This window comes from Eriocheir sinensis, chromosome 50 (assembly GCF_024679095.1).
Source record: "Eriocheir sinensis breed Jianghai 21 chromosome 50, ASM2467909v1, whole genome shotgun sequence".
In the NCBI taxonomy this organism is placed as follows: Eukaryota; Metazoa; Arthropoda; class Malacostraca; order Decapoda; family Varunidae; genus Eriocheir; species Eriocheir sinensis.
Genome location: NC_066558.1, coordinates 12630229 through 12691176, shown reverse-complemented (window position 1 = coordinate 12691176; position 60948 = coordinate 12630229). Strand labels below are relative to the sequence as shown.

General features: G+C 44.4%; 1 protein-coding gene and 1 long non-coding RNA gene across 26 annotated transcripts; both read right to left on the bottom strand.

Moving 5' to 3' along the window:
* Nucleotides 1–6243: 6243 nt before the first annotated feature.
* On the bottom strand, nt 6244–26891 carry LOC126982391 (mannosyl-oligosaccharide glucosidase-like). 25 transcript variants are annotated; one of them, XM_050834413.1, is made up of 8 exons: nt 26810–26891; nt 22709–22866; nt 22301–22478; nt 18465–18824; nt 14933–15837; nt 10096–12053; nt 9416–9826; nt 6244–9275 (listed from the first exon to the last, which is right to left on the bottom strand). In XM_050834413.1, exons 1-6 carry the CDS (start codon nt 26846–26848, stop codon nt 11435–11437), a joined length of 2259 nt encoding a protein of 752 aa, XP_050690370.1. In that variant the 5' UTR covers nt 26849–26891; the 3' UTR covers nt 6244–9275; nt 9416–9826; nt 10096–11434. The 25 variants fall into 25 exon arrangements, with proteins under 25 accessions (XP_050690370.1, XP_050690362.1, XP_050690373.1 ...); XM_050834405.1 differs by having other exon boundaries at nt 6244–9415; nt 9558–9826; XM_050834416.1 differs by having other exon boundaries at nt 9558–9826.
* Nucleotides 26892–27228: 337 nt separating this feature from the next.
* On the bottom strand, nt 27229–33730 carry LOC126982402 (uncharacterized). Its single transcript, XR_007735172.1, has 3 exons — nt 33563–33730; nt 30822–31000; nt 27229–27395 (listed from the first exon to the last, which is right to left on the bottom strand). It is a non-coding gene; the product is annotated as an uncharacterized LOC126982402 (long non-coding RNA).
* Between the last annotated feature and the right edge of the window lie 27218 nt (nt 33731–60948).

Sequence of the window (60948 nt, the reverse complement as noted above, 5' to 3'; positions counted from 1 at the left end):
TGGCTGAGGTGAAAATGTCTGCTGTGACGTCGCGCTTCGTCTACATCTCAAGAAGGCGCGAGGACATCATAGGGCGAGTCGTGGCTGGAGAGTTTCTGTCCCTAAAGCTTGACATGCAGGACTCCCCTGAAAGGCCAAGGAAATATCCTAGCTACCTTGTCACAAGGTATCCGGTTGGAGTCGCACCATCGCTGGCCAAGGAACTGATCGGAGTCCATTCTACTCGACGATTCCATGTAAATGGGGAGCCCATCAACCGTATCGTGGCCACCTGGAGTCTGCCTTCCCCTCCTCCGTCCTCCGTTGAGTTCAGTTTTTTACCCTTCCTTCCTGCCTGTGAGCTTCGCAGACTGGAAAATGATAAACCAACGTGTTACAGATGCTGGGGGATTGGCCATATCTCCCGCTACTGCTCTTCATCCAAGAAATGTGCTTGGTGTGCTCAAGCCCACGATACGCGCACCTGCCCTCACAGTGCCCCTCCGCCGCCACCCTCTTCTGCGTCATCAGCCACCAATGAGTCACCCATGCAGTCCGCGCCCGACACCGCTCACTGGGAATGTCCTCGGTGCCATGAAAAGGGGGTGAATGTGTGGCATGGATGTGCGAAGCGCCGAGTCAGCCCTGCCTCCCCTCCCGCTCCCCCGCCACCGTTGCTCCGCTCTGCTCCCGCTGCTGCTACAAGCGCCTCAGCCTCGACCGCACACCATGCCCAAGTTGCTGCCCTTCGTGACGCCGTGTCCTCCCTTACATCGAAAGTTAACAGCGTAACAGCGCGGATTGATTCCCTCGAGTCTCGACTGGATGAACTGGCAACTAAATTCACCGCCGCAGAAGCCAAGCTCGACACACTTGTTGATGCCCACACGAGCCATGATCGCCAACGTCACCTCCCTCACCGAGAGGGTCGGCACACTCGTTGATACCGTAGAGAGACTGACCGATGAGAAGGCGCAGCCTCCTCCTCCTTCACGTGGAGCACAGCGCTCTGCGGCACGCCTGACCACCCCCACCATACATGGTTCCCGTCTCCCGACATCCTAAGAGTAGACCTCAATAGAACAATGGATCTCGAAATCATCTCTTGGAATGCGCGTGGCATCAGGAACGTCGCAAGGCTCGCTACTCTGAAGGGCTATGTATACCAACATCATCCATCGGTCATCTTTATTCAGGAAGCGTTTGTTGGTCCTCTGCTGGGTCATAGAAATGCTCCCCCGCTTACTGGTTACGTGCCCTATGTCCACCCGGTAAGGAATGGACTCATCAGCTACGTTCACGCTTGTCACTCATAAACTCATACGAACATCAGCGGGTGCGGACATGACATACCAACTGCTGGAAATAACTTTTGGGAGTGGCAAGCTTCGCCTGTGTAATGTGTACTCCGCCCCAGGAATTATACTATTGGATGACCTGCCGCCTCCATCGCCTCACGGCATGATATACATGGGCGACTTTAATGCCCGTCACCCTGACCTTGGTGACGCCTCCCCAGTCCCGAATCGAAATGGGCCCCGCCTTCTCAACTACATCAGAAGACACCGACTCAGCCGCTGGGACACTGGCGGGGCCACCCACTCACACGGGGGAACCTTGGATTACATCATCACATCCGGTCTTGTGGCGTCCCATGTCAAGTGTTCATCTGTCCCTGTGCTTTTCTCAGACCATGTTGCCCTCAGATTTCACTATTCACTGCCGTCCACACTACCTGTCCCACACACTCGTACCCGCGTCACCATTCCCCCTAAATAGCCTACTGTCCCACTTACATATCTTACGTGACCGCCCTGCTTCCTACCTTCAACTTTGCCTCCCCTGATGAACTCTACTCTTCCCTTGTACGGTCAACGCATGACTTCTACAGCCAGTATGTCACCAGACCACACATTAAAAGCCGCCCCCGAGTTGCCACCAAGACGTTCAATGATCGATTACTTCAGGCTGAACAGAAGGCAGTGCAGGATGGCCTTGCCTTTCAAAGACACCCAACTCCCGACCATCTTTATCAGTACCAGCGCTCCAGAGACGACTTTGTGGCCTTACAACAGTGTGTTCAGCGAGATTCATGGCAGTCACTCACCAGCAGCTTAAATCACCTCACTAGCGTGGGTTCCATGTGGCACCTCATCAATAAGCTCGTCAAGAAGAAAGCCCCCACTGCTCTCCACCACTCCCCAGCTGAGTATGCTCGGTCCCTTAATGAAGCTTGGTCCGAACAGTCAAGAACCACCAGCCTCCCTGCGCCTGTTCGGGACGCTCTCGCCACTGGAGCCTGCCTTCGTTCCCTACGCCTGATGGATGCACTGTTGCGCACAGATGAAGATGATGATGTTCCAATCACCGCCGATGAGCTCCGGCGTGCCCTCCTGAAAGGCAAGTCAACAGCCCCGGGGGAGGATGGCATCACATACGCTGTTCTGCGTCTTCTCCAGCAGGTCCCTGGCAACCCTCTTCTTCGCCTCTACAATCTCTGCTTTCTTAGAGGACACGTGCCTCCAGCGTGGACTTCCAGTATCATTGTACCCATCCCCAAGCCTGGCACTGACAAGTTCCGTCCTATCTCACTGACGTCGTGCTTCAGCAAGGTGCTTGAGCGTATCTTCCTCGCCCGTCTAATGCACCGTCTCCAGCCCAACCTCTCTAACAGACTCTATGGTTTCCTGCCGCAGAGAGGGACTCACCACTGCCTCCTAGAGCTTTACTCCCGCCTCTCCTCCACCAGTGTTGTTGCATTCCTGGATCTGAAGAGTGCATTTGATATTGCAAACCGAGAAATCATCCTTGATCAACTTGTTGACTTTGGCGTGAAAGGACGTTTGCTGAAGTGGATCCGAGGGTACCTCTGCACCAGAACTGCTCGAGTCCTTTTCAAAGGAGAGTGCAGCACACCTTGCGGCTACGAATTGGGCACTCCCCAAGGAGGTGTTCTCAGTCCATTTTTGTTTAATGTTCTTATGCACCGCGTCCTCTCTCTGCTGCCTAACATCCCGGGAACTACAGTGACCTGTTATGCCGATGACTTTTGCATTCACTCATCCTCTCCACAAGATCTCCAGCTCCTCCTTAACAGTTTCAATGATGCATCTACTACATGTGGACTTGTCATATCTCCAGAAAAGAGCAGAATCTTCTCATATCGTATCCCAAGAGCACTTCCAGATTTTACATTGGGAGGTCGAGTTGTCCCTCGCTGCACGCAGTACCTCTACCTGGGGGCACCTGTTAGGATAACCCCAGCCATACCTGCGCGGCAACGCATCCACCCCATCGTTCAAGACCTCCTGGACAAGCTGCAGCAGCGCTTCGCTCCCGTTAAATGGCTTGCTAACAATGCCACTGGAATCTCCATTCATATAGCCAAGACCATCTACACACTGTTCCTGCGCTCTGTTGTTGACTACCTTTCTCCTGCGTTATGTCAGCTTCCACCATCATCACTTGAGCCACTTGAAAGATTCCAAAACAGGGTCATGAGATTTATTCTCGGTTGCTCAGTCTCTACCAGGGTTGTCAACATGCAGTCTGAGCTCAACCTGACACCCCTTGTGGACCGAATCTACACTAATGCCACCTACTTCACCGTAAAGTGTCTGCGCTTTCCCCACCTTGCACCTCACTACTCCAACGTCATCAGAGAAGCATTGGTCCCGAACGCACCAGGACACCTGATTCGACCGGGTGGCCGCAACCTCATCAAGAGGGTGTGTGCCACGCTAATCAGGCTCAACATTAATGTTCCTGCTGCAGACGTCGGCCCAACTCTCCCGCCTTGGCGTGTGCCTCTACCAGTTGTCTCCTACACTCCTGCCTCAAAAGCTGATCTTCCGGCCCTGCAGAAACAATTGGCCCTGGAGACGATCGCCAGTGTGGCCAATACTGTTCCTTCTGCTCCTCATCTCTACGTTGACGGATCCGTGCAGCCAGATGGGAGTGCAGCGTGTGCCGTGTTCTCTCCCACCATTGGGCAGGTGGCAGGTGGGCCGGCCGCAGACTCGCCAATGCGTCTAGTTCTACCTATTGTGAGCTTAATGGCCTCCTGGATGCCGTGACTCTTCTTATTCAGGAAAGACTGAATGGTGTGATTGCCTGCGACTCCAAGTCGGCGCTTCATGCGCTCTCCTCTCCGCGACCCGTGTGCCTCAGTGTAGTGAATAGGATACTTTATCAGTTAGCCATGGCCCGCGATTATTCTCTTGTGATAGTTTTTGTGTGGATACCCTCTCATGTTGGACTCGCTGGAAATGAAACTGCAGACAGCCTGGCAAAGGCTGCTTGTGCCTTACGCGATCCTAATGTGCCTGCCCCACTCTCTCTTCAATGCTATAGACGTGTATTGTACACTGCTTCACAGGCCTTAGTAGTGGAACGAAGAAACGCTGAACGAGGTGACAGTGTTTCTATACGACACTTTGAAAATTTTGTCAACTGTCCCCACAAGTACCGTCGCCTCGGCCTCATGGTGCGACGCCATAATGTAGTGAGTGCCAGACTGAGGCTGGGGTACCGACCGTTGTGGCAGGTGTCACAGGCGGTGGATGTGCCCCACCACTCCTCGTGCAGACTATGTGACCTTCCGGCAGCCAACACCATCAGCCACTACTGCTTAGATTGTACAGTTGTTCGACACCTGATGCCGCGGGGCCAAGATTTGATTGCTATTTGTAAATATTTGTTAAAAGATGACAATTTGGACGAGATTCTTGTGCAATATCCTCACTTTGGTGGGTACTGAAGGACTTTGTTTCTATGTTTTTGTGTGTGTGTGGGGGTATATGTGTGTGTGTGTGTGTGTGTGTGTGTGTGTGTGTGTGTGTGTGTGTGTGTGCTACCTATTGGATATCTTATTTCCAATGTAACTTTCGCATCTATATTTTGTCCATTTACCAATAATCTTGTGTCCTGCCTCCAAATTACTGTATACCACAACTTTTGTATACTTGTTTGACGCTCACGGCGTAATAAATTAATCAAATCCTTCCTTAATCTTTCTTCCTTTCTCAATGCAATTCTCTCTCTCTCTCTCTCTCTCTCTCTCTCTCTCTCTCTAATCATTGGTATCATTCACACACAGTAGGGAAGAGCGGTGATGGTTCAGACAGTGGGTCGATGGTCCTTACTGTAAAATGTATGGGAGTGAATGCCCCAAGATTTTGTGTGAATGTGCAAAGCTTTGTTGCCTTGGCGCACACAGGGACATCAACGCCCTCAGAGCTGTTCTTTTCGATGCAAGTCTGATTTTATGTATTTTTGCATCTCGTATGTAATATTTTCAGGGTGTATCGCAAGCTCTCACTTCAAAAACGCCCCAATTAGCGAGATGTGAATTATTTGGGCGACGCAGCGATGCCCGGCGAAGGTGTTGCTCGGTCACCCGTGAAGCCTCGAGCTGAGAGAGAGAGAGAGAGAGAGAGAGAGAGAGAGAGAGAGAGAGAGAGAGAGAGAGAGAGAGAGAGAGAGAGAGAGAGAGAGAGACGGACCACACATTTGCTTTTTATAGTCGTGATGATTCGGATGGTCGATTTCTTCATGATTTTTATTATTTATATCAATTTAAACATTATAGGTGTTGCAACGGTTATAAAAAGGTTAATTTGGTTGATTTATATTCAGATATTATACTTGTGTGAAGAGAAGGAAGCCATTTACCAAATTTTTGAGATATTTCTTGTAGTTTTGAGATCAACAGAATTACACTACCTCTCAAACTTTTTTTTTTTTAAATATTCTTCTAAAAGGTGTCTGAATCTTCACCGCTCTCCCCTACTACCATGCCAGGTTCAAAATGAGGGACTTTTTTAAATTTCTCGTATTTGTTTATTTGAAAAGACCTTCCTTACCATTACATAACCAAGCAAATTGTGATAGAAACAGGTGCAGGGAACTTGTTGTATAATGTTGAACTTGTATAATATTGAGTACCCTTGGAGAAAACTTGTATAATAATGTTCCCCCTTGAAGAAAACTTGTATAATTGAGTCCCCTTGAAGAAAACTTGTAGAATAATGTCTCCCCTTGAAGATAACTTGTATAATATAGAGTCCCCTTACTTCATAGTCAATCCCTTGAGGAAAACCCATTATAGCATATCATAATTATAGGTTCAGGGTGTGTCTGCCAAGCTATGCCTATACTGTCCAAATTCCTTATGCAAGAGTTCACCAGCATCTCCACTCTTTCATCCCTATACTGTCCAAATTCCTTATGCAAGAGTTCACCAGCATCTCCACTCTTTCATCCCTATACTGTCCAAATTCCTTATGCAAGAGTTCACCAGCATCTCCACTCTTTCATCCCTATACTGTCCAAATTCCTTATGCAAGAGTTCACCAGCATCTCCACTCTTTCATCCCTATACTGTCCAAATTCCTTATGCAAGAGTTCACCAGCATCTTCACTCTTTCATCCCTATACTGTCCAAATTCCTTTTGCAAGAGTTCACCAGCATCTCCACTCTTTCATCCCTATATTGTCCAAATCCCTTGTGCAAGAGTTCACCAGCATCTCCACTCTTTCATCCCTATACTGTCCAAATTCCCAGTGCAAGAGTTAACCAGCATCTCCACTCTTTCATCCCTATACTGTCCAAATCCCTTATGCAAGAGTTTACCAGCATCTCCACTCTTTCATCCCTATATTGTCCAGCATCACTCTTTCATCCCTATACTGTCCAAATTCCTCATGCAAGAGTTTACCAGCATCTTCACTCTTTCATCCCTATACTGTCCAAATTCCTTATGCAAGAGTTCACCAGCATCTTCACTCTTTCATCCCTATACTGTCCAAATTCCTTATGCAAGAGTTTACCAGCATCTTCACTCTTTCATCCCTATACTGTCCAAATCCCTTATGCAAGAGTTTACCAGCATCTCCACTCTTTCATCCCTATACTGTCCAAATCCCTTATGCAAGAGTTCACCAGCATCACTCTTTCATCCCTATACTGTCCAAATCCCTTGTGCAAGAGTTCACCAGCATCTCCACTCTTTCATCCCTATACTGTCCAAATTCCCAGTGCAAGAGTTTACCAGCCTCTCCACTCTTTCATCCCTATACTGTCCAAATCCCTTATGCAAGAGTTTACCAGAATCTCCACTCTTTCATCCCTATACTGTCCAAATCCCTTATGCAAGAGTTTACCAGCATCTCCACTCTTTCATCCCTATACTGTCCAAATTCCTTATGCAAGAGTTCACCAGCATATCCACTCTTTCATCCCTATACTGTCCAAATCCCTTGTGCAAGAGTTCACCAGCATCTCCACTCTTTCATCCTGAGCACTGCCTGGGCCCAGCTTGGCACAGACACACACCCTGAATGTTGTACTAAGCAAGAGCAGTGCTTGACGGAAGAGGTCGCAGCACTGATGAAGGCGGAACCACTATGTACAGTATCACCGGAAGGCAGGAGGCGGGTACAGGCCCCTGCGCCACACACACACACACACACACACACACACACTCACAGTCATACCTCTGTTTACAGACTTAATTCGTTCCGTAATTTCGCTGACAAGCCAAAAACCTCGTAAACCCAAACAAATGAACGCTGTATTGCCGAAAATCCAGAGACCACGAAATAGAGCATTGAGGTTACGTGTTTTAAGTTTTCGATAGCATGGGAGGAAGGGAATGAATGGGACTACTAATTACTACTACTACTACTACTACTACAAATTCCCAGTGCAAGAGTTCACCAGCATCTCCACTCTTTCATCCCTATACTGTCCAAATCCCTTATGCAAGAGTTCACCAGCATCTCCACTCTTTCATCCCTATACTGTCCAAATCCCTTATGCAAGAGTTCACCAGCATCTCCACTCTTTCATCCCTATACTGTCCAAATCCCTTATGCAAGAGTTAACCAGCATCTCCACTCTTTCATCCCTATACTGTCCAAATCCCTTATGCAAGAGTTCACCAGCATCTCCACTCTTTCATCCCTATACTGTCCAAATTCCTTATGCAAAAGTTCACCAGCATCTTCACTCTTTCATCCCTATACTGTCCAAATCCCTTATGCAAGAGTTCACCAGTATCTCCACTCTTTCATCCCTATACTGTCCAAATCCCTTATGCAAAAGTTCACCAGCATCTTCACTCTTTCATCCCTATACTGTCCAAATCCCTTATGCAAGAGTTCACCAGTATCTCCACTCTTTCATCCCTATACTGTCCAAATCCCTTGTGCAAGAGTTCACCAGCATCTTCACTCTTTCCTCCCTATACTGTCCAAATTCCTTATGCAAGAGTTCACCAGCATCTCCACTCTTTCATCCCTATACTGTCCAAATCCCTTATGCAAGAGTTCACCAGCATCTCCACTCTTTCATCCCTATACTGTCCAAACCCCTTATGCAAGAGTTAACCAGCATCTTCACTCTTTCATCCCTATACTGTCCAAACCCCTTATGCAAGAGTTCACCAGCATCTTCACTCTTTCATCCCTATACTGTCCAAACCCCTTATGCAAGAGTTCACCAGCATCTTCACTCTTTCATCCCTATACTGTCCAAATCCCTTATGCAAGAGTTCACCAGCATCTCCACTCTTTCATCCCTATACTGTCCAAATCCCTTATGCAAGAGTTCATCAGCATCTCCACTCTTTCATCCCTATACTGTCCAAATTCCTTATGCAAAAGTTCACCAGCATCTTCACTCTTTCATCCCTATACTGTCCAAATCCCTTGTGCAAGAGTTCACCAGCATCTCCACTCTTTCATCCCTATACTGTCCAAATCCCTTGTGCAAGAGTTCACCAGCATCTCCACTCTTTCATCCCTATACTGTCCAAATTTCCAGTGCAAGAGTTCACCAGCATTGACTACTACTACTACTACTACTACTACTACTACAACTACTAATATAGGGTCCTGAACTTAACTTATTCTATATTAACTGCAGATATCTTGGGTTACTGAACATGCTGTTACTACTAGATACTATATTATTCCTGAGTGTGTGTGTGTGTGTGTGTGTGTGTGTGTGTGTGTGAGAAGGAGGGGTGTCAAATTTTGCAAGCCAGTATCAACACATTCCCACGAGCGTCAACAATGGTACTATCCTGAAGTGTCCTCCTGTCGTTTCACAAGCCAGGGACAACCGTGGACATAGGACGACTCCCAACAAGGGTCCCTCAAGACTGTCTAAATGTTCCTGTCTTTGTGTTGGGTCATGGGAGTGAAGGGCAGTGTGTTGGTAGCCTAGCAAGGTGTTATGTGTTGCGGTAAGCCTTGGCAACACCCCACGCAACACAGGGAACACACAACACCTCAGAAGCACCCTCTAAATGTTGCTGTCTCTGTGTTGGGTCATGGGAGTGAATGGCAGTGTGTTGGTAGCCTAGCAAAGGTGTTATGTGTTGCGGTAAGCCTTGGCAACACCCCACGCAACACAGGGAACACACAACACCTCAGAAACACCCTTAAAATGTTCCTGTCTTTGTGCTGGGTCAGGGGAGTGAAGGGCAGTGTTAGGAGAGCCTGGGAAAGTGTTGTTATGTGTTGGGGTAAGGCTTGGCAACACCCCACGCAACACAGGGAACACACAACACCTCAGAAACACCCTTAAAATGTTCCTGTCTTTGTGTTGGGTCAGGGGAGTGAAGGGCAGTGTTAGGAGAGCCTGGGAAGGTGTTATGTGTTGGGGTCAGGCTTGGCAACACCCCACGCAACACAGGGAACACACAACACCTCAGAAACACCCTTAAAATGTTCCTGTCTTTGTGTTGAGTCAGGGGAGTGAAGGGCAGTGTTAGGAGAGCCTGGGAAAGTGTTATGTGTTGGGGTAAGCCTTGGCAACACCCCAGGGAACACACAACACCTCAGAAACACCCTTAAAATGTTCCTGTCTTTGTGTTGAGTCAGGGGAGTGAAGGGCAGTGTTAGGAGAGCCTGGGAAGGTGTTATGTGCTGGAGTCAGGCTTGGCAACACCCCACGCAACACAGGGAACACACAACACCTCAGAAACACCCTTAAAATGTTCCTGTCTTTGTGTTGGGTCAGGGGAGTGAAGGGCAGTGTTAGGAGAGCCTGGGAAGGTGTTATGTGTTGGGGTGAGGGTTGGCAACACCCCACGCAACACACAACACCTCAGAAACACCCTTAAAATGTTCCTGTCTTTGTGTTGGGTCAGGGGAGTGAAGGGCAGTGTTAGGAGAGCCTGGGAAGGTGTTATGTGTTGGGGTCAGGCTTGGCAACACCCCAGGGAACACGCAACACCTCAGAAACACCCTTAAAATGTTCCTGTCTTTGTGTTGGGTCAGGGGAGTGAAGGGCAGTGTTAGGAGAGCCTGGGAAGGTGTTATGTTTTGGGGCAAGGCTTGGCAACACCCCAGGGAACACGCAACACCTCAGAAACACCCTTCCAGCACTCTCCGCTGAGGTACCATGGGTTGAATCAGCACCCAAACACATGCTAACACACTCAGTTTGTTGGTCTTGTTCAAGCACTCAGCACTAATGGTTCGTCTAGTGTGTCTCCCAGCTTGTTCTTCTTCTTCAAGCATTCAGAGCACACACCTTTACCCAAGTCTTCTTCCTCCTCCTCTTCCTCTTCTTCCTCCTCCTCTTCCTGGGTCTTCAGTACCTTACACCTTCCCATTGCTATAGTTAACGTCTTCTCCTCCTCCTCCTCCTCTTAACCTGGTAGCAGCGGGGATCATGTTTCTTAATGGTTCCTCCAAGCGAGAAAAATAGAAAAAATCACCCTCACACAAACCATTTCATAATATATATCAAAGCATTTGTGATCAGATTATGTATCATCTATTTTTTGGGGGGGTTTATATCATGGCACAAATTTGGCCCATCGCTGTTACATGGTAAAGCCACAAATTTGGCCTGTCGCTGCTACACGGTAGAGCCACAAATTTGGCCCGTCGCTGCAACACGGTAAAGCCACAAATTTGGCCCGTCGCTGCTACACGGTAGAGCCACAAATTTGGCCCGTCGCTGCTACACGGTAAAGCCACAAATTTGGCCCGTCGCTGCTACACGGTAGAGCCACAAATTTGGCCCGTCGCTGCTACACGGTAGAGCCACAAATTTGGCCCATCACTGCAACACGGTAAAGCCACAAATTTGGCCCATCGCTGCAACACGGTAAAGCCACAAATTTGGCCCATCGCTGCAACACGGTAAAGCCACAAATTTGGCCCGTCGCTGCTACACGGTAGAGCCACAAATCTGGCCCGTCGCTGCAACACGGTTAACCCTGAAACCATATTCTTTTAATTTCCACTCCATTTTCTTTTAATTTCCATTGCATTTTCTCTTAATTCTCTCTTAGTTTTGAGTCTTTTTAATTTCAACAAACACTTATAATGTCAACCGGTCATAATCACTCCACCTCTCCTTTGCATGACCACAAGGGCAGACCAGCTGGTGAAGGGTCAGGTCAGGTCATGTCAGGTCACACCATCGCCACCCTCAATACACCTCCCCCATGACCAGGACAATCAGAGCCGTCCACCCTGTGAACGGCCGACAGCCCTGACCCTTCCCTGTGCGATCGCTGTACTGCTCCCACAGATATCCGCTCGTGTTGTATTGCTTTCTGAGGCTGTTAATGAGGTTCGTCCGGAGCTCGGAGTACAGCTGGGCGGCCAAGGCTCGGTGTGGGCCGTCCTGGGCCGCGTAATGATGCAACGCTCGAACCGCCAGAAAATTCATGTTCATCCAGATAGCGCCACGCCAGTAAGGAGGATCATGCGGCGTGTTCTTCCGGTTATAGAGCGGCGCGTTCGGAGCAAGCGAGCGCAGGCCATACGGGGTCCACAGCAGGTCGGTGCGGCGTAGATCCTGAAGCACCTGGCCTAGCTTGGGGGCGTTTGGGTCCATAACCTGAAGGAACAGCGGGAAGAAGCTCACATAGCCGAATGCGTCGACGTGCCTGGGTTGGGGTGCGGCCAGGGTCACGCGCTGGGGTTCTGCGTTCGGACTGGGGCGGCGAAGCTCGACCTGGTCCGTGTGAAGCCCGTAGTCCATGTATCCGTTCGCCGCGTAGGACCAGTGGAGCGCGTCAAGTCCACTGCTGTCGGAGAGGAACCTGCGGCATGGGGTAGGATTGTTATTGTTGTTGATGTTTTTGTTATTTGTCATGTTGTTTTTTGTTATGTTTGATTGATTTTGTTTCAGATTGTTTGGATCTTTCTATTATTATTATTATTATTATTATTATTATTATTATTATTATTATTAGGTGAACAGGGCATTGGGGAAGGAAGGCAAGGAAGAAAATTAAAAGTAAAGAAATAGAGAAGAAAAAAAAGTACAAAAGGAGGAAAAGAAAGAAAAATAAAAAGAATTAAAAAAGGAAGAAAAAAAAAAAAAAAAAAAAAAAAAAAAGGAAAAAATGGAAAAAAGAAGTAAAATAAAGTACACACACACACACACACACACACACACACACACACACACACACAGCCAGAGAAGAAATTGATGAGGTTTGCAGAGATTGAAGACAGACAGTTATTTGAAGGATTTGATGACAGCAATTAAGTCACCTCTATACAGCAATAACAGAGGGTCAAATCTTGCCTGTATGACCTTGGAAACTTAATTGGGTTCCTCTATAACAGATTCCAAGAGGCGGGAGACTGACACTTAGATGAGAGGTTCAGGACAGAAGGTTATGGAAGGCATGAATGAGGATTGTTAAGTTACCTCTATACAGCAATAACAGAGGGTCAAATCTTGCCTGTATGACCTTGGAAACTTAAATTGGGTTCCTCTATAACAGAATCCAAGAGGCGGGAGACTGACACTTAGATGAGAGGTTCAGAAAGCCAGTTATGGAAAGAGAGAGGAGGTTGATATTATAAGACTTCTCACATTAACAATTTCTAAAGGTCAAAGAGCGGGTCAGTCGGGTTCTAATGTGTGTTTCTTAGGTTCACGGTACAGAGGAAGGGTTAAACTACCACCAGGGTCATAAAACTACCCTTGGAAATGCTCACAACTCCTATGAAAGCCTTGTCAAATGTGTGTTTCTTGGGTTCATGGTACAGCGGAAGGGTCAAACTACCACCAGGGTCATAAAACTACCCCTGGAAATGCTCACAACTCCTACGAAAGCCTTGTCAAATATGTGTTTCTTAGGTTCATGGTACAGAGGAAGGGTCAAACTACCACCAGGGTCATAAAACTACCCCTGGAAATGCCCCGAACTCCTACGAAAGCCTTGTCAAATATGTGTTTCTTAGGTTCATGGTACAGAGGAAGGGTCAAACTACCACCAGGGTCATAAAACTACTCCTGGAAATGCCCCAAACTCCTACGAAAGCCTTGTCAAATGTGTGTTTCTTTAGGTTCATGGTACAGAGGAAGGGTCAAACTACCACCAGGGTCATAAAACTACTCCGGGAAATGCTCACAACTCCTCTGAAAGCCTTGTCAAATGTGTTTCTTAGGTTCATGGTACAGAAGAAGGGTTAAACTACCACCAGGGTCATAAAACTACTCCTGGAAATGCCCACAACTCCTACGAAAGCCTTGTCAAATGTGTGTTTCTTAGGTTCACGGTACAGAGGAAGGGTCAAACTACCACCAGGGTCATAAAACTACTCCTGGAAATGCCCACAACTCCTACGAAAGCCTTGTCAAATGTGTGTTTCTTAGGTTCATGGTACAGAAGAAGGGTCAAACTACCACCAGGGTCATAAAGCTACCCCTGGAAATGCTCACAACTCCTACGAAAGCTTTGTCAAATGTGTGTTTCTTAGGTTCACGGTACAGAGGAAGGGTCAAACTACCACCAGGGTCATAAAGCTACTCCTGGAAATGCTCACAACTCCTACGATAGCCTTGTCAAATATGTGTTTCTTAGGTTCACGGTACAGAAGAAGGGTCACACTACCACCAGGGTCATAAAACTACTGGAAATGCCCACAACTCCTATGAAAGCCTTGTCAAATGTGTGTTTCTTAGGTTCACGGTACAGAGGAAGGGTCAAACTACCACCAGGGTCATAAAACTACCCCTGGAAATGCCCTGAACTCCTACGAAAGCCTTGTCAAATGTGTGTTTCTTAGGTTCATGGTACAGAAGAAGGGTCCAACTACCACCAGGGGCATAAAACTAGCCCTGGAAATGCCCTGAACTCCTACGAAAGCCTTGTCAAATGTGTGTTTCTTAGGTTCGTGGTACAGAAGAAGGGTCCAACTACCACCAGGGTCAAGAACTATCCCTGGAAATGCCCTGAACTCCTACGAAAGCCTTGTCAAATGTGTGTTTCTTAAGTTCGTGGTATAGAGGAAGGGTCAAATTACCACCAGGGTCATACAACTACTCCTGGAAGTGCTCACAACTCCTACGAAAGCCTTGTCAAATATGTGTTTCTTAGGTTCACGGTACAAAGGAAGGGTCACACTACCACCAGGGTCATAAAACTACCCCTGGAAATGTTCACAACTCCTACAAAAGCCTTGTCAAATGTGTGTTTCTTAGGTTCATGGTACAGAGGAAGGGTCACACTACCACCAGGGTCATAAAACTACCCCTGGAAATGCCCACAACTCCTATGAAAGCCTTGTCAAATGTGTGTTTCTTAGGTTCATGGTACAGAAGAAGGGTCAAACTAACACCAGGGTCATAAAACTACCCCTGGAAATGCTCACAACTCCTACGAAAGCCTTGTCAAATGTGTGTTTCTTACGTTCATGGTACAGAGGAAAGGTCAAACCAACACCAGGGTCATAAAACTACCCCAGGAAATGCCCCGAACTCCTACGAAAGCCTTGTCAAATGTGTGTTTCTTTAGGTTCACGGCACAGAGGAAGGGTCACACTACCACCAGGGTCATACAACTACTCCTGGAAATGCTCACAACTCCTACGAAAGCCTTGTCAAATATGTGTTTTTGGGCGCGCAAAATGTCTTATGATACGACTTTAAGTCCCTACACACCAAGAGAGGTCAAAATCATACCTGTAGGACTCCCTGAATCGGGTCGGGTCCTTCTCCACCAGGGCAGCGAGGTCAGCCATCAGCCCCGCAGCGAGAGCCATCCAGCATCTGAGGTCCAAGTGGCGTTCGTCCCTAGTCGGGTGCGAGGCCCTGGGGTAGTCATCCAGCCCCGAGGTCAGTGTTTTGGGGTTCAGCTCCTTCACGGCGTTGGGGTCGCGTCCCCGCCAGCGGTACGCGCCGGGCAGGTCACCGGTCTGCGTCGTGTTGAACCAGGCGTACCAGGCGCGCAGCCGTGGCCACAAACGCGTCAGGTACTGGTAGTCCTCGTCGGAGAGCTCCTGGGCGCGGAGGTCACCCATCATGGAGTGCAGGGTCAGCAGGAGGGTCGGAGGGTTAGCGTTGCGGCTGTCCTGAACCACGAACTCCTCCGGGACACGAGCGCGCGCCTCGGCCCCAAGGATCTGCTCCCGGGGTATCCATCCATCCCAGTTCATGAGGTCGAGCCAGTGTCCGAGGATGTCCTGAGATATCTCCCTGTCCCACTTCGCGATGAGGAGGTTGTGGAAGCCTTCGTCCCACAGGAAGCCACGCGGGAAGAAACTACGCGAGGGTACGGCAGTGTAGAGCGGAGCGCGCCAGTAGGGTACAGGCTCGGTGTTGTGCGGCCCACGGACTCGCGACGCCCCGTAGAAGTACCCGATCCCGCCCAGCATGTTGCTCAGGGCCGCCTCCGCAAAGGCCACCTCCTCCGCCGAGAACCCTTTGGCCCGCAGCGAGAATTTGGACTCGAATTCGTTGTGGAAGCGCTCCTTGTGTTCGGCCAGCTCGGCGGTGAGCGTGTCGCCCACCAGCCGGTCCTGACGCTCTGCCACGGCGCTGTCACTCTCGTATACGATGTCCACAGAAAACGGCACACGACCTGACACCTGGGGGAGACAGCAGGGCATTACAGGACGCACAGAACACATTACAGGACGCACAGAACACATTACAGGATGCACAGAACACATTACAGGCATTACAGGACGCACAGAACACATTACAGGCATTACAGGATGCACAGAACACATTACAGGCATTACAGGATGCACAGAACACATTACAGGCATTACAGGATGCACAGAACACATTACAGGACACACAGAACACATTACAGGCATTACAGGACACACAGAACACATTACAGGCATTACAGGACACACAGAACACATTACAGGCATTACAGGACGCACAGAACACATTACAGGACACACAGAACACATTACAGGCATTACAGGACACACAGAACACATTACAGGCATTACAGGACGCACAGAACACATTACAGGCATTACAGGATGCACAGAACACATTACAGGCATTACAGGATGCACAGAACACATTACAGGCATTACAGGATGCACAGAACACATTACAGGCATTACAGGATGCACAGAACACATTACAGGCATTACAGGACGCACAGAACACATTACAGGACACACAGAACACATTACAGACATTACAGGATGCACAGAACACATTACAGGCATTACAGGATGCACAGAACACATTACAGGCATTACAGGATGCACAGAACACATTACAGGACGCACAGAACACATTACAGGCATTACAGGACACACAGAACACATTACAGGACGCACAGAACACATTACAGGCATTACAGGACACACAGAACACATTACAGACATTACAGGATGCACAGAACACATTACAGGCATTACAGGACACACAGAACACATTACAGGCATTACAGGACACACAGAACACATTACAGGCATTACAGGACACACAGAACACATTACAGGCATTACAGGATGCACAGAACACATTACAGGCATTACAGGATGCACAGAACACATTACAGGCATTACAGGATGCACAGAACACATTACAGGCATTACAGGACGCACAGAACACATTACAGGACGCACAGAACACATTACAGGCATTACAGGACACACAGAACACATTACAGGCATTACAGGACACACAGAACACATTACAGGCATTACAGGATGCACAGAACACATTACAGGCATTACAGGACACACAGAACACATTACAGGCATTACAGGACACACAGAACACATTACAGGCATTACAGGATGCACAGAACACATTACAGGCATTACAGGACACACAGAACACATTACAGGCATTACAGGACACACAGAACACATTACAGGCATTACAGGATGCACAGAACACATTACAGGCATTACAGGACACACAGAACACATTACAGGCATTACAGGACACACAGAACACATTACAGGACACACAGAACACATTACAGGCATTACAGGACACACAGAACACATTACAGGCATTACAGGACACACAGAACACATTACAGGCATTACAGGACACACAGAACACATTACAGGCATTACAGGACGCACAGAACACATTACAGGCATTACAGGACACACAGAACACATTACAGGCATTACAGGACACACAGAACACATTACAGGCATTACAGGATGCACAGAACACATTACAGGCATTACAGGACACACAGAACACATTACAGGCATTACAGGACACACAGAACACATTACAGGCATTACAGGATGCACAGAACACATTACAGGCATTACAGGACACACAGAACACATTACAGGCATTACAGGACACACAGAACACATTACAGGACACACAGAACACATTACAGGCATTACAGGACACACAGAACACATTACAGGCATTACAGGACACACAGAACACATTACAGGCATTACAGGATGCACAGAACACATTACAGGACGCACAGAACACATTACAGGCTACACAGAGCACACTACAGGCATTACAGGCATTGCAGGCTGAACATAACACATTCATCACAGGTAGGTCCAAGCTCATATATGGGTCCTTACTAATGAGACTTTCTATACAACACAGTGAGGTCATTCTGTGTTGATTTATACCATAAAGTGCTGGCTGTCATGTGTTTGAAGATACCCTAAACTTAACCTAACCTAACCTAACAAAACCCCAAACAGTCACTATAGGTCTTGACTCAGAAAATTCATATATGCTTCCTTACAAATGAGACTTTCTACACAACAAAGTGAGGTCATTCTTATGGTAAACTTAACTTAACCTAACCTAACCTAACAAAACCCCAAACAGTCTTGACTCAGAAAATTCATATATGCTTCCTTACTAATGAGACTTTCTACACAACACAGTGAGGTCATTCTTTGTTGATTTATACAATAGGGTGCTGGCAGTCATGTGTTTGAAGATACACTAAACCTAACCTAACTTAACCTAACAAAATCATATATGCTTCCTTACTAATGAGACTTTCTATACAACAAAGTGAGGTCATTCTTTGTTGATTTATACCATAAGGTGCTGGCTGGCTATCATGTGTTTGAAGATACCCTAAACCTAACCTAACTTAACCTAACAAATTCATATATGTTTCCTTACTAATGAGACTTTCTATACAACACAGTGAGGTCAATTTTTGAAGCATCTGAGAATCCAACTCCAATAATAATAATAATAATAATAATAATAAAAAGTCCCTCACCTGCAGTGCCACAAAGTTGGGTCTGTGGTCTTGATCTTGATGGTCGAACAGCTCCCCGGCCAGACCAATGTGCTTCTCGGTCTGCCCCGGGGCCTGGTACACCCGAAGACCCCTCATGACGGTCTCCCGAAGCTGGCTCAGACCGAGGTGTTTCGTCAGGAGCTGGTGTTGGTGGGTGACCGTGCCGGTGTGGTTGTGGAGTGTCAGCCGGAAGCCCCCCACGGATGCCGCCCAGCCTCTGACGGTGCCTAGGGGGTTCGCGGCACTGCTGGTGAGGCCCTGAAGCCATCCCTCCTTGTCGTCTGGGTCTAGTGCCACGTAGTAGAGGATGGAGGCCGCGGCGCCGCTCTGCTTCTTGTTCTGGGGGAGACGAGGGAGTGAGGAGGAGGAGGAGGAGGAGGAGGAGGAGGGGGGGGGAGAGATTGGAAGTGAGGAAGAGAAGGAGAGGAAGGAAAAAAGGATAGAAAGAAGGATTGAAATGGAGAGTAAGGAAGAGGAGAAGGAGGAGGAGGAGAAGGAGGAGGAAGAGAAGGGAAGGGAAAGGAAGGGAAACAAAGGGAAGGGAAACGAAGGGAAGGGAAGGTAAGAGAATGGAAAGGAAAGGAATGGAAGGGAAGAGAAGGGAAAGGAAGGGAAGGGAAAGAAAGCGAAGAAAAGGGAAGAGAAGGGAAAGGAAGGGAAGGGAAGGGAAGGGAAGGTTATAGAAAGGAAAGGAAGGGAAAGGAATGGAAGGGAAAGGAAGGGAAGAGAAAGGAAGAGAAGGGATAGGAAGGGGTGAGAAAGGAAAGGAAGGGAAGGGAAGGGAAAAGAAGGGAAAGGAAAGGAAAGGAAGGGAAGGGAAAAGAAGGGAAAGGAAAGGGAAGGAAGGGAAGGGAAGGGAAAGGAAGGGAAGGGAAAAGAAGGGAAAGGAAAGGGAAGGAAGGGAAGGGAAGGGAAAGGAAGGGAAAAGAAAGGAAGGAAGGGAAAGGAAGGTGAGAAAGGAAAGGAAGGAAGGGAAAAGAAGGAAAGGAAAGGAAGGAAGGAAAAGAAGGGAAAGGAAAGGAAGGAAGGAAGAAAGGAAGGAAAAGAAAGGAAGGGAAAGGAAGGGAAGGGAATGGAAAGGAAGAGAAAGGAAGGGAGGGGAAGGGAAGGAAAGGAAAGCGAAAGGAAGGGAAGGGAAGGGAAGAGAAGGGAAAGGAAGGGAAGTTAAGGGAAAGGAAAGGAAGGGAAGGGAAAAGAAGGGAAGGGAAGGGAAGGGAAGGGAAGGGAAAGGAAGAGAAGGGAAAGGAAGGGAAAGGAATGGAAGGGAAGGGACGGGAAAGGAAGGGATGAGAAGGGAAAGGAAGGAAGGGAAAAGAAGGAAAGGAAAGGAAGGAAGGAAAAGGAAGGAAGGAAGGGAAAGGAAGGAAAAGAAAGGAAGGAAGGAAGGAGGGACAGAAGGAAGGAAGGAAGGAAGGGAAAGGAAGAGAAGGGAAAGGAAGGGAAAGGGAAGGAAGGGAAGGGAAAGGAAGGGGTGAGAAAGGAAAGGAAGGGAAGGGAAAAGAAGGGAATGGAAAGGAAGGGAAGGGAAGAGAAAGGGAACGGAAGGGAATGAAACGGAAAAGAAAGGAAGGGAAGGGAAAGGAAGCGAAGGAAAGTGAAACGGAAAGGAATGAAACGGAATGGAAAGGAAGGGAAGGGAAGGGAAAGGAAGCGAAGGAAAGGAAGGAAGGGAAGGAAAGGAAAGGAAGGGAAGGGAAGGAAGGGAAAGGAAAGGAAGGGAAAGGAAGGGAAAGTAAGGGAAGGGAAAGGAAGGGAAGGGAAAAGAAGGGAAGGGAAAAGAAGGGAAGGGAAAGGAAGGGAAGGGAAAGGAAGGAAAAGGAAGGGAAGGAAAGGGAAAGGAAGGAGAAGAGATGGGAAGGAAAAGAAAGGGGTGAGGAAGGAAAGGAAGGGAAGGGAAAGGAAGGAAGGGAAGGTAAGGGAAGGGAAAGGAAGGGAAGGGAAGGGAAGGGAAGTTAAGGGAAGGGAAAGGAAGGGAAGGGAAGGGAAGAGAAGGGAAAGGAAGGGAAGGGAAGGGAAAGGAAGGGAAAGGAAGGGAAGTTAAGGGAAGGGAAAGGAAGGGAAGGGAAGAGAAGGGAAAGGAAGGGAAGGGAAATGAAAGGAAGGAGAAGAGATGGGAAGAGAAGGGAAAGGAAGGGAAGGGAAAGGAAGAGAAAGGAGAAGATGTTGGTTAACTCTTGCATGAGGGGTTTGGACAGTATAGGGATGAAAGAATGAAGATGCTGGTTAACTCTTGCATAAGGGATTTGGACAGTATAGGGATGAAAGAATGAAGATGCTGGTTAACTCTTGCATAAGGAATTTGGACAGTATAGGGATAGAGGAATGAAGATGCTGGTTAACTCTTGCATAAGGAATTTGAACAGTATAGGGATAGAGGAATGAAGATGCTGGTTAACTCTTGCATAAGGAATTTGAACAGTATAGGGATAGAGGAATGAAGATGCTGGTTAACTCTTGCATAAGGAATTTGGACAGTATAGGGATGAAAGAATGAAGATGCTGGTTAACTCTTGCATGTGGGATTTGGACAGTAGAGAGATGAAAGAATGAAGATGCTGGTTAACTCTTGCATGAGGGATTTGGACAGTAGAGGGATGAAAAAGTGAAGATGCTGGTTAACTCTTGCATGAGGGATTTGGACAGTAGAGGGATGAAAGAGTGAAGATGCTGGTTAACTCTTGCATAAGGGATTTGGACAGTAGAGGGATGAAAGAATGAAGATGCTGGTTAACTCTTGCATGAGGGATTTTAACAGTAAAGGGATGAAAGAGTGAAGATGCTGGTTAACTCTTGCATGAGGGATTTGGACAGTAGAGGGATGAAAGAATGAAAATGCTGGTTAACTCTTGCATGAGGGATTTGGACAGTAGAGGGATGAAAGAGTGAAGATGCTGGTTAACTCTTGCATGAGGGATTTGGACAGTAGAGGGATGAAAGAATGAAGATGCTGGTTAACTCTTGCATAAGGGGTTTGGACAGTATAGGGATGAGAGAGTGAAGATGCTGGTGAACTCTTGCATAAGGGATTTGGACAGTATAGGGATGAAAGAGTGAAGATGCTGGTTAACTCTTGCATAAGGGGTTTGGACAGTATAGGGATGAAAGAGTGAAGGTGCTGGTTAACTCTTGCATAAGGGGTTTGGACAGTATAGGGATGAAAGAGTGAAGATGCTGGTGAACTCTTGCATAAGGGATTTGGACAGTATAGGGATGATAGAGTGAAGATGCTGGTTAACTCTTGCATAAGGGGTTTGGACAGTATAGGGATGAGAGAGTGAAGTTACTGGTTAACTCTTGCATAAGGGATTTGGACAGTATAGGGATAAGAGAATGAAGATGCTGGTTAACTCTTGCATGAGGGATTTGGACAGTGTAGGGATGAAAGAGTGAAGATGCTGGTTAACTCTTGCATGAGGGATTTGGACAGCATAGGGATGAAAGAGTGAAGATGCTGGTTAACTCTTGCATGAGGGATTTGGACAGTATAGGGATGAAAGAGTGGAGATGCAGGTTAACTCTTGCATAAGGGATTTGGACAGTACAGGGATGAGGGAATGAAGATGCTGGTTAACTCTTGCATGAGGGATTTGGACAGTAGAGGGATGAGAGAGTGAAGATGCTGGTGAACTCTTGCATAAGGGATAAGAGAATGAAGATGTTGAAGGAAAGGAAAGGAGGATGAATGAAGAAGAAGAAGAAGAAGAAGAAGAAGAAGAAGAAGAAGGATAATAGACAGGAAGGAAAGGCAAGTAGGATGCATGAATGAAGGAATCGTTGGAGGCATCCCAGCTTGCATCCTCGGCCCTTCTCCTTACCCTAGGCAGCACAGTGACCCTTGCCGACCACTCCCCGCCGTGCAGCCCTCCGTGGCGTTTGACGAAGGTGGTCTCCAGGGTGACGTGTTTGTCCTCCAGGCTCTGAATCCCCACATCGCGACCATCGTGGACGCGCCAACCATAGCTGCTTAGCCCATCAGCCTGGTCGCACCAATGCCTGTCGGTAAATCAAGGAACTTAGGCTGATATCACAAGACACTGCAATATCACATCAGTTATTTCTAAAGGTCAAAGAGAGGGTCAATCAGGTTCTAATGAGTGTTTCTTTAGCTTTACGGTACAGAAGACCCTCACCTAACCAACCTACTCTAACCTACCCTACCCTACCCTACCCTAACCTATCCCTATCACTACTCCCCCCCTCCACCCCAGTGCCCGCATACCCACCTGAGTGCCAGCATGTTGCCCTGGAAGTGTCCTGGGACGAACCACATGAGGCCGGTCAGAAGGGAGGTTGGGTGCCGGGTCCGTGTGCCGAAGTAGACCCCAGGCCGGTATGTCCCCCAGTACCTCTCCGGCACCTCCAAGCCGGACCGAACCACCACCTGGGGGAGAGGGGGGGAGGGGGGGGTTAGTGTTGTGGTCTGGGGTCTGTCTGTCTGTCTCTCTGTTACTCTCTGTCTCTGTGTTCCTGTCTCAGTCTCTGTGTTCCTGTCTGTCTCTGTGTTCCTGTCTCTGTCTCTGTGTTCCTGTCTGTCTCTGTGTTCCTGTCTCTGTCTCTGTGTTCCTGTCTCTGTCTGTGTTCCTGTCTGTGTCTCTGTGTTCCTGTCTGTCTCTGTGTTCCTGTCTCTGTCTCTGTGTTCCTGTCTGTCTCTGTGTTCCTGTCTCTGTCTCTGTGTTCCTGTCTCTGTCTCTGTGTTCCTGTCTCTGTCTCTGTGTTCCTGTCTCTGTCTCTGTGTTCCTGTCTCTGTCTCTGTGTTCCTGTCTGTCTCTGTGTTCCTGTCTCTGTCTCTGTGTTCCTGTCTGTCTCTGTGTTCCTGTCTCTGTCTCTGTCTCTGTGTTCCTGTCTGTCTCTGTGTTCCTGTCTGTCTCTGTGTTCCTGTCTGTCTCTGTGTTCCTGTCTCTGTCTCTGTCTCTGTGTTCCTGTCTCTGTCTCTGTGTTCCTGTCTGTCTCTGTGTTCCTGTCTGTCTCTGTGTTCCTGTCTCTGTCTCTGTGTTCCTGTCTCTGTGTTCCTGTCTCTGTCTCTGTGTTCCTGTCTCTGTCTCTGTGTTCCTGTCTCTGTCTCTGTGTTCCTGTCTCTGTCTCTGTGTTCCTGTCTCTGTCTCTGTGTTCCTGTCTCTGTCTCTGTGTTCCTGTCTCTGTCTCTGTGTTCCTGTCTGTCTCTGTGTTCCTGTCTGTCTCTATGTTCCTGTCTCTGTCTCTGTGTTCCTGTCTCTGTCTCTGTGTTCCTGTCTCTGTCTCTGTGTTCCTGTCTCTGTCTCTGTGTTCCTGTCTGTCTCTATGTTCCTGTCTCTGTCTCTGTGTTCCTGTCTGTCTCTGTGTTCCTGTCTCTGTCTCTGTGTTCCTGTCTCTGTCTCTGTGTTCCTGTCTCTGTCTCTGTGTTCCTGTCTGTCTCTGTGTTCCTGTCTGTCTCTATGTTCCTGTCTCTGTCTCTGTGTTCCTGTCTGTCTCTGTGTTCCTGTCTCTGTCTCTGTGTTCCTGTCTCTGTCTCTGTGTTCCTGTCTCTGTCTCTGTGTTCCTGTCTGTCTCTATGTTCCTGTCTCTGTCTCTGTGTTCCTGTCTGTCTCTGTGTTCCTGTCTCTGTCTCTGTGTTCCTGTCTGTCTCTGTGTTCCTGTCTCTGTCTCTGTGTTCCTGTCTGTCTCTGTGTTCCTGTCTCTGTCTCTGTGTTCCTGTCTCTGTCTCTGTGTTCCTGTCTCTGTCTCTGTGTTCCTGTCTCTGTCTCTGTGTTCCTGTCTGTCTCTGTGTTCCTGTCTCTGTCTCTGTGTTCCTGTCTGTCTCTGTGTTCCTGTCTCTGTCTCTGTGTTCCTGTCTGTCTCTGTGTTCCTGTCTCTGTCTCTGTGTTCCTGTCTCTGTCTCTGTGTTCCTGTCTGTCTCTATGTTCCTGTCTCTGTCTCTGTGTTCCTGTCTGTCTCTGTGTTCCTGTCTCTGTCTCTGTCTCTGTGTTCCTGTCTGTCTCTGTCTCTGTGTTCCTGTCTGTCTCTGTCTCTGTGTCCCTGTGTCTGTCTCTGTCTCTGTGTTCCTGTCTCTGTCTCTGTGTTCCTGTCTGTCTCTGTCTCTGTGTCCCTGTCTGTCTCTGTCTCTGTGTCCCTGTCTGTCTCTGTCTCTGTGTTCCTGTCTGTCTCTGTGTTCCTGTCTCTGTCTCTGTGTCCCTCTCTGTCTCTGTCTCTGTGTTCCTGTCTGTCTCTGTCTCTGTGTTCCTGTCTGTCTCTGTCTCTGTCTCTGTGTTCCTGTCTGTCTCTGTCTCTGCCTCTGTGTTCCTGTCTCTGTCTCTGTGTTCCTGTCTGTCTCTGTGTTCCTGTCTGTCTCTATGTTCCTGTCTCTGTCTCTGTGTTCCTGTCTCTGTCTCTGTGTTCCTGTCTCTGTCTCTGTGTTCCTGTCTCTGTCTCTGTGTTCCTGTCTCTGTCTCTGTGTTCCTGTCTCTGTCTCTGTGTTCCTGTCTCTGTCTCTGTGTTCCTGTCTGTCTCTGTGTTCCTGTCTCTGTCTCTGTGTTCCTGTCTCTGTCTCTGTGTTCCTGTCTCTGTCTCTGTGTTCCTGTCTCTGTCTCTGTGTTCCTGTCTCTGTCTCTGTGTTCCTGTCTGTCTCTATGTTCCTGTCTCTGTCTGTGTTCCTGTCTGTCTCTGTGTTCCTGTCTCTGTCTCTGTGTTCCTGTCTGTCTCTGTGTTCCTGTCTCTGTCTCTGTGTTCCTGTCTGTCTCTGTGTTCCTGTCTCTGTCTCTGTGTTCCTGTCTGTCTCTGTGTTCCTGTCTCTGTCTCTATGTTCCTGTCTCTGTCTCTGTGTTCCTGTCTGTCTCTGTGTTCCTGTCTCTGTCTCTGTGTTCCTGTCTCTGTCTCTGTGTTCCTGTCTCTGTCTCTGTGTTCCTGTCTGTCTCTATGTTCCTGTCTCTGTCTCTGTGTTCCTGTCTGTCTCTGTGTTCCTGTCTCTGTCTCTGTGTTCCTGTCTGTCTCTGTGTTCCTGTCTCTGTCTCTGTGTTCCTGTCTGTCTCTGTGTTCCTGTCTGTCTCTGTGTTCCTGTCTCTGTCTCTGTGTTCCTGTCTCTGTCTCTGTGTTCCTGTCTCTGTCTCTGTGTTCCTGTCTGTCTCTGTCTCTGTGTTCCTGTCTGTCTCTGTCTCTGTGTTACTGTCTCTGTCTGTGTTCCTGTCTCTGTCTCTGTGTTCCTGTCTGTCTCTGTCTCTGTGTTCCTGTCTCTGTCTCTGTGTTCCTGTCTCTGTCTCTGTGTTCCTGTCTGTCTCTGTGTCCCTGTCTGTCTCTGTCTCTGTGTTCCTGTCTGTCTCTGTGTTCCTGTCTCTGTCTCTGTGTCCCTCTCTGTCTCTGTCTCTGTGTTCCTGTCTGTCTCTGTCTCTGTGTTCCTGTCTGTCTCTGTCTCTGTGTTCCTGTCTCTGTCTCTGTGTTCCTGTCTGTCTCTGTCTCTGCCTCTGTGTTCCTGTCTCTGTCTCTGTGTTCCTGTCTGTCTCTGTCTCTGTGTTCCTGTCTGTCTCTGTCTCTGTGTTCCTGTCTGTCTCTGTGTTCCTGTCTCTGTCTCTGTGTCCCTGTCTGTCTCTGTCTCTGTGTTCCTGTCTCTGTCTCTGTGTTCCTGTCTGTCTCTGTCTCTGTGTTCCTGTCTCTGTTTCTGTGTCCCTCTCTGTCTCTGTGTTCCTGTCTGTCTCTGTCTCTGTGTTCCTGTCTGTCTCTGTCTCTGTGTACCTGTCTGTCTCTGTCTCTGTGTTCCTGTCTGTCTCTGTCTCTGTGTACCTGTCTGTCTCTGTCTCTGCCTCTGTCTCTGTGTTCCTGTCTCTGTCTCTGTGTTCCTGTCTGTCTCTGTCTGTGTTCCTGTCTGTCTCTGTCTGTGTTCCTGTCTGTATCTGTCTGTGTTCCTGTCTGTCTCTGTCTGTGTTCCTGTCTGTATCTGTCTGTGTTCCTGTCTGTCTCTGTCTGTGTTCCTGTCTGTCTCTGTCTGTGTTCCTGTCTGTCTCTGTCTGTGTTCCTGTCTGTCTCTGTCTGTGTTCCTGTCTGTCTCTGTCTGTGTTCCTGTCTGTATCTGTCTGTGTTCCTGTCTGTCTCTGTCTGTGTTCCTGTCTGTCTCTGTCTGTGTTCCTGTCTGTCTCTGTCTGTGTTCCTGTCTGTCTCTGTCTGTGTTCCTGTCTGTATCTGTCTGTGTTCCTGTCTGTCTCTGTCTCTGTGTTCCTGTCTGTCCGTGAAGTAGCGACGGGCCAAATTTGTGCCATGATATAAACCCCCAAAATAGACGATACATGATCTGGTCACAAATGCTTTGATATGTATTATGGAATGGTTTGTGTGAGGGTGATTTTTTCTCAGAGGTGACAACAACAATGGCTCCCGACACATACCTTGGGCGCAGATATCGGCGTGTTTATCCTGGTCTCCATGTACCCAACGTAGAGGAAATAGATGACCCCTGCCACCACCAGCGCCAAGAGGCCAATGTGACAGCAGTGAGGGCACCAGCTGTGGGGAGGGACAGCTGGGTTAGTGTGTGTGTGTGTGTGTGTGTGTGTGTGTGTGTGTGTGTGTGTGTGTGTGTGTGTGTGTGTGTTTTTACGTCTCCGCCTATTGAGGGGCCTGGAAGTGTGTGTGTGTGTGTGTGTGTGTGTGTGTCAGTGGTGGGCGCGGTACCAAAAGTTTGGGGTTGCGTTCCGCGGTACTGCGTTACCTGGTTTCTGAAGCAAGACTTAAAAAGAGAAAAAAATAGCTCTGTGACACCAATCTCTGTCACTTGGGGCACTAAAACAAACCATAATCTCACCGGTTCCGCTGATTCTGGTGACGCCGGCCGGACACCTTGCCGCTGCTGCCTTCCCCCCCGGGCCGACACAGCCCTTGCGCGTCATCCAGCTGGGAGAGGTCGTTGTGGTGGTGGTGGTGGTGCTGGTGTGAGGAGAACGGGGCACCGCGGACCCGCCTCTGACGCGCCATCTGCAAGGAAAACACAGTGAGTAGTTTGTCTTTTTTACGGCAAGGGACCAAATAAGTATCCATATAATATACATGTATTAACCCAGTAGCAGCAACGGGCCAAATTTGTGGCTTTACCGTGTAGCAAAAAAGGAAAGTTTGGTTTAGTGGGCGCAACATCTGTGGTCATATGCCGGAGAGAGACAGAAGGGGAAGGAATTATAGGAGAAGGGAACAGACCCCAGGAGACGGGACACAACCCCTGATTAATACCTGGTACACTGCTGGGTGGACAGGGGCTACGTAGGGTATCGGAAAAGCCTCCCAAATTTTTCCACTCCACCCGGGAATCGAACCCGGGCTCTCTTGGTTGTGAGCCGAGTGTGCTAACCACTGCACCACGAAGCATCACACGTTAAAGAAATAAAATAAAAATAGATAAATAAATAAAATAAAATGAAAAGCCTGCTAGATAGCCTCTGGAATGACAACACTGTGATACATATATATTTTTTTTACAGGAAGAGCATTTTGTTTACTTTTTTCCCTCTCTGTCTTCAGTCCACGAGTTCTCTCCCTGGGACGTATTACAAGTCAACACCACACGCTGAAGAAATGTTAAGGGTAGCGGCTCCTAGCGGGTGTGTGTTTAGGGCACGGTGCGATGGTGGTAATTTTAACATTCCCAGCACGTCTGATGGGGTTTTGACAAGCGGACAGACGTGTTTATGTCACAAGGTGTATTCTTCAACGCTGGCCTCACGGTTTCTTCCAAGTTGATGGGTGATGAGACTGCGAGCTCCAGGGTGAAGAGAGGGAGGAGCCAGCACGGAAAAATACACCTTGTGACATAAACACGCCTGTCCGCTTGTCAAAACCTCGTCGGACGTGCTGGAAATGTTGTAATTACCACCAACACACCCGCTATGAGCCGCTATTCCTGAGATTTACCTTGTAATGGTCTATTATTCCTGTTTCCTGGTGATATTTATGGGGAGAAGCTGCTTAATGTGATGCTCCCAGTACGATCATCTGGCACCAGTGGGAGTGACACACACACACAGCATTTAACTACATGGACAAGGACATGATGAGAAGGCTAATCACTACCATGATCAGACCAAAATTAGAATATGCAGAGGTAGTGTGGTCCCCCCATAAGAAGAAGCATATAAAGAATACAGAGGATGGCATCAAAAATGGTCCCAGAGTTGGAGGGATTAATTTACGAGGAAAGATTAAAGGAAATGAACTTAACAACACTGGAACAAAGAAGAGAAAGGGGAGACCAAATCCAAATTTATAAATTATTAAACAAAATAGATGAAGCAGATAATGAAGAACAGAACAGAAGGAAACATAAGCAGAAATACAAGAGGACACAGTAAAAAATTGAGAAAGGGGAGATGCTTGAGAGACACAAAGAAGTACAGCTTCCCGCAAAGAAATGTAGAGGTTTGGAACAGTCTGAGCGAGGATATAGTATCAGCGAGGAGTGTGCAAAGCTTTAAAGATAAATTGGATAAATGCAGATATGGAGACGGGACCACACGAGCATAATGCCCAGGCCCTGTAAAACTACAACTAGGTAAATACACACACACACACACACACACACACACACACACACACACACACACACACACACACGGCACTGCGGCGGTGTTGAGGCAAGGGTAACCTGCTGTGGGTAATATTGAGGAGAGGGTAGCCACCTTCAGGATGTTAATACTTGTATACTTTATGGGTACTTTTTTGGTCCCTGAATGCAGTGCAGTAATGAAGTACTTACAGAAAATAAAAGGGGGGTTGAGGGGGTCAAGGCCCCACCCTGTTAGTATGTTACTTTAGGTTAGGTTAGCTTGGATTAGGTTACTTTACATTAGGTTAAGTAAGGTTAGGTTAGGTTACTTTACATTAGGTTAAGTAAGGTTAGGTTAGGTTACTTTACATTAGGTTAAGTAAGGTTAGGTTAGGTTACTTTACATTAGGTTAAGTAAGGTTAGGTTAGGTTACTTTACATTAGGTTAAGTAAGGTTAGGTTAGGTTACTTTACATTAGGTTAAGTAAGGTTAGGTTAGGTTACTTTACATTAGGTTAAGTTAGGTTGGATTAGGTTACTTTACATTAGGTTAAGTTAGGTTGGATTAGGTTGGATTAGGTTACTTTACATTAGGTTAAGTTAGGTTGGATTAGGTTACTTTACATTAGGTTAAGTTAGGTTGGATTAGGTTACTTTACATTAGGTTAAGTTAGGTTAGGTTAGGTTGGATTACGTTACTTTACATTAGGTTGAGTTAGGTTAGGTTAGGTTGGATTAGGTTACTTTACATTAGGTTGAGTTAGGTTAGGTTAGGATAGGTTGGATTAGGTTACTTTACATTAGGTTAAGTTAGGTTAGGTTAGGTTGGATTAGGTTACTTTTTACATTGGGTTAGGTTAGGTTAGGCTGGATTGTGGCTATACATTGTGTTGCTAGGCCAGGTTAGGCTGGATTAGGTTATACATTAGGTTGCCAGGTTAGGCTAGGCTGGATTAGGTTACTATACATTGGGTTGCAGGTTAGGCCAGGTTGGATTGGGCCACTATACATTGGGTTGGGTTAGGTTAGGTTAGGCTGGATTAGGTTACTTACATTGGGTTGAGCTAGGTTAGGCCAGGTTGGATTAGGTTACTTTACATTAGGATAAGTTAGGTTAGGTTAGGTTGGATTAGGCTACTTTTCAGGCTGAGTTAGGTTAGGTTAGGTTGGATTAGGTTACTATACATTAGGTTAAGTTAGGTTAGGTTAGGTTGGATTAGGTTACTATACATTAGGTTAAGTTAGGTTAGGTTAGGTTGGATTAGGTTACTTTACATTAGGTTAAGTTAGGTTAAGTTAGGTTGGATTAGGTTACTTTACATTAGGTTGAGTTAGGTTAGGTTAGGTTAGCTTGGATTAGGTTACATTACATTAGGTTAAGTTAGGTTAGGTTAGGTTGGATTAGGTTACTTTACATTAGGTTAGGTTAGGTTGGATTAGGTTACTTTACATTGGGTTGAGTTAGGTTAGGTTAGGTTGGATTAGGTTACATTACATTAGGTTGAGTTAGGTTAAGTTACATTACATTAGGTTAAGTTAGGTTAGGTTAGTTTAAATTTATTCAGCATGTGGTGTGGACTTGTAATACGACCCAGAGAGAGAACCTGTGGACTGAAGACAGAGGGGAAAAAAAAAGAAGTGAAGAAAAATCCCTTAATCGCACACCCGGTAGGAGCCGCTACTCTTAAGATTTACCCATTTCATTAATAACTACAAATAAATCTCGTAATTGTGGCCCAGGAAACAGCTTTTGGAAATCGGGAAATATGAAAAACTGAGTAGGACAACCTGGCTCGGCTGGACTCACCCCCATGCTGAGTTTTGGCCCCAGGTGTGAACCGACCCCTACACAGCCTTGCCCTTACCTTGTCACTGGGTGTATGCGTGTGTGTGTGTGTGTTTTCGTGGTTGTGGCGGCTGTGTCTGGTGCTGAGCTGTCCACGTCAGGGCCGGATAAGGCAGCAGCGGGCCGCCTCAAGCACTGCATAGGCTGCCCTGCACACCATGACAGGCACAGCAACACACCCACTGGTCCTTGCCTCGGCTGTGTGGGAAGGTAGAGAAATTAGAACTACACCAAAACTAATCTATTTATTAACCCGGTAGCAGCGACGGGCCAAATTTGTGGCTTTACCGTGTAGCAGCGACGGGCCAAATTTGTGGCTTTACCGTGTAGCAGCGACGGGCCAAATTTGTGGCTTTACCGTGTAGCAGCGACGGGCCAAATTTGTGGCTTTACGTAGCAGCGACAATAAATTTGTGCTACCGTTGTAGCAGCGCCGGCCAAATTTGTGGCTTTACCACCGTAGCAGCGACGGGCCCATTTAAATTGTAGCTCTTCACTGTAGCAGCGACGGGCAAATTTGTGGCTCTACCGTAGCAGCGACGGCCAAATTTGTGGCTCTACCGTAGCAGCCGACGGCCAAAATTTGTGGCTCCACCGTAGCAGCGACGGCAAATTTAGGGTTTCTACCGTAGCAGCGACGGGCCAAATTTGTGGTTTCACCACGGTAGCAGCGACGGGCAAAATTTGTGGCTCTACCGTAGCAGCGACGCCAAATTTGTGGTTTCACTGCCGTAGCAGCGACGGAAAAATTTGTGGCAAATTTGTGGCTCTACCGTGTAGCAGCGACGGGCCAAATTTTGTGGCTCTACTGTAGCAGCGACGGGCCAAATTTGTGGCTCCCACCTGTAGCAGCGAACCAGATTTGTACTCACCGTAGCAGCGACGGGCCAGATTTGTCTCTAGCAGCGACGGTCAATTTTTGGCTCTACCGTGTAGCAGCGACAGGCCAAATTTGTGGCTCTCACTGCAGTAGCAGCGACTGTCAAATTTGTGGCTCTACCGTGTAGCAGCGACGGGCCAAATTTGTGGCTCTACCGTGTAGCAGCGACGGGCCAAATTTGTGGCTCTACCGTGTAGCAGCGACGGGCCAAATTTGTGGCTCTACCGTGTAGCAGCGACGGGCCGCCACTGCAAAATAGCTTGGAGGGTTTTGTTAGGTTAGCTAAGGTTAGCTAGGGTTATATTCAAGCTCCATGATAAAATTCACGGTATTTGCATAATAATAACAGGTTTGCTCTGGCGGCGGCCGCAGCGGCGGTGCAGCTGCTGTTGTGAGAAATACCTCCTTGTAGAAATAAGTCGCATATAGTACAAGTGTGTGTGTGTGTGTGTGTGTGTGGGGGGGGGGGGTCCAGGGGGGCGCACACCTAAACCCTCTGTGAACTATTTTGCAGCTGTGGCGGCAGCACCATCACCGTGGCCGGGGCCAGCACCGGAGGAGGCGATGCGCTTTCGTAAACATTATCCCCTATTGTAATGGTATATGTTCAGAGAGTTGCCCATCTCACTGTGGTACTTCCCACCCTAGCCATGGGTTAGACCTCATTATTCCATGCATTTTGAACCCCATATATATGCATCGTAAATGGATAGAAATGCTACAACCGATTTTTTAAAAGTTAGTGTTTTTTGTGGGCCGCGGTGTTGTGGATCCCCGGGCGTGGGAGGGATAGCCTACAACTCTCAATAATTTGGCCCACATTCACCTGGTAAGGTTAGATTAATTCTACGGTGTTCTAGTACTACTGTTGTACTTCTCTAGTTTTACGAAATAATTACGGCTACCACTGTTTACGCACACCATGTTTGACTGCTCTGACAACGGCCGTGGTGGCGGTGCAGCTGGTGTTACGAGAAGTACCTCCTCACGGAAATAAGTTGCATACACATGTGGGGGGTGCTAGGAGGGGGGTCGAGCGGGACAAATCCCTCCCGTTAGCTGTTAGGTTGTAGAGTTCGGTTGGAATAGTTTAAATATGTTCCCCCGCCCTAGACCCTCTGTGAGCTATTTTGCGGCAGCGGCGGCGGATGATGAAATTGCAACAAGTCACTTTTTAGTAGTTTCCAAAGAAAAAAACTATCTCCAAATGACAAAGTACAATATTTAGGCCCAAAATAAATAGCTGGTGTATCAAACTTTGAGATGGGCAACTCTCTCAACATTTACCATATCTTCAAGAGTAAAAAAAAGTCCTTGAAATGGATTTTGAAAGCGTTTCCATGACTGTTGAAGGTTTGTAGAAAAGATATATGAAGAGATACTGATGTTTCATAAAGTAAATAATGAGATACTGGCACGGTCCTAAAACGAATCTTTACCAAAGGGAACAGACCCCAGGAGACGGGACACAACCCCCGATTAATACCTGGTACACTGCTGGGTGGACAGGGGCGTAGGGTATCGGAAAAGCCGCCCAAATTTTTCCACTCCGCCCGGGAATCGAACCCGGGCTCTCTCGGTTGTGAGCTGAGTGTGCTAACCACTGCACCACGAAGCCCCCAAGAGTATGTGAGGGGAGGGGGGAATATTATCCTGGGTCAAAATTACCCCTGGGGGAGATTTATCCTGAGCCAGAATTACCCCTGGGGGAATCTCACACAGGGGGAAAGACTGGTACGCCGGGGGCCCGCGGAGTATAAGCCAGGCACGCTAACCACTACACCACGGAGCCGTGTGTCATAAGTTATGTGTTCAATGTCAGGAGAGTTACCTAAAATCACTCCACCATTACTATACCAGCGTCCAGCCCCGCCACTCACCTATAATTCCCTCCTGTGGCCTCGGAGTCTTAGGAACAGCTGACCGCCACCCGCTCTTGCTCTTGCTCTTGCTGTACATGTGCCCCGTTGGAGAGTGTAAACACGGTGCCAGATTGTCGTACTCAGCCTCCTATGTTTGCCAATTTCCGACCCCAAAACTGACTCCTCGACAACAGTAACTGACTTCATATATAGTTAGCGCTAAAATGGTTTATTATTGGTGTTTTTTGGCAATAGCTACGGCTCAGAAACCGGTAAATATGAGGCTCTGAGTACGATAATCTGCCAACGGTGGTCGCCGCATCTGTTGTGCTGATGATGACGATGATGATTCTGCCTCGGCATCTTATCACCGGTGTCAGATTATCGTACTCGGAGCATCACATGTTCCTACTTCTCACTCATAACTATCACCAGGAAACAACGATAATTGACCATTTTAGCGATAACTACAAATATATCTCATTATTGTGGTCCAGGAGATATTTTTGGGGTCGCAAATCGGGAAATATGACAGAGTACGACAGTCTGGCAGCGCTGGCTTCTTATCACCGGTGCCAGATTATCGTACTCAGAGCCTCGTATTTACCATTTTCTGGCCCATAACCGTTGCCAAAAAACACCAATAATTAACCAAATAAACGATAACCATATATGAAGGCAGTTATTTGGGTGAAGAAAGCAGTTTTTGGGTCGGAAATCTGCAAACATAATAGGCAGAGTACGACAATCTGGTAACGTTGCAAGGCCTTATTTCTTCCTCATTTTTCTTCCTTCTTCTTTCTCCTTCTTCTTTTTTTGCCTCTTCGTCTCCTCCTCCTCCTCCTTCTAAAAAATGACGTGACCAGCAGGTGTTACAGAGTTTATTTTCGGTAAATGTTATGTATGTCTTTTTTTTCTTTCTTTGCAACGGCGCCTCCTCCTGATTACCTGCAACAATAAACTATCAATCAATCAATCGATGTCGTTTGAAACACATTAATATTATTCTTTCTTTTCTTTATCATTCTTTATTATTCTTTATTGTTCTTTATTATTCTTTATAGTCCTAGCCAATAAAAATCTTCATAACGCAGTGCTGGGGAAAATAAATAATTAAGTGATTCATACAAAAAAAAATATATCTAGGCCTATTGTGCGCATTACAATGACCAAAAATGAATAATATAATGCCCTTTTGACAAGCAGTGTGTGTGATTAAGCAGAAGAGAGGACAGGAGGAGGAGCAGGAGGAGAAGGATTTGGACAGCAGATTTTCTCTTAAATTGATTCTTGTCTGATTATAATTATCCAAAACTCATATACTGTTTTGTTATGTTGGTTAAAAAAGTAGTTTGTGTGTGTGTGTGTGTGTGTGTGTGTGTGTGTGTGTGTGTGTGTGTGTGTGTGTGTGTGTGTGTGTGTGTGTGTGATATATTTCTTAATCGTTAATATTATCATCACAATCAGCTATCTTAATTAATGTCGATCAGCATATCTCTGTGACGTTGTAGCAAATCACTTTTCATGTAGGGCCGACACACACACACACACACACACACACACACACACACACACACTCCGGTAGCTCAATCGGTTAGAACGCCTCGCTGCAAGGCTTCACGGCCAAACAGACGGCGGTTCAAGCCCCGCTCAGGCCGGATTCTTTCGGTTGCCTAGGAGTGGGTACTGTCCCCCCTTGAGCACGGGGGATGGGTGTGTGGTGTGTGAGGTCCCGGCAGTGCCCAGAGACACACGATAATAATAATAATGAGCATGCTCGTGATCAGGCCGTGATGAATTACACACGAGAGAGAGAGAGAGAGAGAGAGAGAGAGAGAGAGAGAGAGAGAGAGAGAGAGAGAGAGAGAGAGAGAGAGAGAGAGAGAGAGAGAGAGAGAGAGAGAGAGAGAGAGAGAGAGAGAGAGAGAGAGAGCGAGAGAGAGAGAGAGAGAGAGAGAGAGAGAGAGAGAGAGAGAGAGAGAGAGAGAGAGAGAGAGAGAGAGAGAGAGAGAGAGATTTACATAGATTTACATAGAAAATCAGACCACACAGACCCCATGGTCCAGACTAGGTGGTCTGTCCTTAAACCTAAGTGAATCTACACTAATCAGATGGCTCCAAAACGTTGCTTTTCTACTCTAGTTGATATTAAGTTGAAGGAAGTGACGGTCGAGTTTGTTTTTGAAGGAGTCAATCGTGTCACACTGGACCACTGATGATGGGAGCTTATTCCATTCTCGCACTACAACGTTGGTGAAGAAAAATTTGGTGCAGTCTGAATTTACTCGTCTACATCTGAGTTTTACGCCATTGTTCCTCGTGCGCAAAGTGTCATCGATCATAAACAATGTTGATCTGTCTACATTCGTGAAACCATTAAGTATTTTAAAACATTCGATCAGTTTTCCTCGGAGGCGACGTTTCTCAAGAGAGAACATGTTAAGGGTAGAAAGCCTTTCTTCGTAGGATTTGTTGCGCAAGGAAGGGATCATTTTCGTTGCCCGACGCTGAACACCTTCTAATTTAGCAATGTCCTTTGCATGGTGGGGAGACCAAAAATGTACCGCATATTCCAAGTGGGGTCTGACTAAACTGTTGTAGAGCGGAAGAATTACATCTTTATTCTTGAATAAAAAGTTTCTTTTAATGAAGCCCAACATTCTGTTCGCTTTATTTGTTACATCGATGCATTGCTGTGAGAATTTGAGGTTTGACGCGATTTTGACCCCCAAGTCCTTGACGCATTGAACGCTTGTGAGTTTAACGCCGCGCATTTCGTAATCGAACTTCTTATTTCTTGTTCCAACTTGAAGGACCTGGCACTTGTCTACGTTAAAGGGCATCTCCCATCTATCCGACCAAGCTGAAATTTTGTGCAAATCCTCTTGGAGGCTTTGCCTGTCTTCGTCAGTGAGAACCGAGTTACCAATCTTTGTGTCGTCTGCAAATTTACTAATGCAATTATTGAGTCCAACATCCACGTCGTTGATGTAAATAATGAAGAGCACTGGGCCAAGAACCGAGCCCTGAGGGACGCCACTAGTGACAGGCGCCCACTCTGAGTTAAATCCGTCAATCACTACTCTTTGTTGTCTGTTGCTCAACCAATTCGCGATCCATTGGTTTACTTGACCGTCAATACCTATTTGCTTTAATTTGTAAAGTAATTTATGATGTGGGACTTTATCAAACGCTTTCTGGAAATCAAGATAGACTACGTCCAGTGATTTGGTTACGTCATAAACTGAAAAGAGGTCGTTATAAAAGGTTAATAGGTTTGATAGGCAGGATCTTTTGTTTCGGAAGCCATGTTGTGAGTCCCCAATTAATGAGTGGCTTTCAAGGTAACTCACAATTTTGTCTCTAATTATGCCCTCAAGTAGCTTACCTACAACCGAAGTTAGACTAATGGGTCGGTAGTTACCTGGTACTTTTTTGTCTCCTTTCTTAAAAATCGGTGTCACGTTAGTCTTTTTCCAATCTGAAGGGACGATGCCTTGTCGCAAGGACATATTGAATACGGTTGTGAGGGAGGAGACTATTTCGCTCTTCGTTTCTTTAAGCAGAGTAGGATATACGTTGTCAGGTCCAGGAATTTTATTTGTTTTAAGTGATTGGAGAGCTTTAAGGACTTCATCGGTTGTTATTTCAAAGTTAGGCAATGCATGCTCGAGATTTACAATAGTACTGGTGCTGGTGGTAGTGGTGGGAGGACTGTTAGTATTAAACACCGAGGAATTTTTTTTTATATATTTTTTTTTAAAGTGGTGTGTCTTGGGGATACCTCCCGACACTTCAGCACAGGTGCCCGACACCTCATCTACTTCAACCCTGGAGACGCAGGTTTCTGTTTCAACGTTGGCTCGACCGGCACTTCATAGGGGACTTCTAGCTACCCACGCAACATCTAATCTGTTTACTCGTCGCCTGGCATCATTGTAAAGTCTAATGTTTTTCAGGCGTGCTTTGCTCTTTTCTTTAACCTGTAAGACAATTTTCTCTTGACTGAGTGTTTAATTTCGCTATTAAACCAAGGTGGACTTTATTAGTGTTAATTCGCTTCTCGCACAAGGACAAATGTGTCCTGCTGGTGAGTAAGTGATTTTTAAAGCTAGCCAGGCGTCCTCTACATTGCCGTCATCTGATAGTTGCATATCTATTAGTTTTCGTCGGATTTCTACGAAGTTGGCTCTTTGAAATTGGGCACCTTTACTTTATTTTCAGTCACCGATGTTTGAGCTCTAATGTCAACGCACTAGTTTGTGATCGCAGGAACCGAGGTGTTCTCCTACTGTGACATTACTGACTAGGCTATCTTGGGTCGCTATAACAAGGTCAAGTATGTTATTTTGTCGAGTTGGTTCAGAAACCATTTTGGCTTAGATAATTTTCCTCTAGAAATTTGATAATTTGTGGACTCACCTTCTGTACCCGACAGTGTCACCCAGTCGATATGGGGAGGTTAAAGTCTCCGGTATCAGTAAGTCGCTGTTATTAAGTGACTGCCTTAAGACGCTGTACATTTCAAGATCGGCATCGAGTGATTGCCCCGGAGGCCTGTAAGTGACAGATATATTTAAATTGACTTTTGCAGTGTTTACTCACTTCGCACAAATATTCAACGTTACTGTTTCTTGGTGTTTTGTCAGTGGCTGCAAGTAGCTTTTGACAAAAAGGGCGACACCACCCTTCTACGGCTTACGATCTTGTTGAAGAATCTGTAGCCATCTATGTTGTATTCGGAACTTAAATCAATATTAGTGGTGTCGATAAATGTTTCGGTTACAGCAATTACGTCAAAGATTTCTGTCAGAGCAAGACATCGCAGTTCATCAAACTTGTTTCTTAGGCTACGCGCATTGAAACTAAGGACTCTTAGGTTATCTTGAAGCTTGGTAATAGAGGTGGTGGTACTGGAGGGTTCAATGTTACGAGTCTGTTGCGGTGTATGGTGTCTATTTACACGGGCGGGATGGAAGGACGTGGCTGAGAGTCGTTTTTGTTGTTCGGGCGTTATGTACGGCGTTGTTGGAGGAGCCTTCCGAATCTGGCTGCCCCGATGGGGGACAGGTGTATGCCGTCCCTTTTGAAAAGTTTACTCTGGCCGTAGAAATCGTTCCAGGCGTTAAAGAACTCGAAGTCAAGCTCTCCGCAGAGAGTCTGTAGGCGGTTGTTGAGGCTGAAGGCCTTACTGTAGAAGTCGCCCTCATCCCATGTCCGTGGTAGAATTCCTGAAATCAAAATATTAGGAGAGAGAGAGAGAGAGAGAGAGAGAGAGAGAGAGAGAGAGAGAGATAGAGTGTGTTGAGCGCTGAAATGTTTAAGTATACAACCTTATTCATGTCTGTGCACTCCATGGCTGGAAAGACACAAGGAGCCGGCCAACACGCTGCCCTTCCAGACGTCTCAACACAAGGCAATCCGTGCGTGTGTGTGTGTGTTGCTGCTCTGTGCCTCTTGTATTCTCTCTGAAGATCACACTCTGTCAAAACATAAAAGAATATAGAATTTCTGCCTCAGCCTGAGTTTCCTTCCCACCTCTTACACCCAGAACCAAAGGGACATCCATGCTATAGTCAGAGGTGGGCAAGCGCACTACTTAGTGCGGTAGTACTGAATCACAAAAAGAAGAAGTTACTGGTTGTGAACTTATGACGTAAAACAAAAAGAAGAAGTTACTGGTTGTGAAGTAAGGATGTTATGCAAGAAAAAGAAGTTACTGGTTGTGAACTTATGACGTAAAACAAAAAGAAGAAGTTACTGGTTGTGAAGTAAGGATGTTATGCAAGAAAAAGAAGTTACTGGTTGTGAACTTATGACGTAAAACAAAAAAAAGAAGTTACTGGTTGTGAACTTATGACGTAAAACAAAAAGAAGAAGTTACTGGTTGTGAAGTAAGGATGTTATGCAAGAAAAAGAAGTTACTGGTTGTGAACTTATGACGTAAAACAAAAAAGAAGTTACTGGTTGTGACTTATGACGTAAAACAAAAAAGAAGTTACTTGTGAAGTAAGGATGTTATGCAAGAAAAAGAAGTTACTGGTTGTGAACTTATGATGTAAAACAAACAAAAAAAAGTTACTGGTTGTGAACTTATGACGTAAAACAAACAAAAAAGTTACTGGTTGTGAACTTATGACGTAAAACAAAAAAAAGAAGTTACTGGTCGTGAACTTATATGACGTAAAACAAACAAAAAAGTTACTGGTTGTGAACTTATGACGTAAAACAAAAAGGAGAAGTTACTGGTTGTGAACTTATGACGTAAAACAAACAAAAAAGTTACTGGTTGTGAACTTATGACGTAAAACAAACAAAAAAGTTACTGGTTGTGAACTTATGACGTAAAACAAAAAGGAGAAGTTACTGGTTGTGAACTTATGACGTAAAACAAACAAAAAAGTTACTGGTTGTGAACTTATGACGTAAAACAAAAAGGAGAAGTTACTGGTTGTGAACTTATGACGTAAAACAAAAAGGAGAAGTTACTGGTTGTGAACTTATGACGTAAAACAAAAAGGAGAAGTTACTGGTTGTGAACTTATGACGTAAAACAAAAAGGAGAAGTTACTGGTTGTGAACTTATGACGTAAAACAAAAAGAAGTTACTGGTACAGAACTTATGACGTAAAACAAAAGGAGAAGTTACTGGTTGTGAACTTATGACGAAAACAAAAAGGAGAAGTTACTGGTTGTGAACTTAAGGACGTAAAACAAAAAGGAGAAGTTACTTTCCAAGGTTGTGAACTTATGACGTAAAACAAAAAGGAGAAGTTACTGGTTGTGAACTTATGACGTAAAACAAAAAGGAGAAGTTACTGGTTGTGAACTTATGACGTAAAACAAAAAGAAGAAGTTACTGGTTGTGAACTTATGACGTAAAACAAAAAGAAGAAGTTACTGGTTGTGAAGTAAGGATGTTATGCAAGAAAAAGAAGTTACTGGTTGTGAACTTATGACGTAAAACAAAAAAAAAGTTACTGGTCGTGAACTTATGACGTAAAACAAAAAGAAGAAGTTACTGGTTGTGAAGTAAGGATGTTATGCAAGAAAAAGAAGTTACTGGTTGTGAACTTATGACGTAAAACAAAAAAAAAGTTACTGGTCGTGAACTTATGACGTAAAACAAAAAAAAAGTTACTGGTCGTGAACTTATATGACGTAAAACAAACAAAAAAGTTACTGGTTGTGAACTTATGACGTAAAACAAAAAGAATAAATTAGTGGTTATGAATAAGAAAAATTAAGCAAACAAAAAACACACAAAAACACGCAAATCACTGTCCCTGGAAAAGCAAACGGAGGGAGTGGTCAAAGAGAGGCCAATTTCGTCTTCTGGGATCAAACTCTTCCCTCCTTCAGACCGAAAACAAATGCCGAGGACCAGTGAGAGGCATTACTTAGCTTCTTGGTGGACAGGCTGTGGCAAGGCATGGCAGGCTGAGCGCTCCAGAAAGGAAATGACTCAAGCTTTTTGGCTCTGAAACTGAAAACAATGGAGTGAATTGGGCACAGAAGAAGGTAAGGAAGGAATGGATGTGGGAAAGGGAAAATTGATGATAGTAAGTGCAGAGAACTCAAAGGATAAGAGAATAAAGGAAGAGATTGAACAGAGAAGCGAGTATGTGACACCAGGCTCACAAATCTACCCCTGGAAATGCCCACAACTCCTATGAAAGCCTTGTCAAATTTGTGTTTCTGAAGTTCACGGCGCAGAAGAAGGGTCAAATTACCACAACGCTCACAAAACTACCCCTGGAAATGCCCCACACTACTCCTACGAAAGCCTTGATAAAAATTAGTTTCTTGGGTTCACGGTACAGAGGAAGGGTCAAATTACCACAACGCTCACAAAACTACCCCTGGAAATGACCCCCACAACTCCTACGAAAGCCTTGTCAAATATGAGTTTCTTAGGTTCACGGCACAGAAGAAGGGTCAAATTACCACAACGCTCACAAAACTACCCCTGGAAATGACCCCCACTACTCTACGAAAGCCTTGTTAAAAATTAGTTTCTTGGGTTCATGGCACAGAAGAAGGGAGGGTCAAATTACCACCAGGCTCACAAAACTACCCCTGGAAATGCCCCCCACAACCCCTACGAAAGCCTTGTTAAAAATTCACGGTACAGAGGAAGGGTCAAATTACCACAAGGCTCACAAAACTACCCCTGGAAATGACCCCCACAACTCCTATGAAAGCCTAGTAAGCGACAGTTCGGATCCTCAGTGATGTGAGCCGCTACGCTACCCAAAATAGATGATACATAAACTGATCACAAATGCTTTGATATATATTATGAAATGGTTTGTGTGAGGGCTGATTTTTTCTCACTTTTCTCGCTTGGAGGGACCATTAAGAAACATGATACCCGCTGCTACCACCACCACCACCACCACCGGGTTAATTAAGGGAAACAGAGGGACTAGGGAAGGAAGATCAAGGAAAAGAGGAAATCAGAAGAAGGAATAGAGAGGAATAGAGAAGGAAAATATGGAGGAAAAAAGAAGGAAAAAGGATGAGAGAGAGAGAGAGAGAGAGAGAGAGAGAGAGAGAGAGAGAGAGAGAGAGAGAGAGAGAAGGATAGATATATAGGATAGGGGATAGACAAGGGAAAAAGAAAATATACATTTATTTAAGATTAAATGAAAATAATTGCCTTATGCAATATTCTATGGTCAGACGATCATAACACTCTGGCATATTCAGCAATGGATACAACATATGACAAACGACATGTCTTAAACATAATACTATGACATGTGCTCAACTGTTGCCAATAATCATAACACTCGTCATTCCACAAGCAGTGGTTTGTATCTCTCTGCTTACATCACAATCATTATGTGCTCTCCTCACAAATCCTAGTAACACATCCTATGGTATAATCTACTGCAATTCACGGAAACACCAAATCATGCCACACGCAGTGCTTTCCATCCCTGCTTAACATCGCAAACAAATAATCACTATCCTGTACAATCCTACAACACATCTCCTCACAATATAATCTCCTCATTAGGAAGGACAGAAAGGGCACGAACTGGATGAAGAGAATAGGAAAGGAATTCGAAAGGGAATGGAAGGAAAGGGAAGGGATGGAGACACTTGGGAATGAGTTTGAAAGGGAATGGAAAGAAGGGGAAGGGATGGAGACACTTGAGAAGGAGATTGAAAGGGAGGAAAGGGATGAGAAAGAGTTTGAAAGGGAATGGAAGGATAAGGAAAGGAATGGAGACACTTGGGAAGGAGTTTGAAAGGGAATGGAGGGAAGGGAAAGGAAGGATTCTGAAAGGGAATGAAAGGAAAAGGAAGGGATGAAGGCACTCGGAAATGAGTTACAATATGGAGGTATAACATGGCGAACCTAAACTCCTCTATGCATGCAAACAACAACACTAGCTCCTCACCTTCTTGGCGGCTGGGTCCTTAGCTTCCCGGCAGCCCGTCTTGGCGGCCTGCATGCTGTCGTACGCCTCGTCACGCTGGAACACTGACGCGTCCTCCTCCAGAGCTTCACGCACCAGCCGCTTCTGTAGACTCTGCTGACCTGAGTTCCCGGCTGAAGGTAAGGAAGGCAGGGATCAGTTTAGTTTACAGAAGAGCCTCATTTACATAACTCCTATAAAGAAATAAATAGAAATGTGAGGCCAGAAGAGAGGTCAGTATTGGGTGGCGAGGTGTTATGATACTCCCCTCGTGAAGGAGTTAAAATTGTAATGGAATATGAGAGGCCAGAAGAGAGGTCAGTATAGGAAAAATCAAGGTATCTCCTGTGCCAGGCATTGGATAGATCAAGATATCTCTGCCAGGTACTGGATAGATAGTTGTTTTGATGCTCCCCTCATGAAAGAGTTTGTTGTACTGGAATATGAGAGAATTGGTGAAGGACTCAGAAAGGGAAGGATGGAGACACTTGGGAAGAAGTTAGAACAGGAATGGAGGGAAGGGAAAGGGATGGAGACACTTGGGAATGAGTCCGAAAGGGAATGAAGAGAAAGGAAAGGGAGAGGAAGGAAAGAAAGATAAAGAAGAAAAACAGCAGAATACAGAAGATAATTACTGAAGGAAGACAAAATGAAGAAGTAGTAAGAAAGAGAGGAAGGATAAGGAGGGAAGAGAAAGGAAAGAAGGATAAAAAACAATAATAATAATAAGACAAGGGGTTGTGTGTGGGAGGTCAGTATTGGATGGCGAGGTGTTCTGATACACCCAAATACTCACATAACATCACAAGGCTCAAGTTTCTATGCATATGCCAAATATATTCTTTGTATATTTTTTCTTATTCAACAAGAAGAATTTTCTACACCCAAATATGACTGGTATTAATGATTTTAGTCTCCTGTGGTATTAAAGAAAGTTGTATAAAGGATTTGTTCAGTTGAGTATGTTTTGGGGGACAAGGATCAAAAGGGAAGCCAAAGGGAGAGAGACTTCATGGTACTAGATAAAAGAAGGAAGCATATAGGAATTTTCTGAGTCAAGACCTGTAGTGACTGTTTGAGGTTTTGTTAGGTTAAGTTTAGGGTATCTTCAAACACATGATAGCCAGCAACATAAATCAACAGTCAATGAACTAACTACGGTGATTTACTAACAGGAGCCCAACAGATATGAATGCTCTATGAGTCAAGATTTATCAGTGACTGTTTGAAAAAGGTTTTTCCATGCTTCAAGTTAAGTATTTAAGTTTGGGGTATCTTCAAACACCCTTTTGAATAGGTAACTTGCATACCTCAACAAGAATACACTTCAAAACTTGTTGTATAGAAACTCATTAGCAAGGAAGCATATAGGAATTTTCTGAGTCGAGATAGTGACTCACAAAATTTAGGTTAAGTTTAGGTCAACTGCCTTCAAACTATACACGACAGTGTAAAGGCAACTTAAGGTAGTATAAAGCAACAAAGAATGATATTCCTCACTTTGTTGTATAAAAGTGTCATTAGTAAGGAAGAATATTTGGGGATGAATTTTTCTGAGTCAAAAAGACCTCAAAAGTGACTGTTGTTTCTCGGTTTTGATAGGTTGTTTAACCACGAAACACATGACAGCCAGCAACTTAAGGTATAAGGCAACAATGAATGTACCTCAAGTACATTAGAAAATACATTAGTATGTATAGATGAATCTTTCAAATTGAGTCAGACCCTCCATAGTAACTGTTTGATTTTGTTAGCCCTTAAGCTTAGGTCTTCAAACACATGACGCCCGCAGATCTATACAGTTTTGGCCCATTTCTTTTTGAAAGCAACACTAGGGAAAGCCTCAGCTGGACCACATAATACCACCTGATAATGTTGTCAGTTTTAGTCTGATTATCAATTTGGACAGATTAACTCTGTGCTACTGCATTTTGGTACGTGTACTCGTCATCTAAGTCCAGCAGAGGGTTGAGTTTCCGCGTGCCTAGCTCTCCCCCAACCTTGTTCTTGTTCTTGATGGGCAGGATCAAGCCATACCTGTGGGTGAGGAGCGTGGGTGAGGACTGCTGCTCGGGGCATGCCACAAAACAGTACACAAGAATGAGGAGACTAAGAAAGGTCAGGTAGTCCTAAGAAACCTCTCCAATAACACACATCCTTCCTCCCCCCTCAACGCCTGAAGGAAATGAAAGGGAAAGCTCAAAAGAGGATAAATAAGAGGTATAAGGGTAAATAAAAAATAAAGAAAAGAAAGTGTAGTATGAGAAAGTGTTTTAGACATTTCCAACAATACAATACATGATAACAATAAGCAAGACTGGTGGTGTCAGTTGGGGAATTTCCGGGAGTAAAGAGTGTGTATTTTTCCTACTGACTAGTATTGGGGCAAAGGAGCGGGAAGGGAAAGGAATGGAGAGAGGGAGAGAAGCAAGGAGAGAAGGTAATAGTCAGTCAGGCCAAAGAAATCTCTCCCACCAATACTGTTTTGTTCTTGACTCTTTTTGCTGGAGCAGAGCTTAGCGGGTTTGGGTTCTCTTGATCTACTTTAATTGCTGGAAAAAGAATCTTGTGACTGAAGACTACTTATCAATCACTTGTCCTTCCCATTCACAAAGCCATCCACTTGAAATTCTCAACTCTAGAAGAACTAAATGAAGATATCAATAGAAAGAAAGAAGGAAAGATATAGGAAGGTAGGAAGGAAGGAAGGAAAATAGGATAGTTATTAGGAGAAAGAAGGAAAGATCAATTAAGAGAGGAAGATAGGAATACAGTAATACCTCGGTGGTTTACAAATGCCTTAGTTTAAAAGTGTTCTGGTTTACGAGCAAAAATATTCACAAAAATTGCCTTGGTTTTCCAGCGCCTTCAGTCCACGTTATATACTTGCAGCGGCAGCACCCGCGCGCTGCTGTCCGCTGATGTTTGTTAATGCTCTAGTGTGCAATCTTTGTGTTTTCACAACTATATTATTTATATATTATACTACATTATTTATATTATTTACATTATTATACCATATTATTTGTATTCTTTATTACTATTTGTTAGTAAAATTACTTTAATTCTGTATAAAACAACATGTAAAATTATTTTTGTTAATATTGTTTGCAACATGGGATGCATTAGTGGGATTCACATTAACCCTTTTCCTGCAATCTAATTTAATCACCATTGAGAACACATATATATAATTGTATATAATATTGAACACATATATATAAACAGTGCAATGCTTCAACATTTCTTAGGGTGCGTTCCCACCAAACCATTCAATTCAATTCCATTCCATTCAATTCATTGTCATTCATGAGTGGCTATGATGGATCACGTTAATTCCTATGTAAGCGTTCCCACCGGGTCATTCAATTCAATTCCATTCCATTCAATTCCTGGCCATTCTCATTCAATGATGCATCTGGTTCCATTTTTCTCTCTTGAATGACAATCATTCGACTATAATATATAATAATTTTGCAGGTAGCGCCATGTATATTGTCTAATATTTATATTTTTCTGCTAATTTTCATAACTTAATATTCGTGTAAGAAACAATCTGCAATTATCTATATTAATTACAGGTCTATTACGTGTTTGGTTCTCGTATTGAACGTGTTCAGTTGTCGTTGCCATCACAGAGCAACCGCTTCAGTTGTGCTTGTGCTGTCATCATCGAAGCATGGACGTGGAACAATTAATAAGTTTAGTGCAAGACCGGCGGCCCATATTCGATCCCAGCGATCCTTTGCACCGCAATAATGAATGGTGTAATATTTCCCTTAATAGGTTTTTAGTTCAATATTACTTATGTACTTATTTATTTTGAATATTAACACCATATATAAATATTGGAACAATATACATTTCAAATCAAGTTTAGCTCATTTGCAATTTAAATAAACGCTCAACAAATTATTGAAGAGTTTATAAGTTGCCTTACCTTAGATAAATGGCCAGTCTTTCTTCTGCTTCAATAGCACGACGGTAATTAGTATTTTGCTTCTGAATGGAGAGCCTCAGTAACTCGACCAACTGCTTAAATTTCTCCTTGTCAATCCTGAAGAAATCATGAAATTTATCTGGATTATTGAGCAAATCTGGGGAATGTGCAAATGTCCCAAATTGTGCTCTCCTGCTATATTGCATCCACATATTCCTTTGTTTCCCTACGCCTTCTGCCGCTGCAACAACAACAATGTTATTCTTGCTAGGTCACTGACGTCCATCTCGCACGAAGGCTTATTGCATACTAGATGACCTGAATGAAAGTAAGCTGAACGGTGTTCATTCAAAAAGCGTTGGTTGGAACGGAATTGAATGGATTCAAATGGAATTGAATGACGTGAATTGAATGGAATGGAATTGAATTGAATGGTTTGGTGGGAACGCACCCTTAGCTAAGCATCTTGCAGAGAAAGCTTTGTGCAACACTGCACTGCCTGACCAAAGATGACAGATGTGTGTCAGGTATAACAGGTACGCTAATGCACTTGTCTTTTCACTAACATAACGTTTTCTGTTTATGTACTTACATTCAATAACTTCATACAGAATTTTATGCAATTCAATGCAAAAAAAAAAAAAAAAAATCTGCCGCACCTCAGCGCGACAGTGTTGTACATCCCTATTGGACATTATAAGGGCTACTGGACACACTTCAAAGTGTTGTACATCCCTACTGGACATTATAAGGGCTACTGGACACAATTCAAAGTGTTGTACATCCCTACTGGACATTATAAGGGCTACTGGACACAATTCAAAGTGTTGTACATCCCTACTGGACACAATTCAAAGTGTTGTACATCCCTACTGGACATTATAAGGGCTACTGGACACAATTCAAAGTGTTGTACATCCCTATTGGACATTATAAGGGCTACTGGACACAATTCAAAGTGTTGTACATCCCTACTGGACATTATAAGGGCTACTGACCCTTCTTCAACATTAGCCCCAAACTAGTTAATGGCACCCAACATGACCCTCTCCCAGCATGGCCTCACCCAAAATGACATCCCCCAACATGACCCACACCAACATGACTCTCTCCCAGCATGACCTCACCCAAAATGACATCCCTCAACATGACCACCCAACATGACCCTCTCCCAGCATGACCTCACCCAAAATGACATCCCCCAACATGACCCACACCGACATGACCCTCTCCCAGCATGACCTCACCCAAAATGACATCCCCCAACATGACCACCCAACATGACCCTCTCCCAGCATGGCCTCACTCAAAATGACATCTCCCAACATGACCACCCAACATGACCCTCTCCCAGCATGACCTCACCCAAAATGACATCCCCCAACATGACCCACACCAACATGACTCTCTCCCAGCATGGCCTCACCCAAAATGACCACCCAACACAACCACACCCGACATGACCTCCCCCCAACATGACCTTTCTGACACTCACTCCTTGGGTTCCTGTGGCAAGGGGAGGGTGGTCAGGTCACTGCTCACCCCTGGTCACCCACACCCTGGGTGACTCTTGTTGAAATGTTGACCTCTGGCCTCACCGCCAAGTATCCCCCTCGGCCATGGACAAGGAAGACGTATTATGAGACCTGCCAGGCGCTAGACGTAATGGCAGCGACTTCTTCTTCTTCTTCTTCTTCTTCTTCTTTTGACCTGTAACGCTTTGTATCGCTTCTTAGGTCCTCCTCCTCTCGTTCCTCCCTTCTTATTCACACAACTTTCTTTTCAGCGTTATGTAATTTTCTAATCTGAAATAAAGCCACTTATATTCACTTATACGGACATTTGTGCCCTTTTTTCCCAGCACTGCGCGAGGAACACTTTTGCCAACTTGGTTCTTCTTATTCCTCCTTTTGTCTCCTACAGCCCCAACTCCGTGTCTCCTTCTATATATCTCTAGCCTCCTTTCTCATTCCTTTGCCTCTCTCTGTATCCATCTCTCATTCTCTGCTTTAACTCTCCTTTGTCTCATTCCTCACACTCACCTCAGTTGCTCTCAGTTCATTCAACTTGCTTCATCCACTATTTGTCTCTACTGTTTCCATCTGCCCTGTCCTACAGCTACAGTCCTGGTTCCCTGTCCCTCCCTTATCCTGTTTTTAACTCCAGGGTTCCTGTTCTTGCTTTAAACAATAGTTTGCTTCCCCAGTCTCCTACATGCCAGTGCATGTTTTTTGAGGCAAGCAAGACTCAGCTGATCCTGGTCCTGGTCTTGGCAGATTATCGTACTGATCAGACCATCGTATTTTTGGCCGCTAACTAATGCCAATAACCATCAGCAATGAACGATTCTAATTATGACTATAAATTAAGCTTGCTCTGGGGATGGGCATAACAGTTTTTGCATCAGTTGTCGTACTTATAACATCGTATTTTCCCGTTTATATTTACCCCTAACTAATGCAAAGAAGATCAATAATTAACGATTTTGGTGAGATTTTAACGATAACTATAAATTAAGCTTGTTATGGGAGCAACACTATTTTCATTGATTACGGTACTCAGAACATCATGTTTTTGACCCATAATTAACTAATGCAAAATAACGTCGGTAATGAAGGATTTTAACGATAATGATAAACTTAGCTTGTTATCAGGTCAGGTCAGGTCAGGTGTAAGTCGGGAAGCTTGGCCTTTGTGATTGATTGATTGATAGTTTATTGTTGCAGGTAAACAACAAGGGAGAAGGGAGGAACATGCCATCCCAACCCCCAGGCAGGACAGAGTGTGATTATACAACTATTAATACATGTGTAGGTAGGAGTTACGTCAGGTCAGGTGTAAGTCGGGAAGCTTGGCCTTTGTGATTGATTGATTGATAGTTTATTGTTGCAGGTAAACAACAAGGGAGAAGGGAGGAACATGCCATCCCAACCCCCAGGCAGGACAGAGTGTGATTATACAACTATTAATACATGTGTAGGTAGCACCATGAAATTAAAAAGATACAATGGTAGGAAGGAAAGCACAACAAGGGTCGGCGCTTCCCTGATGCTGTTCCAAGTCTTCTTATGCCGCTGCTTCCATTATGTTCTTTCGTTGGCTTTCTCTTTCCTTCCACATCTCATACACTGTTTCCTTGGATTCTTGTATCTTTAGCTCGTTGAAGAGTAATTGTCCTATGATATTTTCTTCATTCTCTATGTATGGTCTTTCTTATTTCTGCATATCCTGGGCACCACAACAGAAAATGCATTAAATCCTCTACATTCCAGTCACAAAAGATGCATTTAGTGTCTCCGTTAGTGTGTCTGTTTCTATCATTTAGTCTTAGATTATTTGTTCTTGCTTTAAATAATATTTGTGACGATGGTCTATTGTCGTATATTTTCTCTTCAGACATTTCTGTCTTCCAATTTTTATATATTACTAAACTTGATTTTCCTGTTACTTCCTGCTGCCATCTCTTACTATCCCAGTCTATAATCTTATTCTTTAATTTTCCTTTCTTAATTGCTCTTAGGTCAGAGTAATTTAAATTAATGTCTTTCATAAATTGCTTAGTTGACTTAAACCAATAATCATTCCTTGTTGTTACCTTTTCCTCTATGATCCTCCTCATCAGTTCACTTCTTTCATTTTCTTCTATATAATTCAAATAATTTAGCTGGTTTTTCCTTATTCTAGTCTCCATGGCGCTTGAGCCAATCTCTCCTCTCAAGACTGGAACTTGAGCCTAGCTTGGTGCTCCCAGGATTGCCCTATACACGGAATTTTCAATCCTCTGTAACTTTTGAATTTCATCTTTGGTATAGGCTAAAGTACTAGATGCATATAAAATTGTTGGTAAGACAATACTCTTCCAGTAAGTTTTCCCGATAAGAATTTTGTTACAGCTCTGTGCAATGACTGGATATGTTAGATTGGCAAGTTTCTTTGCTTTTTGTATAGAATGCTCTTTTTGATTTTTGAAGCAATTTTTCTTATTACTCACTGCTACTCCTAAATATTTAATGTCTTTACTAACTTTGATACCTCGTATCCCAGCAAACAATGACCGGCGGCCCGCCGTCGGCTTAACGAGAGGCCGGGGGTGGCTGAATGCGGGCAGCCATGCCCCCGTTGCGCCTGCCATTGCCCGCTCTGGACTTTAACTTTCAGCAAGGTGAAACGGCGGTCGAATTTTCGATTTGACGTATTTCAACTTACATGAATTACGATAATCACTGCCTTAAATGAATTACGTTGAACAAACATTTTAAACAAACTGAATTTCATCAGCATGGAAGAATAATATAAAAGAAAATATATTTAAATGATATTTTCTAACAAAGGTATTATGTAATTCTATTTGTAAATGATATCAAGTTTTCCTTAGATATATGTATTCATGTGGAATGCAAAGATATTATCATACCTGGGCGCTTCCGCACCTCTGTCCGGACCTCCGCACCTGCGGACCGCCAAACGAGGTGCGGAAGGCCGGAGGTGCGGAAAGTTTTAAAAAAGTGCGGAAGTAACAGATGCGGACAGGCGAAATTTTGGGTCCAGACTACCGCATCTGAGATTTTCAAAGATAAAAAAACGAAGACGACAAACAGTCCGCGGCATTACTTACGCCCGTTTTGGCGGGCTATGTGCTACCAGCTGATCACTGTGTCAATTTTTTTTCTTTTCAGAATCTTTTGACATTTAGTGATTCACTGCGATTGTTTAGTGTTTAGTGTTTACAAATAAACATGGACAGATACGTGAAAAGAGGTGATAGCGACAGGAGCAGGAGTGTGTCAGGGGATAGTAGCGTCAATAGCGTGAGCTACAGAACCAGCACGCCTGCACCGTCAGCCTCCAGAACCCCTACGCCGCTGGCGACGTCAGACATTTCCTTGTCTGACGTGGAGCTGGACCCCTTCCAGTGTAATGCTAGAATTTAATTAAGAATGGGAAAATGTAAATTAGGGAGGAATAAGCCGTTACCGCATAGAACATTCCAGACTCGCGCTTGAGAGGCCCACCCCATTTGAAGGTAAATATATATTTCTCTCTCTCTCTCTCTCTCTCTCTCTCTCTCTCTCTCTCTCTCTCTATATATATATATATATATATATATATATATATATGAAGCTTGATGTATTATTGCCTTGTACTATTTTGTTTTATTTTTGAGGTGCGGACTAGTTTTTTCAGGCGCGCTTTAATAGTTTTGCGTACAGTAGCGGAGGTGCGGAGGTCCGGTAGCGGACTGAGCGAAAAAAATTTAGGCGCGGAAGTACAGGTGCGGACTACCTGCGTCCGAAGTGCGGAGGAGCGGTAGCGGACTACCCCAAATCCAGTAACGCGCCCAGCTCTGGATATTATAAATATACCAGTCAGAAAGTCGAACATCAAATTTGCAATGTCAGATATTCATGGAGGGCGCCGTCCACTGATGCCGCTTCAGCTTTTTCCACGGGCCAATACTGTATTATTCCTTGTTTGTAACGGCTATCAAGGAGAAAAATGACTTTTTTGTGATTGTAACAATGTCTGTGTGCCATCAATTTACACTTATATGCCTCAAAACTCCTTAAACAATGATAATGTACACGATCTGCGGTTGAAAATGCTGTTAACTGGCAACCGCGCCATCAGACCGTTGCCATATTATCGTAGTCAGAGCATCGTATTTACTGGTTTCTGACCCATAACAATTGTCAAGAAACACCAATAAATAAGCATTTTATCGATAATTTTATATGAAGCCTGTTTTGGGGGTGAAGAAGACAGTTTTTAGGTCGTAAATCGACAAACATAAGAGGATGAGTACAACAATCTCGTAACGGAGCGGGCCCGGGCCCGGGGCAGGTCATCTTCAAAACAACTGCCTGGCGGCTGCCTGGCAGGACCGCCGCTTTCCAAGAAAACTCTCTCATCTCGACAAAAGGCAAGTAATTCTGATTCTGTTGTAAGTCAAGCTCAGCATTTGTTCATTCTAGTGACAGAGAAGTTCAGAGTAGATGCCAAGACATGGCCGAAGAATCTTACAGGACAAAAAGGAGGCGACTGAAATTGCATATGTCAGCACACGTAGATTTCCTTCAAAATTCCTCAGTAAACCAAGTTGTTGACTTGTATGACACTAACCAACAGTTATCTGAGTCGTGTGCTCACAGTTCAGAAAGCGAAGTGTTGAGTAATGATCATTATGAAGCTGCTAGAACCTCTAATGTAGGTTTTGAGAAAGCCCAAGATCACTGTCTGGACAGAGATTGTTATTCCTCTCCGCATTCTGATAGCTCAGAAAGCAGCGAGATTAATGTATATGAAACTGATACTCATGACAGTGTTGCAAAAATGATAATTATCCTTGCTTGGGAAGGAAGGATTTTGAGGGGTAACTATATATACATATATATATATATATATATATATATATATATATATATATATATATATATATATATATATATATATATATATATATATATACTTACTTACTTACTTCGGTATACTTGGGTGAGTGCTGGACGCAGGCCCAAGGGCCTCTATATCCAGATCTTCAGTAACAGCTCAAAAAAAACTATGGTATGGACATCTGTGAAACAGACAACTTTGCTTCATAGTTAAAAACACTTCTTGATGCTGCCAGTGGCGGTCAAGTCTCTTTTCAAATGTATAAATACTTGGGGCCTCTACTACAGAGGAGGGAAGACTATTCCATATATTTACTATCCTATTCATGTAACTGTTTTGACGGATCCTTGTGTTGCACCTCTTTTATTCAATTTGTTTTGGTGTCCTCTTGTCACTAATTCTTCACGTACATTATAGTCAAGCACTGGAGCGACTCTGGTGTCATATTTCCCTTGCAATCTTATAGGTCTCTATCATTTCACCCTTAACCTCCTATACACCAATGTTGGCAAACTAAGTTCCTTTAGCCTTTCTTGGTATGATAGGTGTCTAAGTCCATTTACCATTCTCGTTGATCGCCTTTGCACATTTTCCAGGGAAGTGATGTCCTTCTTTCTACTCGGACTCCATATCACATTTCCAAATTCCAGCTGTGGTCTCACCAGTGCTTTATACAATCTAATAAAATTTTCTTTATTTAAATCCACAAATGACCTTCTGATGAGTCCCATTGTTCTATTGGCTTTATTTATTTTGTCATTAATATGTTGTTCAAATGTAAGATGCTGGTCTACTATTATTCCAAGATCCTTTTCACTATCCACTCGTTCAAGACTTACAGGTTGGTCTTCCTTCTGCATAAAATATTCTTTTTCCACTTGTTGATTCCTTTGCCTTGTCACTGTCATAACCTTGCACTTCGCTGGATGGAACTCCAATAACCAATCCACTGACCAACTTTGTAGCCTGTCCAAATCCCTCTGGAGTGATCCTTGGTCCCCAGAACTTCCAATTTCCTTAAAACATTTAGTGTCGTCAGCAAACATGTATTCCGATGACTCAATATTATCTGGCAAGTCATTAATATATATCACAAACAGTAATGGTCCAATAACACTTCCCTGAGGCACTCCACTGACAACATCCTTCCACTCTGACGAGGAACCTCTAACAACCACTTTCTGTTTTCTTCTGTTTAGTAAGGCTTTAATCCAGTATACAAGTTGGTCTCCCATTCCATAGGCTTTTAACTTCATCATCAATCTGCTGTGTGGGACAGTGTCAAATGCCTTTTTTATATCTAGATACACTACATCAAGTTCTCCTCCACCTTCCAGTATTTCAATCCATGTATCCATTACCTTTAATAACTGTAGTGTAATTGACCTCCCACTGATAAAGCCAAACTGACTCTGGCTAAACAAATTGTTTGCTGACATATGATGAACCATTTTATCTCTCACTATAGACTCCATTACTTTAGATAATATACATGTTAAGCTTACCGGTCTATAGTTGCTTGGCATTTTCTTACAGCCTTTCTTAAATATTGCCGATATTGTAGCCTGTCTCCATATTTCTGGTACCTTTCCCGTTCGAAGTGATGTATTATATAAGCTTTTCAGGGGCTCTGCAAGCTCAGAACTAAGTTCCTTTAATATCCTCGGTTGTATTTCATCTGGTCCAGGAGATTTATCCACTTTGAGATTTTTCAGTTTCTCCTTAATTTCATGAGCAGTTATCTCAACCATCTCAAGTCTACTTCCATAATTTCTGGTTGCGATGGGTGGTGGAACTGAATCAAGCTCCTCTATAAATACACTACTAAAGAAATCAGCTAGTACCTGTGCTTTCTCACCATCTGTTTTTGTCAATTCTTCTCTGTCCCCTGACTCTGATATGTATAGATCAGCTACACCCTCTTTTACCTTCACTTTACTTTTCACATATTTCCAAAAGTTTTTTGGGTTCTCCCTTACACTTAATGAAATTTCCCTTTCCGCTGCCCTCTGCAGTTTCCTCGTCATAGACTTTGCCTTATTTCTTGCCCTGGCATATTCTTTATATTTCTGTTGATCCATGGTCTCAATATACCTTTGCCATGTTCTATGTTTCTTCCTCACTGCTTGTCGTGTCTTCATGTCAAGTGGTGTATTATATTGTCGTTGTCCTGCAGTATCAATGATCTTACTGGGGATAAATTTTTGTTTTGCTAACTGCAAATTTTCTGTGATCATCTTCAACTGTTCCTCTACATTATCTTTGCAGTGTTTGAATCCTTCTTCCCATTCGATACTCCCTAAAAATGTACGCATAGCTTCATAGTCCCATTTATAATAATAAAACTTCTCATATGAGCGCTGGGGTACACTGTTGAAAAATTTAAGATCTATTATAAGTACACAGTGATCACTTTTACCAAGGGGGGACTCATATTCAATATTTGATATTATACCTTCCTCTCTGGTCATAATTAAGTCAAGTAAACTTGTCGAAACCATGCCTCTTCCTCTGGTGGCCTGTGATACATGTTGGTACATGTAAGAGTTCCTCACTGCTTCTATAAATTTATATTCCTCTGTTTCTGTGCTCCCTCCCTCTGTAGTCCAATTTTCCCAATCAATTTTGGGATAGTTGAAATCACCAACCATAAAAACGTGTGTATCCCTACCAGAATTCACTTCCACCAATAACAGTCTGAGTTTATCGTTATTTTCCTTACTGCTGTGTGGGCTTCTGTATAAACACCCCATCAGTGCTTCCTCGTTCTTGTTAACTCTCATGCGTATCCATAAAGCCTCTTCAAATTCTGTGTTCATCTCCACTTGCCATGCTGATATACTCTCATGTACATATATTGCTATTCCTCTATTCTCTCTCTTTAAATATAACTCATATCCAGATATTGACATTTCTTCAGCTGTCAAGGGATATCTCAAATTTTTTGGATTAACCTCACATATAAATAACAGAAGTGGCTTGCTTATACAATGCCTTAATCTAAATCTTAACTCGATTAACTTGGTGCTCAAGACATCAGCATTTGTATACCAACACGTCATTGCTCGTATGTCTTTACTATTATTTCCTTTACTTAATTTTTTACCAACCTTCTTGCCCAAGGCAGGCCCTGTACTTTGAAGTTGCCTTTCCCCTGCTCGGTCAAGTTTTTTGCTTCCAGTCTTAATTCATTCTCCTTTTCCCTCTGCCTCTTTGTCAAGTCGTTGGCAACATTGATCCCTGAGTATTCCTCAGTTCCCTGCAGCTTTCTAATGTTTCTGAATAGGCTTGCTTTTATGTTATTCTCTTTGAGGACTACTGGCAGTGGTCTCTTTTTCTTCTGTTCTTCAAACTTCCCCAGCCTTCGAACATAAAGTACATTTTCATCCTTATGACCAGCCACACACGTATGCAGGACACCATGTACAAAATTTAAATCAGATCCCTCCCTCTCGCTCTGAACTTTTGAATCACATTCCTCCTTTCCAAATATTATGATGTTATTTTCTCTGCTTTTCCTATCATTTATTTCTACCATTGCCTCGTCCAAGCAAATCCCTTGAATGTCCTTTGTTAATTTATTGGCACTTCCTTGGGTTCCTCTGATCTCACCATCATTTATATTATTGCTTAGTTGTGATGACATGAGTTTACCCTCTACTGAGCTTACTCTGTCCTCGAGCTGTTTTTTTGTTTTAATTTCCTCCTGTAAACACTCCCGCACAGCCTCAATTTCCTGCCCCATGGTCACTTTCACAGTTGATAATTCCTCACTCGTAGCATCTTGCTTCTTCACTAAGTCCATTTGTTGCTTCTCCAGTTTTTTTACCTGCTTGAATAATTTATCATAACCTCTCTTGCAGAAGCTGCAGATCCAGTGAAGCTGCTCTCCTTCTTTCTCAACCATAAATTTATACACAGCATCAGGGATGTCTTCACACTTAGTGTGAAACCATGTATCACAGAGTTCACACTCCAGTGCCTTATCACCACCCTTGACTTTCTTATTACACCTGAAACAACTACTAGTCCCACCTCCATCAGTTCCACTGACAATTCCTTGGTCCTTGTTTACGTTTGCGGCGACAGCCATCTTACATCCAGCAGCAGAGATACTGTGTCAGTACCAGTTGAAGCAATATCCTGCTTTTTCCCCCACAAGCCTCCCTTGTTTCCACTCAGCACTAGCTCCTTGGCTGAATACTTGTGATACTTGCAATATACTAAGAAATATAAATCAGAGTAAAGCTACAAATCCAGAAGCCACGAGAACACGTCCGCTCGCCACAAACGCCACCCAATACATATATGTAGCCGAACAAGCAGTTTTTCTTAGAGTTTCTGAAAAGAGTGGGATATAGTCTGAGTGTACATATATTACTTACTTTAAACTAGTTTATGGTGAGTATAGGAGTGATGGCTATTTGTGAATGATTGTGTGTGTTAGATTAGGTATAACATTTTTCTTTACCATTTCAGATTGCACGTTCTTGTGTGAGAGGGGGTGCTGACCTCCCAAGACACAGTGAGGCGCATTCTTAGGTGTGCTGTGACAAACTCCTTGGCTATGCAGTACAACTGGTGTGGCAAAGGAGAGAAACAGACCTTTGGCATCTTGAAGTTGAAGGACGCCATTGTTAGTAAGTATAGTTGTCAAATTTGCTTTAATCTATCTATCTATTCTATTCTCTTTAACGCCTTGCCTTCCCCCTAGGGGGTGGCCACGGCAGAAAAGCCTCCACCTCTCCCTGTCCATACACTCCCTCCTTGCTTGCTCCAGCAGCCCTCCTCATCCACCAGCACTTCTCTCACACATGTTCTCCTTCACCCTATCCACCCATCTTCCAAGCGGCCTTCCTCCTATTACAACCCTCAATTTCACTTACATACACCTTTTTTTACAAACTCATCACGCTTCATCCTTTCAACATGGCCAAAGCGCCTCAATGTATTCCTCTTCACCCATTCCACCACCCCACACTACACTCCACCTGCATGGGTTCCCATACCACACCTTTCATACACACTCATTACTCACACCCTCCCACCTTGACACAGTTCACATCTTTACCTGCATATTTAACACACTTTAGCTTGGCTATTGTTTTCTCTACCTCCTCTTTATCAATTTCTCTGTTTATACATTCGCTTTCTACCTGTTTCCACACCCATATTTGTCACTATTGCTGCACTTGTAGTCATCTCAATACTCAAGGAATATATCTGAGTGCTGTTTCTTTCATGTGATATATCAGTAATATTTATATACTGTTATTACTATATAAGCCTTGTTAAGATGGTAGTGCAAAAGTAAAGTGTAGGTCAGGGAACCAAACCCTGCAGGTTTCAGAAACTGACTATACTTATTACTTAATAAGGGGAAAAATAGGAACTAATGAAAATAATCATTTTGACAGAAAGTGTGCACAAGCATCCAGACTATAGGCATTCTACAGCAGCCTCTGTCGAAATCATTATGAAAGAATGGTTCCGCACAGCCAGAGACCGTGATGGAGGGCGACGAAGGAGAGATCGAAGTGCTCCAGACCACTAAAAACAGTGTGAACACACAGAAATAATACTGAGGCTTTGCCAACCGTGAGTGTTAGGTATGCATGCAGCACATAACATAGGTATCCTGTTAATAACTGAACTTTGGAAATGTTTGCAATTTCTACTACCTCACCTACATACCTGTGTGAATACATGAAATACTTCAGCCATTAATGCAAGTAGACTATAGTCTATTCACTTCCTGATTCCTATCCAAGCCAGTAAGAACATGTCACTGTATGTAAGAGGGAGGGAGACCACACCGACCAACCGGACACCTGCCTCTCCCTCTCACCCACAGTGACGTGCGTAACGACCACAAAACCTTCCTTTTCCTTTCTTACATCGTATTTTACCTAAAATCTGAAGGTACCATCGTGTTCAGGGGAGGTTTTTTGTACAAGAACATATGTTTTGTTCTGAATTCAGCTAAAAAAATATCTAAAGGGCTAAATATCTAAAAGGACAAGTTTCTGTTGTGATGTCAGACATTATATAAGAAGCATTACCTGCATCATGTTGAGTTACTTACATATATAAATTAATAAATGACATGTACTTTGCCCTAGTCAGAACTTTAACTCTGTATGAGCCATTCAGTTGCCAAGAGTTTAGGAACAAAATTTCCTGTGATAATATTTTTTGCAATTGTATGTTTAAGCTGATTTTGTGGTGACCTGATGTTTAAGAATAATACTCAAATTTCAAGATAGATAGATAGGGAATTTTTAATCCCCTGTACACTCAAATGTTGGACTTAAAAAATAGTTTTTTTTTTCTGGGCTACAAAGCTGTGTCAAGTGTCTGTCATGAGAGGGCCACCTCCCTTGTAAAGGTAACACTGGTCCTATATACTATAAATAGATTAACAAATTTCTCTACATCTGAGGTACGCATTATACAGTATGGTAAATAGGTTTTGTATTATCACAGATTTGTATTTTATTTGATTTCCTCCTGTATTATTCTGGCATCATTAATTTGTGTCCCAGTCAAAGATAAATTTGTGCCACATTATATTTTTTTATTATATTGTCATAATATGAATTTATTACTCTGATGGAAATGTTATTAGGAATACATATTATATTCTCAGAGTTCTGAGGTATACAGTAGGGTAAGTAGGTTTTGTATTATCGTAAAATTGTATTTTATTTGATTTACTTCTGTATTATTCTGGCATCATTAATTTGTGCCCCAGTCAAACATATTTCTTTGAGCTGCATTATGTACCGTCACAGAATGATTTCTTACTATGGTGGAAATATTATCATTAGGAATACATGTTATATTCTCAGAATCCAAATATGCAGTTTTTTTAGTTATAAGTACTCATATTTTGCTTAAAGTTGGGAACACTGCATATATATATATATATATATATATATATATATATATATATATATATATATATATATATATATATATATATATATATATATATATATATATATACACACAGTTATACCCCAATATACACAAGTGACAGGTTCATAATTATTTTGTACAACAAAGCTATGTTTTAGGGCCATATTACACGTCAAACCCGAGAAGTTTCAGGTCCCTACAAAGGTCGGTTTAGGGGCCGTATTACAAGTCCTATCCGAGAAGATTCTGGTCCCTACAGAGTTATTCATCCCAAACTCTGAAAGGACCCGAAACTTCTCAGATTGGACTTGTAATGCGGCCCCTAAATCGACCTTTGTAGGGACCCGAAACTTCTCGGGTTTGGCTTGTAATACGGCACTTAGTTCCAAGTTATTGAAAACATTGTTAAGTTTATATGTATGGAGAATATTATGAATTAATATATATTCTGATAGTTCCTACATATTTTGTTTTACTTGAACCCTTTTAGTGTTTTTGGACCATTCAGCTATAAGCGGGTTATGGCAGTAATTACCACGTTGGCCCTCCGTAAGCGGCCCTCCGGAGAACCGATGAGCAAGACTGGCAGCGGGCCTCCATCAACACCCTACGGAGGGCCGCTGGTTTGACATACGGAAGGCCTACGGAGGGCCGCTCTGTTTTTGTTTGCTGGGATCTGTTCAGGCTGCTCTTTTTTATCAAATATTATAATACTACTCTTA

Bases quoted from the DNA above. Each gene is read 5' to 3' on its own strand.
- LOC126982391 (XM_050834413.1), bottom strand. From the start codon at position 26,848: ATGGAGACCAGGATAAACACGCCGATATCTGCGCCCAAG. The intron at 22,867-26,809 runs GTATGTGTCGGG...CCTCTCCCCCAG, and splicing joins CGCCGATATCTGCGCCCAAG to GTGGTGGTTCGGTCCGGCTT. The intron at 18,825-22,300 runs GTAAGGAGAAGG...CGTCTCCCCCAG, and splicing joins GGGTCACTGTGCTGCCTAGG to AACAAGAAGCAGAGCGGCGC.